General features: G+C 42.0%; 1 protein-coding gene across 1 annotated transcript; it reads left to right on the top strand.

Moving 5' to 3' along the window:
- Positions 1-13,493: 13,493 nt before the first annotated feature.
- LOC103354493 (TIAM Rac1 associated GEF 1) lies at positions 13,494-70,884 on the top strand. The gene is made up of 29 exons (XM_008277878.1): positions 13,494-13,678; positions 29,343-29,448; positions 31,521-32,170; positions 32,874-33,160; positions 34,199-34,471; positions 34,580-34,811; positions 35,543-35,715; positions 36,408-36,632; positions 38,063-38,248; positions 41,655-41,801; positions 42,055-42,129; positions 45,074-45,244; positions 47,166-47,270; positions 48,230-48,311; positions 48,562-48,648; positions 51,293-51,505; positions 52,616-52,749; positions 62,656-62,880; positions 63,169-63,237; positions 63,362-63,487; positions 63,830-63,938; positions 64,297-64,476; positions 64,587-64,705; positions 64,793-64,901; positions 66,273-66,331; positions 66,773-66,869; positions 67,916-68,003; positions 68,127-68,299; positions 68,413-70,884. Exons 3-29 carry the CDS (start codon positions 31,528-31,530, stop codon positions 69,078-69,080), a joined length of 5,055 nt encoding a protein of 1,684 aa, XP_008276100.1. The 5' UTR covers positions 13,494-13,678; positions 29,343-29,448; positions 31,521-31,527; the 3' UTR covers positions 69,081-70,884.
- The last annotated feature ends 1,205 nt before the right edge of the window (positions 70,885-72,089 follow it).

Raw genomic sequence — 72,089 nt, 5'->3', positions numbered from 1 at the left:
TGTCTAACACTGTTGTCACAGTTGCTCATTTAGTTACAGAAAAAAAAAAATTAAACATTTGCTTAAATTTACGATTTTCCTGGTTGAGTGTTTAGCTCACTGCAGAGCTGAACAAAGAAAGTTAACTTGGTTCAGAAGCTTCGCCACACCTCAAAAACTCCTCTAGTCTCCTGTCAAGCCCACTTATACCATAGTAAACCATCCAGCACTGTTTGTCCTGTTCTCTTGATCCCATTCTCCCATCCTTCTACCTTGTCTCTACCCCCAACTGTCCCTCATCACATCCATTCATCCCTCTTTTTTCTTATTTTTTCTTCTTCTCCTCATCTTTCAGGCACCATCTGGGGTCCATAGTCAGCTCGGTCAAACCATCACCTGAGAAGGAAGCCCCTCCCTGAGTCTCTTCTTCCAAGCCGCTGACGTAAAATGCCCCAGATCAGCCTACCCACATCCATCCTGTCCTCCACTGTGCTTCCCCATCAACCAGTGCATACTTTCCCCATTAAACCAGTCAACTCACATTATTGTGGCGCGGTCCTTGCAAGCAAAATTGAGCAAATATGTATGAATTACAGCCAATCTTCTTTAGACAGAAATCCTCCTGCATTTTTCTAAAATAAACTTGTTTATATGCAAATTAAGATTAAAATTTGAATACCATTAGGGTAACGGTGTCAACTCAAACCTGTGAATAGCGGTTAGTCTTAAACGCTCTGGTACACATGGATCCCCTCAAACTGGATCAATAGCTGCTCATTAACTGTGACCCCAAAGGCATTTTCCTGCTCAAGCTGTGTGTAAATTATTTTGCTCAATTAATCAGTTAAAACCAGCAAGACTGGAGCAGGTCATCAGCAGGGCAGTTTGTCACTCGTTCAGGAAACATACTCATCATCCATACTCGACAAACAGTTTGTGTTTAATGAGATGGGGAACAGCTTCTTCTGCTTCACCTCACCCATCGAAAGGTCACCATCCATTCTTGTCATAGGACTGAGAGAAATGGATACCTGTGTGTGTGTGTGTGTGTGTGTGTGTGTGTGTGTGTGTGTGTGTGTGTGTGTGTGTGTNAGAGACCTTGTCTGTTTATGATAGTTCAAAATTGAGAAATGTGACCAGTGTTTTCCATTTAAATCCACTGACTGAAAATCAATGTACTAAACTGCTAATTCAGTGTCAGATCGACTGTTTAAACAGTAATTACGGAGAAAGCTAATTTGAAAAACGCAAACATTACTGGTCCTCACAAAGATCTTTAACGTATGTCATGATGACAGCATTTAACGAAACAATAAATTAATACATTTAAACACACCATCAACAGCATCAAATTAGTACATCAAGGAGAACACCACTAAATCAATACTATACTGTTTTTGTTAAAAAAATATTTATGCCATGATTGCATAATAAGCACTATGTTTCACAATGTAACGCAAAAACAATAGAACATGTTTGGACAAAATTAATGAGGATCAATTAATATTTTTTGTCCCTTTATTTCTTAAGTGAAATGGCCAGATGAAGTATGGGGTGTCTGGAAGTTTTTTTTCGGGGGTTCTCTGAGCTTAAACTAGCTTGGCTGCATCTTTCAGCCTCACTAAGTCCCATCCTTCTCTGCCTCCTGTTGTCTGCCTCTCTCTGGCTGTTTGTGCTTTTAATTATTTGAGCTTGCCAGCTAACACAGCATAAACCTACCAAAGCACTGATGTGTTAGCAGGGTCACACATTTCCAAATCTTCCACAGACACGGAAGAACAGCAAAACACTCTGTCCTGTTTTTTTGTTTTTTTTTTCCATAGCAGGCCACAGTGGTTCTTGGTTTTGCTGAGGTACACAGAAAGCTTCAGAGTAAGGTGCAGTGGGGTGTCAGGTGTCTGCACCTGACACCCCACTGCACAATATCTTCCACCTCTGCATTCTGAAGGATTTTGCCATTTAGTGCATTCTTGTGCAAATTTTTATATTTTTACATCTTCGTGTGGTGCACATGTTTTCTAAATCCACGACACCAAACAAATAAAACATCCTGCTATAAATTGTGTGTGTAAAATATGACACACACATCTTTTTGATTAATTAGTTGTTTTTTTGCAATTGTTTGTGTTTGTCTACTGCCTATTATGGGTGGCTTCTCTATTGTCACAATGCCCTACGTCAACTCGCTTGTCTCATGTAGAAAATGTTGTACATGTGTTTGTGTTTGTGCGTCTTGTCTCTGTCTCCGTGCATCTCTCTCGGTGGGTGGTAACTGTTAAACTCTTCCATTTGGTGGGATTACTCTTCCAGTCAGTCCTGTGGGAGCAGCCATCAGCCCGTCATCTTTCAGAGGAACACTATACCTTCTGATGCTTTAATCCCCTCTCCTCTCTCCTCCCCTCCTTTTCCCACACTCAACCTCTTAACCTCATCTCCCATTTTCTCTTTCCTCCCTCCCTTTTTCCCCCGGGCTGTCAACTTTCAGCTGAAGTGGCTGAAACTCGGTAGACACAGCAGTAGCTGTGTTGAAAGCTGTGATGTTACAGCTCAGTCTGATGAGTTCAGCACCAAGATGCTGCTGTTATTTATACTTTTGGGAAGAAACTGTCAGCTTTGTATTAGTGCTCATCATCTAAACTCATAAATAAAATGCTTGAGGAGAAAATAACTTATTTTGTTTGTATTAAACAATTGGAATTGATGCAGTCCATGTACACTGATCAGAAACAACACCAAAACCATATGCCTAATATTGTGTAGGTCTCATTTGTACCACCAAAAACAGCTCTGATCATTTGGGGCATAGACATGGGACCTCTGGGGGTATCCTCTGGTGTTTGGCAACAGATCCTTTGGGTGCTGTGGGCTGTGTGGTTGGGCCTCATTGGACTGGGCTTGCATATCCCAATGATGCTTGATCTGATTGGTGATCTGGGGAGTTGAGAACACATCAATGCCATCAAGGCCCTTTGTTGTGCTTTTCAAACCGTTCCTGAGCAGTGTATGTGGTGAAAACTGCTGTTTATGCAAAACCACAGTGTCCTGCTGGGAGAGGATGCTGCTGTCAGGGAGTGAAAGGTACCTACATCTCATGAGATCCACATGAATGCAAGGACCCAATGTTTGCCATCATAACACTGCATCTGTGAAATAACTGTAATCCAACTAACCATCCATCCAGCCATCTGCCTGCCCACCTGCCCAGCAGTGTTTTCCAGTTCCTCCAGGAAAATTTCAAAATGTTTCCAGGCCAGATGAGACATGTAATCGCTTCAGTAAGTTCTGGGTCTACCCTGGGCTTCTCCCAAGTGGACGTGCCAGTAAACCTCCAAAGGAAAGCACCCAGAGCCGCGAACCTCCTTAGCTGACTCCCTTCAACACAAAGGAACAGGGACTCTACCTAAAACTTAATCTGGCTGTCCGAGCTCCTCACCCTGTCTTTAAGGCTGAGCCTAGCCACCCTAAGGAGGAAACCCATTTTGGCCACTTGTCTACAGTCTTAGTCGTTCGGTCACTACCCAGACCTCCTGACCATAGCTGAGGGCTGGAAGAAAGACCTACTGGTGAATCGAGCTTGTTGCTGTCTGGCTCAGCTCCCTCTTCACCGTGATGCCCTGGTACAATGCCCGCATTACTGCTGATACATCTCACGCTCTACTTTCTCATCATGCGTGTACAAAATCCCAAGATACTTAAATTCCTACGCTGGAGGCAGCTACTCATCCCCAACCCAGATGGAGCAAAACCACTGGTTTCCTTCAGAGAAACGTGGCCTTCAAACAGTCATTCTATTACATTGCAATCCCATATTTTGTGACTGCAGTGGTGACCTTTATATTCGATCTGATCATTTATACCTTCAATGCTACGTGTTCCTGTGCCTGTTGGCAGTTTCAGTGCTACTGAATGGGGCTAAATGATGTGGATTTGAGATGGCTGTATGTCACAGATGTAATGAGACAAGTACAATTGGCAGACAAGCAAAGAACTAATTCTGTCGCTGCTGCTTGACCTGGATACAACTTATACATGAAGATTTGTTAAACGAACAGTGAAATGCGTGTGCGTGTGTATTTCCGTGTGTACAAAGTGGAGGAGGGTGAGAGAAAGAAAATTTGAAACCCTTATGCTCTATTAACTATACCATCGTCACCAAAGTCATGCTGATTCTAGCAGCTGTAACTAGGCGGAGCAGAGCTTTGGCATGAATTCTAATGTCAGCAATGCTCTCAATAGCAATGTGCTGATGTTAGGATGAGATATAATGTTTACCATATTCACCGTCTTGGTTTAGCATGTTAGCATGCTTTATAGGCAACAGCCTCAGTGAAATGCAGTAAATCTCATTAACCTACCATTCTGTTTGTATTTGTGGTTGCGTGTCCTAGAAATATTCTAACAACAAGATTCATTTTCCTATTGTTACTGTAGCGCTGAGACGTGGTTTCATGATATTTAACTTCTTTCACATGCACAAGTGTGTTTCTTTACTGGCCAGTGTTACATGTGATATCAAAGCTTAGGGCCAGTGTTTTTTCCAGGATGCCGCGTCAGAACCCATTTACATCCTCGTCCAAGAGTCTCTGATGAGCAGTGAAGTCTTTTGATGTTTGAGGCTGCAGCCCCATAAGGGTTTGAGCTTATGTGTCTGATGTGTCTGGAGCGTGCTTAAATAACAAAAGAGCAGGATGGTCTGCGTGTGTGTGCGCGTGTGTGTGTGTGTGTGTGTCTGCCGCTGTGTGAATAATGAAATGGGCTGTGCAGTTTGCGCTCATGAGTTTGTGACAAGGTCAGGAGGTTGTGCGACGTGTGTGCAGCCATCTGAGCACTATACAGCCTTTTCTGTCTCTCACTCTTCCTCCCTCACTTCCTATGTTGTTTCTCCACATGCACAAACACACTTTTTTTAAAAAATCCCTTTGCCGCAATTCAGTGTTGATTTCTCTGTAAATGAGAATCAGAGAGTAAGAGAGCTGAGGTAAGCCGGCATAAAAACAAAACAGACACATACAGTGTTCCCACCCCTCCCATGTGCTTGTATTCCAGATAATCATCTCTGAATGCAGCACTCTAATTATCGCCGTTCCCTGTTTACATTGAAGGGGGATTATGATTGGCGAGTATGATACCGTGCATTTACTCTACTCATCTGGATGGTACCATTATGTATGGAGGCTTTATATCTGATACTTGCTGATTATGTTTGATTCTCAGCGATGCTGATTAGGCTTGCCAAACACACTGAGTGTCGAGTGATGCCTCCCTCTCAGCCCATATCCTCTATTTCTCTCAGTGTGTGTGGATGTCGCTCTCATGGGACTTGGCACTGACATTTCTGACTTGGTCTTGGTCCATTTTTGGGTGTTGATTACAGTTTATCCTGCCTAAACACTTTAAAAGATATATTTTCATCTTAATTCTTTGCTACATATGAATATATTCTTTGTAGGACATTTTAATGGATTAACATGTGGATACAATAGACTTCTCTGCGGTAATTAGTCAAAATCCTTAGTTCGTTGGCTGTTGATGGGTTTAGTATAAAGCCCCTATGTCTCTGCTGACTCTTGCTGGATATTTTAAGCATTTTTTCTCCTTTGCTTTTGGAAATACATGTGCGTTCTTTGTTGCCAATTTTAGTCTTAATCTCAATCCACATTGGACATTATGTCTTAAACCTATCTGATCCCAAAATAAAGTAGTGCTGACTGTACAGCTCCTTCTTGTTTTTTTTGTTTCCATCCTTCTGTTTATCTCAGCACAAGCTAGAAAAAGACATATACTGTAAATGAGTTTGGTATGGTTTTAATTTGGTAGTGTCTCCAGGGGACGGATTTGTTTGCGCTGTGTTTGGGGGGAGCACCTGCAACTGCAATGTGTTATCTGATTTATGGCTGAACATTGTTGCCAGTATGTTTGAGTGAGTGCTTTATTGGTATTGATGGGCGTGCTGACTGGAACACAACCCATTCTTTTACTAAGGGAATAAGGAATTTACATACTGAATCCAGCATTCACACCACAGCAAGCCATTTATGCATCTGAGTTCATATCTGTATGTTTGTCATGAACCAATCCTCTTTATAGAAGGTAAAACTATAAAAAGTAGCTGGGATTTTCAACACAGGTATGCACAGATTTTGTCTTAAAGTCTGAATTTCTTGAAAAAAAACTATCCTTATTCCCTATTGTGCTGACGTTTAGATAAACAAAGATCGATACTACTCTAATACTGTGTCTAATTTCATTGCTAACATGTAGCTGCTTTGCTTAACACACATAAAGTAATGCTTTGGGGGAAGCAGCTAGTCTTGCTCAGTCTTGCTCTGGCTTCTCAGAGCCAGTCAATTAGTTGCCTGGCAGCTGCTCAGAGAGAAAGACATTGTCGAACAAAGTCCAGCAAAATAGGACAATTTGCCTTTTTTGTTTGTGAAGGCAGTTTGTGGATCGTATGTAGGGTTTTCCTATTTTTTCTCATACAACTTTTTTATTTAAAGACCATGAACACGCATGGCCAAGCCTGTCACAATTTTGCAGTTATCTGACTAGTGATTAATGGTGCTAATACCGCTCATGGCATAAAATAACAGAAAAAGACAATTAAATTGTTAATAGCAATTATTTGTATGACAGGTAATTGTCAAACAAATTTAATGATCGTGACAGCTCTACCACTGAACACACACACACAGATTAATTGTGATGTGTAATTAGATCTCTTCTCCAGGCTGTCTGCACATGTACAGTCTATGCTCCACAGACTGTATTCAAAATCGCCTACTGCATAAATGAATACTCTACTAAATGTAGCATGTACTGGCTCAGAAAAATCTTCAGAACGGATCGGACCAGTCTGCCTCATCAACTGTGTTCCACAATGTGTTCACATAACGGTGGAAATGGCAGACACTTCACACACCTCAGCATCAGTGGGGGAGAAGGAGAAAAATACATTTCTTTGTGCTAAAATAATTTAATTACATTTCACTTTTAAGACTCACCGTGTCATTGTGCTATAGTATGAGTGAAATGACACAGGAGACATAAGATCATTTTTAACAAATGTTATTAAAATGATATAGTTATTAAAAAAGGAGAAATGTTCACAATAGGACCAGATAAGGTAACGCTTTCAGTGCAGCAGAAATACCAGGAAAACTAGCCGAAACTCATGTCACATTTGCAGCGAAGTTATGCAACAGTTATGCAGTAAATCCGGTCCCTTCCAATTGTCAGACGTGCATTACATAAGTAAATTTTCATCTTTGGAAAAATGATCAACATCCAGCTTTTTATAGCATTCCAAAACTGCAAAACCAGCTAAACCTGTCCCAGCAACCTGCAAAATAAGACAAGTTTAATGCTGTATACTATGGTGATATATATAGTATGCAGTGGTATCATTAGTATGTAGGAAGCAGTTTGATATACAGCCTTCTACCCTTGAGTCAAGTGCCCTCTTGCCATTCTCAGCATAGATCTGTCCACCTTCAAAATCAGCAGAGGTCTAAATGGCCTGGATAATTGAAAATACCTGTGTGGGCAGGCCACACTTTTAAAAAAATAAATTGGTGTACATCAGCTTGCCTGGTGAAACCTGACAATTGTCCTCATATAATGGGGGAAAAAAAACATCACTTCTTGTGCTTTACATAATTTGATTGTGTGCTATCTATATTTCCCACTATGAGCGTGACCCCCTTTCCCCCTAATGGTGAGACTTAGACACATTTCTACTGTCTGTCAGATTTAACCACGCTGTGACAAAACTCAATATGTGGCGATCAGACAGCAGAGCTCAGAATCAGGCACATCAGTGACGTAAATACCCAAATCTTTTTTTTCTGACACCACACTCACACGGCTGAAGGTCATGTTTCTCTGCAATGTAAAAGCATATTTTTAAAAAAACACATGAGTGTACCAGTGCTTCAGGAGCAGGTAGCGTGCAAGTGACCAAAGTAAACAGAAAAATATACAATGTTCCTTTTTAATAATCACACTGCAGGTGATGAGCCAAGCTCTCCCATATGAATATTTATTATACTTATAGTTTTGGGCCAATGTTGTGCTGTGCGACCTTGGAGTCTAAAGAAAAAGAGCCCACTAGCCTATTAGCAAATGTTAACATCAACTTTGCTGTGGCCCCTTTGGAGCTGATGACAGTGAACCAGGATTTATTCACTGTGGAATACACCTGTGAAAGTGTATATGTGCCTCATATCCAAAACTATTATACTACTAGCTGAGACAAAAACCTTTGTCGAGAGGCTAAGATGAATTTAAGATACTGCTAACTGTACATAACTGAGAATGGTGGATGGATGCCGCAACGCTGCTGTATGTTGGGTGAGGGGCCACAGGGGAAGGCACATATGATATGGAATAATTGACATCTCACCCATCGTGTCAAACCCAAACTGTCCATCACGGCGTTACACCTGATGCATGTCATCCTTTCTCAGTGTTGATCATGGAGTGGTGCAGTGTAACACCTGATGCCTGCTTATTCTCCAGTTTTTATTCCTGTCAGTCGCATCTGTCGTCACTATTAATGAGCACAGTTGTGTCTTCCCGTATACCTGCCCAATTTATTTTTTTTCTGTCTGGAGTGTGCCCACGTGTCTGTGTCTATATGTGTTATGTTTGACACATGCTTTGTGCACATACGACGTCATGTGCATATATAGTGGTGATCCATGCTAATGGAAAATGTAATAGTGCTAGCCAGGGATTAGCTGATACGACCCAAAGCTGCTAAAAGAACAACTGGTAGCTAAAGACACTCTAAGAGAAAGGTAGCAGGCCAGAAGGGATATACCATTGTGGCCCAGCAGTACATACATTATTCATCAGCTCTACTCGCATGGTTGATGATAATGATTTTATCAAATCTGGCGTGGGTGTTGGTTGGGTGGAGGAAATGGGCGTCCCGACTGTGTATATGTGCATATCTTTTTTTGTCCCGTTTCCAATACAGTATATGTTCATGAATTTCAATATAATAGCAACAGAGATGGCAGGATGCATGAAATGGAAAACCAATCTCATCCCACCGGCTCTTAACTGATATTGCCACCCCCACCCATGCGCACACGCCACGATAACGTCTGATAAAGATTGAAAGGTGGAGTCCATTGTGCTGAAAGGCCAGCCTAGCTCAGGTGTGCGGGAATAAAACGGCTACACTTACGGGGCTGTCTCTGAATACCGCGTATATTCAAGAGAAACTATAGTGAATAGGCTTTGATATTCATTTACTTTGCCAATACGCCGACTTCACAGCTGACAGCAAACAATGTGTGTATTACTGAAGCAGCGCGCTGAATGATGAGTGCAGACAGAGCAAAACAAGCAAACAAAAAGAAACCCCGACATCCTGATGTTTCTCTAGCCCTCCTCGCGGCTTACATAACATCCTCCACCTGCGGTTGTTATTATTACCTCCTCTTCTGTGTTCTGCTTGTTCAAACATGCCATCGCATCTATTCGATCAAGTTATCACTAAACTGCTAACTAATTTCTCCCCGCTCCTCGGATAATTGCATTACAGCTCAATAAGGGCATGTTTGGGTAGGAGTGTGGGAACTGGTTGTTGTTCATCCCTCTATATTGGCTATTTCCTGTTTCAGCCAGCTCGCAGCACAACACAACCCAAGCTCGGCTATACTGTTAGATAACACAGAGAAAAACAAACGGGGGAGACAGAAGGGAAAGGGACAGACTGGGAAGAGAATGAGGTCTGATGAGCAGACAGGTGCTTGGAGACGGTCAGACGGATAGCATATGTGCACGTACGTACACACAATCCTTACACAAAGGAACTGTGATAGGCAAGAAGCACTGCAGGGGTATTGTCTGAGTAAGGTGCTGAAATGTCATCATGTGCCTGGGGGTAAAAACCTCTAAATGTGTGTGTGTGTGTGTTGTCTGTGCACCGGTGTACATGTATACTCGCGACTTTGTGCTGTCTCCCCTCCCCTGTGGAGGCTGTGTCGGGTCCTTTTGTTGGGTAGATCTGTTACCTTCCCTGCCCTTTGTCCCGACTTGCTTGCCTCTATAAATGTTAAATACCTAAACACCAGTTATTTCAGTAGATGCACAGAGTAGCAGACGGAGACAACGGGGCTCATCAGCCCGTTATGTAATCGTCACTGTTTTTCTCATGAATTCCCATGTCCTGAAGCCAAACATTTTGGGGGAAGGATTTGAGGATCCTGAGAAATCTGAGAATTGTTTTGTTAGAGCATGCAGAAAGTAATTTGTTGTTGCAGTGGGATTTACCTAATTATCGCTTCATATTTTCAGATTTAATTTGCCTATCTACTGATGGAAACATGTCAGTACGTTTGGATGAAACTCACCACTGAGTTGTGTTGCTCTCCTCAACTGACACATCGACAAGTTTCTTATGAAAAAAAAGAAAACGCCTGAAGGATACATCTTCCTTTCTTGGATGCGAAAGATCTCTGGAGTGCTGAGGAAGTTTTTGGCTGAGTAAAACCTAAACGAGAATTTTTCTGCATTTCCTCTTTTTGGAACTTGACGTTCATGTGTGAAGTTATCGAATTAAATGAATTAAGCAGAAGAAATTTAAATATGAAAATAAGTTTCACTGATAACTGCTATTCTTGGTCTGTTGGGCCCATAAAAGGTATGGGTAGCTATTGTCTTTGCTCCCGAGACAAGCCTGTGCTGTTAAGAAGAAGGAAAACATGGACCTGAACGCAGAATTTAGATTAATCAGGTTTATTTCAACAATATCGTTTTAGAATTTGCAGAAGAGAAGGCTTAGAAATGATTCCTAAGAGGGAAGTGGGAGGCTGGCGTTGGTGTAGTGGCAGTCATCGGACAGGCAGTGAAGGTCTGAGAGAGTGGACAGAACTGAAAGGTTTCTGGCGAAAAAATGGGGCAGACTGCTTTGACTCGATGCAGACGTGGCATGAAGAGAGAAGCAGGTGGTGCAGACTGAAGCAGCGATTTCTGGTTGAGGCTGGCAGAGAGCAGTGAGAGAACCTGAGGCAGAAAGACAACGGAGTTACTTGACGAGACACAAGGACAAACGAGAGCTGACTAAACTAGAGCAGAGTGGGCCTTTGTTTTGGGAACCGAACGAACTGGGGTCGATTGTCAAATGAATCTCGGGTGTGTGCAGAAATAGGCAGCAGGAGGGGATGTAGTGCCACGCCCAGGCAGACGTACATGCAAAGAGACAGCGAGGGAGACAAACCGGGTAAACAAGAGACACAAGGAGAAGGGAACAAACAACAGAAACTCAAGGGACAGAGGAGAGGCGTGTGACACGTACTGAACTGGGAAAAGGGTTGTTTAAGTACGCTGCCATGTTCACTTGAAATCACTTGAAAAATTACTTGTATCCTAAAGACCTGATCTTAGTAAATGACTTCAAAGCAACTTTATGTGACCTGGAGGCAGACACATTCAGATGTACATGTTGTGTTCGCCCCTATATGAAGGAGTTACAAGCTTCAGTGGCTGACATGAGAGAGACTATGCATATATCTGTCGCTCAGGTTCTTCACCATGCAAAACTTTAGAGCAGATTGGCAAAGAGAAAGCCACTGTTAAAAAAAAATGTTCATGTTAAATCTATACTAGAGTTCACCAGAGGGCATGTGGGAGACTCTGAAATCAACTGGAAGAAGGTTCTTTGGTCTGATAAGACTAAAATTGAGCTTTTTGGCCGACAGACTAGACACTCAGTTTGCTGTAACACTGCACAAATCCTCCTCATAATGCTCCATACCATGAAGCATGGCGGTGGCAGCACCATGATAAGGGGTTGGTTTCTGCTGCAGGCCTTGAAACGCTAAAGGTAGAGGGCAAAATTAATGCATTGTAGAACTGTATGACAATCTGACGTACTACTTCATAGAAATCTGTCTTCGCTTTGACATGAAAGTCTCTTTTGAAAATTTGTCAGAAAACCAAATTATACTTTTCATGATTCAATGGTGAAAAGCAATAAAACTGAAAACCGCCAAGGGGGAGTGAACACTTTTTAGAGGCACCGTATTAGCTGCAAACCTGTTTCTGTAAAGCTGAACTGCATATCCTACATTGGGTATAAGGATGATAATTACCCACCAAACATTGCGCAACATTTTTAACAGTTTGCGATGACAGTTTGCCCCAACCTTTTTTCTGTCAATGCACATACATTTAATTGGGTGTTGGTTTTCACACGGATAAATGCTCCAAGTAAAACCAGTAACGCTGCTAAAAATGCGAACATTTCATTTCAACAGCTTCGTCAAACACATGCAATCTTAAAGTCTCATAAAATTGCAGACAGCTCTGTTGAAAAGAGAGTTACATATAGACGGGTGAATATTACCATTTTGCACTAAAAGAAATTTTAAAAATAACAACAAAAAGTTACACATCCCAATGTTTGTATTTACCCTCAAATGCATGTATGTTTTCCTGTGTTGATCACAGAACAACCAGGTGCCGGTGACGTTATGAAGCTCTGAATTTACCCATATTGTAGCACATTTTAACATATCATGTGTTCAGAATATATTGAGCATTTGAAAGGACAATGAAATAGTCGAGTGTACTGCAGGAGAGGTTTGAGCAGCTGCTGTAGACGTCTTGATGTATTTCTTCCCACAAACTGGGTCATTGTGGAAATCCACAGTAACTGTTGTGAATCCAAGCTGACTACAACTGCTGTCAGTGAAGGAGCAACTCTTCAGAGCCACGTTTCAAGCCTACAGGTGGTGATTTCTTGATGCTGAAAACGTGGGAGAAAATAGTAAAATACAACTCGAGGGTCGATTCTTTTTTTGTTTGAAGCCTCTCTTACAAAATGCCTGGTGGGTTATAAAATAGTAAAAGGAGAGAAGAAAAGGCAAGAGTGATGCGGCGGGATAACACGAGCAACAGCGGCTTTCATGGAAGGTTTCCAAGAAAGAGATGGATTTTTCTTGTACTCCACTGTGCACCTTTTCACCTTTCTCCTCCAACCACAGCTCTGTTCCAGGGATTTCTTACAAAGTTATATATAAAATAACACTTCCTGCCTACTTACTCTTCGCACTGTATTGGTTCGGATTATCTTTTCATGAAAAATACACATACTTACTGTATTAGCCTACTTGCAGGCAGATGTGGCTGCGTGCACGTGTGTCCTTATATGTTCGTGTGCGCCTTTACTTGTCGACTGTATCTGTGTGTCATTGTTTTTGTGTAGAACTTGAGGCCAGAGAGCCAGCAATTAAAAAGAGGACTGGGACATCTAAAGGCTTAGAGGCACAGACCCAGCACACATGCTGGCAGTCAATTGGCAAGCCAGGGGAGGTGAAATTGGAGCGAGAGAAAGAGAGAGGGAGCGGAGATGAGAGAGGGAAGGAGGAGGAGGAGGGTGAGTGCATGTGGTAGAGAAGGGGAAACCAGAGAGAAGAGGGCGGGCTTAGACTCGGGCAGTGCACACACACCCTCTTCTCAGCCTTCAGTCTGGTCTAGGCATGCAAGAGGCAGCATGTGTGAGTATGTGCTGTAATGTGTGTGTGTGTGTGTGTATAGAGTGAAATGCTGCGCTGGAGTCCGGGAGATGTCTCACTGATGCAAGGATTCCCCCTCTTTGCTGTTGGACACGTGCCGATTGTGTTTTAACCACCAAAGGGAATTAACTGTTACACACAGAGAGGAAACAGTGGGAGCTTAAGTGAAGGTAAATAGATGCGTTTGTTGTTTGGAGGATTTTTTTTGCAGCTTTGTGAGTGACAGAGACACACACAGAGATAGAGTTGCTTAAAGGAGGGGGGGGTTAAGATAACTGGTTTCATGTGGTTTGTGTTTGGATGATTTGTTAACCATTTGTATGTAGGGAGGTGAAGTTAGACTCCGTATTTGAGTTCTTCAAGAGATTTTTGTATTGCATGACGTGTGTGTTAGTGTGTGAATGTACACCAACATGTGTTGTAAGATCGCATGCTTTCTTACACAATGTGTGACTTCTCTCCTTTCCCGGTACAGTCTACTACTGTTTGGTAAGGATTTTCTTTTTCCTGTCTTCATGACTCTCTCCCGCTCTTTCTCTCTTTCTCTTCCACACACACACACACTCATGTAAATTTAAACAAATAAAAAGAAAATTGCACCAAAAAAAAAGCCTTGCAAATGTTTTAATCAGGCACTAGTAGCTGTCCTCCGTGGGCCATTGTGTGTATTTGTTAATGAAGGAAGTTTATCAATCATTAATGCCCTCAGCTGGGACGTCGCCTAGTTTCCTACCTGAGGTAATTTGTTGATAAGAAAATACCTTAACAGCTCTCTGGACTGCCAGCACCTGATATTTCCCTGCCACTGCAAACTGCTCAGCTCAAAGGGCAATCACAGGGATGCGTGCTGTAGCCGGGCATGTGTTTGATTGTGTGCTTTTACATAAGATATTACAGAAATATGAAATTACATAAGATAATGTGAGATTATTCCCACTCTCAGATAAAAAAATAAAAGTGCTTGCAGTAATTACTGTCAAAAGCTCATTAGAGAGCTGCTGCACTGTGAAGAAATGTTAAAAACACAAGTCAGAATTTCTGCTTCTGTGCCATCAAAGGTGCACAAAGCAAACTGAAGAAAGAGAGGTCACTCGCTAACGGATTAGGATCTGATAAAGACATTAGCCTACTTTGTGTGTGCGCTCTGTGTTGTGTGGAAATAATGGGGGAGAGGAGAAACAGCAAAAGAGCAGAATAGAGGGGGACTACCCTGACAAAGAGGGAGACTTAGTGAAAGTCATGAGGGAGCAGCAGTTAAAGGCAGAGCGGCATTGAAGATTTTGGCAGGGAGCGACGGCAGCCAAGAAGAAAGAGAGGGACAAGTTGCAAAGAAAATAAAATGCAAAAAAAAAAACAAAGAAGCGGAGTCTGTGAATGTGTGCAGCGGACATATTTACCATCTGTCACTCAAACGTGTGCTAGAGCAGGTGTTGGGTCTCAGCTGTGCAGAGGGTCATCTTCAGGCATCCAGGCAGCCAATGAGTTATGACAGATCAAAGGGCACAAAGTCTCTGGTGTCCTTTCTCCTCCCTCACCTTTTAGATCTTCACTTGAGAAGAAAAACAGTCTTTGTCCATTGAGAAAAGTTGAACAGGTACAATGCAAATTGTTTCAGAGCATCTTAAACTCTGCATCAGTTCTGAATTCAGCACGGATCAAATGAAAACCCTTTTTTTCTTATTAAGTGACTGTGATTAAAAAGGCAATGTGAACTATTTACCTCTTATCACAGCATGGACAGGATATGGTTTAATATTGTTGTGGCGTACCATATCCATGATTATTCCTATTCTTAGCAGCCTAGATTCCTGTGATTCAGTAGCCACCAGGTGTTTCAGGACTTCTACAAGAATATTTACATTCAGATCTTCCACAGAACCTCTTTGAAACTTTCCAACAAGATAAGTCGCAGCACATTTTTTGACTCCACAACTGTAAAACTAAAAATTCCACAGCAAATCAGACGTTCTCCTCGGCCTTATCGCCAAGCTTTAGAAAGGTGTTTACTTTTTAACCTTTACTAGTAGTGATTGATTTGTTTGTGAGAAGAATAATACTGATAAACCAGCTCTCTCTCTGTCTATCTCTCTCGTTCTTATTTTCTTTCCCCCCGCGTTATCTCTGTCTTGCCACAATTCACTGCTTCAGTTGCCGCCACGAGGAAGTTGAATATTGGCAGGGTATTTTGAGGAAGTGATCCGTGAAAGGATTTATAGTGGCAGATAAAAACTGATGCGTGCGTGCGTGTGTGTGTGTACCCGCACACAGTTTTCTTTTTTTTTTTTTCGAAAATGACAAAGACTTTGCGAAAGCCTGAGGCGGTAAAGAGGAGAAGGGGGGTGGTGGTGGTGGGAGCCATTATCTCATATACTGTTACACATTGCTTGTCCAGGTTTTTCTGTATATGTGTGTCCATTTAGGATGTGAGCGAGTGTGCATTGAAAGGACAAATATGCCTGTGTGTACGTCCACACAACCATGTCGTCTGTGTACAGTAAGCTAATATAGTGCATGAGCGTGAAGGGGGGTGGAGGGGGAGGGGAGGGGATGGGACTGTGCTAAGTGAGCCCTGTGGGTGTATGTGTGTGTACATACTGACCCAGATTGATACAATGCTGGCATGGCTCACCTTTAAGGCCCATATAGGTATTCTCTTTTATGCACACAGCCTCACATAAACAAGGACTCTCTGAGGAAGATGTTGAATTTACTTACATTCATGCAGCTAACGTTGAGCAACTCCATCCTCGGCCTCGATCAAAAACCACGTCTTAAAGTAGATGATGGGACAGATCTTTGTTCTCAGTGTGATTACAGTAATAAACACACCAAACCTCAGTATAATCTGTACTATAAATACAAATCACTGGGTCATATGCATCCTCTGACCTGTTCATGTAAAGCTCATAATGCTCTGCATGCATTACACAAATGTAAATAATAATAATAATACTCATGATAATCATCATCTACTTCACCACCAACAACAACATGAACCTCCATCTTCCTGCAGACACTCTCACATCATTGTCCACTACAAGACTCTTCTGATCTTGTGGTGGAGCAGACAAAGAACTGATTATAGATACACCCCGTAAGATGTAATTTGATGAGCGTGCGGCAAGCATGATAAAGTGATGATGCAATTAAAGTGAAAGGGATGATCTCTCTCTCTGTCTCTCGGTCTCATCTTTGTCCCTTCTGCCTCCCTCATTTTCTGAATGTTGCTTCTCGAACGCTTCATCCTTCTTCCTCAGCGGTCCACTTATTTCTGCTGTTAAGCAAATATGGGGCTTACGCAGCCCCCAGTGCCCATCTCCCCACATGCAATCAAGCTGTTTAAATGTTTGTGTTTGACTGTGCGCCTGCGGGTTCTCTGTCTGTGTGTCTGTCTTCCGTGCGTGAGTTCTCCATCTCCCAGTTCTCTGCTGCTGTCACTTGCAGAGCAGCAGAAGTATGCTCTGGGGAAAAACAGGGCAAAGCTGGGAGCTGAGGGTAGAGAAAATGTTTGTTTCTGTGGTTTCGCTGAGTGTGACTCATTAAGGTGCTGGTTCTGTCATGGTTGCATACAATAGCAGAGGGAATCCCTTTGCAGTGTAGATTATAGAATATGGCAGTAGTTCCTAAGCTCAGGGTCAGGATTCCCTCTCTTCAAAGAGAGTTACAGAACAGAAAAATAACTTTTATGCCACCCTTAATGAGGTTCACTTCTTCTGATGTTCCCTCGATTCATGTTTTTCCTTTGTGGATTATTGGATAACTCGACTTAAGGTCTATATAAGGAAAAAGAAAAGAAAATGGAAAAAAATGCTATTTTGTTGGGCTGGTCCAAAGCCGTGTTGTCAAAATGGGTCACAAATGGAATTTCTTTCATTTTAAAGCCAAATAAGTTGTAAACCACTGGGACGTGGTTGGCTTTAGGAAGTTTTTTGGAAATTGCGCAACACAGGAGCAGGCGAATGAGTCAGTGTGAATATTATGGGAGACTGACGTATTTACTTATGCACGTCCGTTTGTAATGTCGCTGGTCTGGTCGAGCAGGACTCCAAGAGCTGTCAGCGGGGATGTGCAGAGCACCAGGTGAAGAACATTGTGTAAGACTCCTCAACATCAACCCTCTGATGAGAAGGAATGAAGGAAAAAAAAAAACAAGATGTAAAAAACGGGAGTAGGAGAAGCAGAAAGGATGCCTCTAATTTGTGAAGTGGTCCAGACGGGGGAGGGGTGTCTCAGAGCTGACATGAGCTGGCATGTGCTCTCATTCATTTCCTCTCTTTTGTCTATTCTGTGTCTGCTGATGAATTGGGAGTTTCCTTCTTCCTTCCTTCCTTCCTTCCTTTGCTCCTTTTTTTCTTTCCTGCTATTTTTTTTTCTTTTCTCTTTGTCTCCCTCTTTCTGTTTCTTGCTCCATCATATCTCCTTCCCTGTGACAGCGTTGCCATCCCTGTCATGTCTGCCCATTATCTCTGATCAACGTTGCGTTCCAGCCCACACATCCGCTCTTGGCTGCCAGCTGATGATGGCAAAACGCATGTGTGTTTATGTGTAAAAAGCATCTACATCTTATTTTCTATACAGAAGGTTTGATCTTCATATTTTCTTTCTGGGAGGATGAAAGCGGGGAGAAAAAAAAAAGAAAGAAAGATGAATATTTATAATTTTGTATGAGTAATCAACATACGCAGGATGTTGGCAGAGTGCAAACAGGATGATATTTTGTCATAGCAAAGAAGCACAATGTGGAGTTTTGATGGGGAAAAAAAGGAAACATGCTTTAAGACAAGATGTGCTACTTGAACAGGAAACTGCTGTAAAAGACTTCACAGACAGAGAGTGGAAATACATGTGTGTGTGAAGTGCTGAGTAGGGATTTAAGAGAGGAATTACTGCAGAGGTGCAAAGACTGTCTTCAAAGATTGTGTTTATGCTTTGTTTGCACTGGGGAGATTTAGCCTTCCTGGGATCTCCTTTTTTTTTTTTTTTTTTTCTTATCTCTGCTTGGAAATCTTTACACTCCCTACTTTTCTCTGTGTGTTTTCTGTCTTAACTTTACATCCACTTGATTGTGCACTTAAAGCAGAGGAAACAGGTCACTTAGCCATTGTCTCCTCTCTTGTCTGTTCCTTCGCTCCCCATCTTTCCCTTCCACCCCCCACATCGATGGTTGCATAAAGAGCTGCTGCCGACCTGGCTTGGCGACTCAATGCTCATCACATAGTCACACTTCACATCGCTGCTTGTTGACCTGGAAGCGATGTGGTGGAATATTACAAGGCAGTCTCAAAAGCCTGCGTGTGCATTTGTAAGTGTGTGCAAGCATGTATGTGAAAATCTATGTGTGTGTGTGGGAGTGACAAAAGCGAAGATGAAGGCTCACGGGCAAAGCTGGATTTTTTTGTTTTTTTTGTTGTTCTTTGGGTAAAAAGAACCTGTGCTGAGTGCTGTATCAGGTTTCTATCAGACTATGTGTTTTTGGCTTTGTCCCGTGGTGGGTTAGCTTTTAGGCACGTGAATGTGTGTGAGCGTGGTCAGGTGGTCTTTGTCGTCTAACCCTCGGGCCTGCACTCAGATGTCAGTCGGTCGTGTGGAGCGTATGCAGGTCACTAATGCACTGAGAGGCGAGGCTCTATTCACTGCAGCCACTCAGAGGCCCAAACAATAACCCCCAGCTCGGGTCCGCACAAGAGATCAACTCCCGCGAAATGGAGCCATTGACCTAGATCCAACCCCTTCCACTGGAAGAGACGCCACATCACCGACATGCTGCTGACATCCTCGTCTCAGACACACAGTTGTGTTTGTCACAAGGCTTCTCTTAATCACTGGCTGAAATCCAACCGGGCAGTAATGTGAGGACACTTATTCTATGTAGGATGGTTTACCAGTCTCTAGGGTGTTTATGGTGCCTCATTAATATATTAGGTTTCAGTTTCAGGAAGATGCTGCTTTAGGAAAAGTGAATGCATTGTTCACTTTTGCAAATACCTTTTTTTCATCATGCTAATTTGACATCATGGGACGTCATTTGTATGCGGTTTCTACTGTTTAGCTTGAACTGTCTGAGCACTTTGATACTATTTTGTGTGCTGCTCATTTAAAGTCATGAAAAGGTTTAGATTCCCCTAAAAGAATTAGATCTAAAGAAAGGTCTCGACAAAACAAGCAAAGTTAAAATATGTAGAAAATGATGACTTTTCAGTATTTTCTGCTAATTTGTTGGTTCAGTAAGAGACCCATGTATCAAAAACAATTCAATCAGTACTAAAAATAGTCATTGGTTTCAGCCTTAAGCTCTCTTGAGTTTTATTTTAGCCTCTCTGTCTGTGTGTATCTAACCTATTGTGTGCTAAGATAACTGGTCGGTTTGCTGTTGTTGAAATTTACAGAACATTGATGCAACATTCTGGGCGTAGGTCTTCTTTCATTCTGCAAATTCGTCACACCTTACTGCATGCAAGGGCCGTTTGTGTTTGTGTGCTCGATGCACAAGGGAAGAAAGAGAGGGAAGTCAGTTTAATTTTGTGAAACAGATAAAAATAATCTGATCATGTTGAAAGTACAGTACATGATACCAATGTTCTCTGAATTAGAGTCATTTTGTTTACACTGTTGTCATAGTGTTATGAGAAGTTTTTGTAGGGGGATTTTTTTGGTCAGTAGAAATGATTGCGGTTTTTCTTTCTGTTGTATCTCAATAAAACTAATTTTCTCATCTCTTAAACCCTGTCAGCAGTGTATTACAGGTTTGCGTAGAACTATAGTGTATTGTTTTGTTGGTCTGTCTCCCATGTTGGCCTGAGACGCAGAGACAACGCACAGTGAGCTGGTGTTTGTCTGTCACATTCTTGCTGAACATTTCTTACCCCCATCCCTCACTGCAGTACATTGTCTCCGGTCTCTCCTTCAAGGGGGCACTTTGTTTGCAGGCGCTGCTGTTGACTCAGGTGCAGGGATGCACTAAGATAACTTCCCCTTTCCACATCCTGCTGATCCCCCTCCCCCACCTCCCTCCAGGCCTAAACTCTGTGCTGCCCATTCCTCTTTTTTTTTTTAGAACACTACCTGCATCACCTCTGTCAGGTTTATATTGGGATGGGTTGCTTTGCCCCTGTCTGTCTATACCATCTCATCCTTCAGTCTTTTTCACTCTCTTTCTCCCTCTCCCATGGTGCCTTCTCCACTTTTTGTACTCCTTACCTGTCCTGTCCTGTTTTTTTTTTGTTTTTTTTGGGCAAACTCTCGTTATTGCTCCCTGGTGATGACTGGAGTATCACTACAAAGGTTTTGCACAAACCCCCAGCACTGATCTTAATTAATAAAGTGATAACAGTTTTAATAACTGTCTTTGCTTTACTCTGACAATTATGTTTCACTAAGGGTATCTTTACTTTGAAATTAGACACAGCAACAAACAGCTTTGTTGACACATTCATATTAATAGTTATTTTTTTCACGTTATTCTTAACAAATGTAACCCCTGATTTGTGTTTTTATTCTGTACAGAAACCGCAAATAACAACTGTGTGCAGTAGCTGCTCAATTTTCCTGTTCCGTTTATATTTTCTGTCACACGTTGGGGGTCAATCCATAGGTTTTTTTCATGAATGAAACAAATCAGTGATGTTTGGATATATTTTCAGAAAGAAATGAAAACCTTGGTTTGGAACTTAGAATAACACAAACTCCAATACAAAACTTTGTTGAGTTTATTTGTGTTTTACATTCATCCTTCAGTGTTGAGTGGCTAGTATTCGTAGCGTGTAACCAATCACACAGTACAGGACATTGCTTAAAATCACGGTGTGGTGAAAACAGATGGAAGGAGGCAGCAGCATTAGAGCTAAAGTACCACAATTTTGAATTAATTTATTTAAACGATGGGAAAAATAATGAAAATCCTATCTGATAATCATTCAGGTCGATAATCAGCTGACCCCTTACAGAATTTAGCCTTTAAACAAAAGACAGATTACTATAAACCATGTGTGCAAAACTCAATCAATCTGGATAATCATAGTAATCACACTGTACACATGGAAATATTCATTTTGCTCTGCTACTACAGGATAATGAGGGCAATTTCGCTTTTTGTGACCCACTCTTTCTGTTATATAGAGCAAACACGTTTGAGCTTTGTTGTCCAACAACACCAAACAAGCACCTTAAAAATGCCCTCGATCTTTCTTACAGACAGTCTGGTCACACTCCAACAATAACCTCCTCAATGACTCTCTCCAGGTAGTCGTCCAGTCGTATCGTTACTTACAACAAATGGGGCCTGTTCACATCTGCCCTACTTTGAACTGACACAACATCTATCTCTATCAGCCCCTCAGGACCTATCAGCAGCACTCCACCTCTTTACCTCTTGTGTCTCCTTCCACCTCGGCACACATCATTCATCTGTCTACCTGTGGCCCAACACTCGATTCCGCCGGCTCCCCACCGCATTAACAGCCTCTCATCCTCGCTTTCAACACCATCATTTTTTTTTTCAGACCCTCTTGCTGCTCTCATCCCATCCCCCTGTCTCAACCTCCCACCTCAATCAGTCTACCTTTGCCTAAAACCCTCTTATCCCCCTCTCTCGCCCACGCAGCCACCCTGTTATTTCACTGTCCCTTCCGGCCTGCACACAGCGGAATAGAAGTATTACCTGCCAATTTAGCCCCATTCAGACCTGTCTGTGTTTGTCTGTGAGTGTCTATATATGTGTCAGTGTCTGACTTTGAGGTGATTCTGTGGTGCAACTGGCATGAATTTCTGAAGACAGTATTTGATGCGAAAGTTAAGTGTCTTCAATCTGGCCATCATCTGCCCCTTTGTAAGATGAATGTAAACTAGTTTTCAGGCTAAAAAGACTACATTGGTTTTGTTCTGACAGCTTACATCATGTGGTAAACTACTTTCAAGCTTAACAGCTCCTTACAGAATGGCCCATTCACACTTCATTACTTTATTGACATGTCAGCCAAGCCGAGAGGAGTTTCGTCTCAGCGCACCACCAATAAAACCTGAAAAGAAAAACAGGACAACTTCCACACATCGCAGCACAATAAACTGCAAAGAATCCAATAACACAAACACCGCAGGATTCCAGGGTGCGCCTAAGTGCATCGGTGATAAAAACAGATTGTAAAGTACTTCGCAAAGTATAGAGGATTCTCAGCTGATTGGGCCGTTAAAAATGTTAAGTAATTAAAACAGTTGTAGCCAGTTAGTTGTGATTTTGCTTATTGTTGTAGTTCTGTGGTGATCAAATCTTCTAAGGAATATTCAAGGGAGAAAAAATAGACACAGACAGAGAAAATTCATGAATGACTTCCCAATTAACAAAAGCCCAATATTGGCTGACAAATATACCAGTCTAGAAATGCATGTGTTACAGTTCTTGAGTTTCTTTCCTCTTTTTTCCTCTCCTTCTGTCAACACTACCAGCTACTCCTCCCCCAGGCTGCGTCTTTGCCCCGCAGGGTCTCTGCAGCTACCAGCTGAATGTGGAGCACGGTCTCATCCCGCTCCTCCTGGATAATTAAACAACACTCCTCTTGCTGCCTTGTGCACATTTGGAACGGCAAATCATCGCATGAATATTCAGTTGATTGGTTTTGATGACTGGGAGGCGATTGTCTGCGCAATCACAGTTTCATCAGGACTGAACCCTGATTGAGGACTGGCAAAAGAGGGATCTGATTTATTAATATTTAACAAACAGCAAATGGTAGTTATTTTCATTCTCCATCCAACCTGCTGCACCGTGTGCCTGTACTCTATCAATAAGAGGATTTTCAAGTGGCATATTAACCTCAAAAAGTCCTGGAAGGATTTAATTAAGGCTGACATGCCTTGATCTTGACCTTGGGAGAATGGAGTGCTGTGATCATCTAGTGTAAAAGTGTCACATTAAAATATACATCTTTAAAAATCATAATGGGAGGTTTTAAATTGTGGGGTTTCCTGCCTTTGATTTCATACAGGGACTCCTGATAGCTGAGGTTGCACTCTGCAGCACCAGCAGCAGCATTAAAAGCTGCACACATTCATTGAATCTCCTGGGCCTCTCACTCAATGGAGGACTTGTGGTAGGAGGAATTTTCTTTAAAATATGGTAATCCCTGACTGCACCATGTGGCAGAGACAGTCAGCTGAAATCGGAGTTAAGGAGCGTACAGCGTAAGCTCCTAGAAAGACGGAGGAGCGTATTTAATGAGGTTAGTGACACTTGAGGAGCCAAGTGGAGTGAATTGGCTGACAGTGAATTCCACTGCCCTTTATCTTTTTTTTTGTACTTGATCCTCAGTTGCCACACTGACCCAAAATCTAAAATCTTTTATATATGTCATCTTGGAGATGATATGCTACACTACATATCGTGTTTTTAAGCTGTTATCTTTATATTTCTTTTCAGTTTATCTTCCTTCACTCTCTGGCACATGCTTTTCTACAGCAATGAATTTGCTTTGCTAACGCAATCCCAAACTCCTTCCCTCCACTTCGCTGTTAGGAGATGACAAATAAAGGGACCATAGTAAATGAATAACAATCATCTCATTTCCTCCCACTCCACTTTGTTCTGTCATTTTTTGTGCTTTGCCTCTGTGGCCTCGAAATGAAAGCGCTCTTCAGGAAGGAATTATAATTTGTCTCTCACCAGTTAAAAGAAATTAATGTTTGATTTGAGGAGGAGCTGAGGCTCATGGTTGCAGGCACACTGTTTGTGTGTGTGTGTGTGTGTGTGTGTGTGTGTGTGTGTCTGTGCGTGTGTGTGTTTAAGCTGAGAGTTGGGGGGAGGTGGCGCGTGTCTTGTCAGATCCCGTAAGGATGAATAAGAAGCTAATCTCCCTCTTCCAGGGAATTCTGCTGGTGATGTTTCAGACAGTCTTCTCTCAGAGGGACTGTGGAAGTGCAGCGGCGTGTGCACTCCCATCTCGACAATGGGATGTTTTCCGAGCATATCTGACTCTTGTCTCGGCATTGGGTAGATGTAGTTCCTGCTCAAATGTGAACAATGCACGTACAGACACACACACTTAGGTGTGCACATCATGCAGAGAAGCAGTGAGGGATAAGCCCCCAGTTCTTAATTTTTTTGGACCATGAGCCTTCCTGCACTTAGCCCTAATTCACATGTTATTCATGGGGCGTTTGTTATCTTTAAAAGCAGATTTGCTGAGTGCAAACAACAACAAGGAAGCCCCAGTGTACATGCATGCACGCTTGAAGGTATATTTGTGTGTATTTCTATAAGTGTGTGCAAAACTGAGGAGCATGGAGACACTGATAAAACCCTTTGCCAAATTCCCGTGGTAGTCTATTTTGACTTACTTGGGAATTAAGTTTTCCTCATCCACAAATTCCTTTGTTTACCCCCCAGCAAGAGCGTAAACCTCAGCGACTTCACTTCTTGCCTATAGCGGGTGGGGGGGGGCAGGCACATTAACAATGTGAGGAATGTAAAAGGTGCGAGAACAAGGCCTAAGGGAAGGGTGATTCTTGCGACTGCGTCATGTGGTTTTTAAGCTTGATGTGGGGGGTGGTCATAGTTTGAGGGTGCAGAGAAAGGTCAGGGAGGCCAGGCAAGCTGGGAGCTTCTCTGGTTACAGCCGTGTCTAGACCGGTCACTACTGTTGCAGTCTTCAGTTTAACTTGGATTATTTTTTAAGCCAGTAATGGCAAAGAGAAAGCACTGGGTGGTAAGGATAAAAGCTAGTATCAATTACTGGCGTCTTTTAAAGTGTTACAATCCAACTCATTAATCATCATTATTTAGTCTTTGGATTAAGTACCTCTAAAGGGTTTTATCCAGGCCACAAAATTGCTTGAGTACTGACAGAGGCTTCCTAGAATTTAGAACTTTATTCAAATTTAAAAAACTGTACTTATCCAGACCTAAACTAGTATAGACAGTGAGAAGTTATTTCATGTAACCACAAGTCATTAGTGGTTGCTAACATACTGTGACTAATCATTTTAAGAGCAAAACTTCAAAAACTTTGTGGAGTGAAGTGTCATCCTGATACGCTGAAGCTCTTCAAAAAGGCAGGCAAGAACTTGTTTTCTTTGTCAATGGGATCTCATTGAGAAAACAAAGTACAGCAAATGACTTATAGTTTACAAAAACAACAGTTATGAAATACAATTACACACATTCTGGTGCTCATCTTCACTATATGCTTTTGTGCAAAATTAAAACCAAAGTTCTGCATTAGGAGTATATTGTAAAGCAAAGTAAGTGCATTTGTCTTTGGGAAATAAAGCGCTCAGTGATTTCATAATCTGAAACCAGTGTCAGACTTCAACAGCCAACTCCAGAATTCGGTCTAGACTTTGACAACAATGGAACATGTTTTGTTTGGCTCCATTCACGGCACCGTGCCGTATCGTCGTGCACATCCACGTCATGTTAGGTTTGCGTCTGCAGAGCGGAGCTGTGTGTCATTTGGGTGGAGCTGTGAGACAGGTGCAGAGATGAAAAGACTGGCAGGGGGAAGTAGGGTGTGCCTCTTCCATGGCTGTTCTGACAGGCCTTTGGTATTTTTCCAAAGAGCGCGAGTGCACGCGTGTGAGTCGGAAACAGCTCGCATTTCTCTTGGGATCGTGCAGGTGTGTGTGTGTGTGTGTGTGTGTGCGTGACTGGAAGCATGTGTGCCTTCATGCCATTGTACTGCGGTGTGTGCTGCAGAAAACTACCTGCTTGCCGGGTGATAGACGCGAGGGCCTATAAGTGTTGAGCATCTTTCTAATTCAACCGTCACAATGTGGCAATATGAGTTTGACAGCTCCGGTGCAGAGTTGTGTTGCTAAATGGCACATCCAGTCCCAGTACAGTGCACAGCCTTTGTCTTGCTCTGATTTTGTGATTTAAATGCATGCAGAACAGATTTGCGCTCACCAAACAGCACATCTGCAATTTAAACAGTGAAAAGCTCAGTGAATAAAAATCTAAAGTTTAAAAGGAAGCAAAGGGCCTTGTTTATTTTTTATCTTAGATTTGTTTTTAGCAAATCAGAATTAGATTTTTATTTCCCTCAACATTCGTCTTTGTCCCCTCTTGTCTGTGAGTGGGCATGTCTGCATGGTAATGATGCTCTGGCTGCTGTTGCGCAGGCCATTGTGTTAATACACTCTCTCAATGTGTTAATATACTGCGAGAATGAGAGCGAGAACGAGAGGCTGAGAGAAAGAGAGCGAATAATTATGTTTCCCCTTTTGTCTCGGCTGCCTCAATTAAGCCTGAAGAGAGGCAGACAGAGCACATGTCTACTTATCCACTTAAAGCTCAGCAACAATAGGACCTCCCAATTTCTCTCTCTTTATCTCTCCCTCTCTCCCGTTCTCATTCTGTACATCTTCCTCCCCCCTTTTTTCCTCACTTTTCCCCTATCAAACTTCTATTCATAGCACAGTACCCCGATATTTCTTTTTTTTTTTTTCTCATTTCCCTCCTCTGTCTGTACCGACCTCAGTTCCCGCCCCTCCTCATGTGCTTCGCCTCCAGCCTCGCCTCACCTCTCAGCTCTACATGGGTTTAGCAGACAGCTCTCCCCCTCCTCTCTTTGCTACCCCTCTCCCTCTCCCATGCCTTGCTGCAGGGCACAGGCAGAGGGAAAAAAAAAAAAAAATGAAGAGACTAAACATTTTCGACTGTACACTGCCGGGGGAGAGGCAGCGGTTTGATTTCCCCTGTGTCAGACAGGATGGTTTTGTTTGTTTGACCTGTGTGTGTGTATTTTTCACCTTCTCCACACTAAACTCAGAAAAAGACTGACGTATATGGCTTCAGAGCAATAATGTACAGTCAATATGAGGAGTTTTAGTCGTGAAGGATCTGCATTTGTTATAGAAGTTTTACATAAATCAACTTCTGTTGTGATTGCAGTATGCTCTATATATTGATCTATTGATTTATTGTCGACTGATTACATTGATGTGGGATTTAAAAGGAAAGCGGGGCTAAAATCCAAAATAAATACTCAGCATCTGTCGAGCATTGTGTGTGCATCATGTTTGTTTTTTACGGGGGTGGACGGACAGCAAGTGGGTCAGCCTCATCAGGACATAAGGGACGGGGGAGAGATGAGAATAAAGGGAGGAGTGAGAGGAAGAGGAGGAGGAGGAAGAGAAGCATCAGGGTCAAGTTTAGCTTATATAACTGCTTCCCACAGCTGGACCAAAATGTGCTGCAGTGGTTCAAATACACGAACACACATGCTGGCCTGGTGCAATGTCAGAACTGACCGGTGGAGCAAAAGCTTTTCATTACGCTCTTCCTTGCGATCAGCTGCTTTCATCAAAGATGCGAGAGGTAGGACGCATCTTTTGCTCCTCCTCGTCTCCTCGAGGCACAATTTAAATGATTGGAAGATCCTCCGAGAAGATGCAGGGTCATGGGAGGGGAGAGGAAGCACAAGTTTGCATAAGTGAAAATCTACCACAGTGCATGTTTTCCATGGATTTTCTCAGCAAGCACTCTCACTTCTATTATTGTCCTCTCTACTTCTCCTTTACTGAACTCTCATTTCTGTGTCTTTTCCCAGAACTGCAGCACAGATGATTTATTGTGTTTCTGCCCCAGAGAATAAACAAATCAGCGGCGTTATCTGATTACTATCTCTTAATTCGATAACACAAATAATAAGGAAAGCAGCTGCAGTTGAAGTTGGGTGAAAGTAACTCACAGTGCTGTTGTAGAGCCATGGGAACAGAGTGATGCTTCTTTTGCATTAAAAAAAAAAAGAGCGAGAAAAAAAAAAAGGCATGTCTGTCCAAAATTACTCACCAGATGTGGGGGCTCTAAACAGACTCTGTGCTGAATGCCATCTGCTTTGCAACCGATAAAGCCTGTCCTTTTCTCCCTCTTGATTTTTTATTTTTTTTGTAATCACAGCAAGATATGTTCTTCTCCATCATTTTCATGCTTATTGGCTTATCAAATCTCACAGTTGTGTTTGCAGCATGGAGGCCGGCAGGTACTCTGTAGAATAACTTTTGGGAGCTCCTGAACGCCTGCACTGACCGACCGAGCAGGTTCATCAATAATATCTGCCCTGTTCTGCGAAAAAGCTACATTTTCATTTGGTTGTGGACCGAAAATATGTGCAAATCTTCACACCAAGCGAACATGCTTGCGCTCGCATACCTTCACACTATACATAGCACATTATGGAAATCCTGGTCTACCCTAAGCGGCTCAGGGCTGGTATTAGAGGAAAATTAGGTCGTGTTGGCAAGGATCATTTAATTGAGTGTTAAGCAGAAAATCATACTCCATAGCTTCTTTCATCTTCTGTCATTTTACCAGCAGTGTGTGTGTGTGTGTCTGTGTGTGTGCGATTCTCTTTGTCTGCAGGGAAATAAGGGGTGTTTTCCCGAAATGTTTTGTGCACATGCCCCTACATGTCTGCACGGTTTCGGGTGGGCAATGAGTTTCAGGGAAGGGTTCAAAGAAATTGTTTGTGAGCCCCCCTGCAGGCTCGTACAATGCATCTGTGCTTTGTTGCTGATGATCTGTGTGTATCTCTTGTTTGTCTGCTGTTTTTTTGTGTGCCCCACTGCATGATCTTAATGACCACCGTGTCCTTTATTCCCTTTCATCATGTATACTGTCTCTCATTCTATACACTCCCTTTCTAGTGTGCACCATAGCTTTCCTTTCAACTTTACTTCACCCGCTTCATGTAACATACCTGGCAGGTCCTCCTGCAGTAGTTTCAGAAATACCTTCCTCTTCTCGTCTTGTCTCTTCTACTCCTGTGTACGTTTGACGCATCGGGTCACTTTGAAGTTGTGAGAGCTCCACAGAAACACTCCTCTCTCTCTCCTTGTTTCTCTAAGGGCCAACTGACACCAGCCTTTGAGGATGTGTGGAGGATCGTGCGGCCGGTGAAAAATGACACCACACTGATGTGGGGAAGCTGGTGATGCGGCTGCTTAATAACAGGTAACCACAAACTCTACACCTCTGTACCTCAACGCTTTACAAATCTCCAAAATTATTTTGCATCAAAGCAAATTTAAAAAAGAGTTTTTGCTGGTTTCAGGCACAGGAAGTAACCCAGGTACGATTCTTTGATTTGTTTTTAAAAGCCTACGGGGGTTATTACAAGGAAAAATTACAGATTTTTCTGTTATTCTCTCTGCAGTGGGAGCCCACACTGAGAACCTGATGGTGTGGGTTTGATGATGTGTGACTCACTGAGGACGAACTGATCTGGCAGCAGTTGACTCAGCAGTTCTATGTTCTTGTATAACAGAGAGCAGGAGGTGAAATGGGCCTCTGAGATAACTTCATGATCATCAGAATGCAGCTAAAATCTGATTTATTTCATGTGCTACAGTAAGAACTGGACAACCAAGCAGAAGGTTGTTCATCAGTGTCTGAGATCAAAAGTGCACTGTGCAAAAGTTGGAAAATAGGTACAAGTGTTGTGTAATTTAGATTCCCATGACCCAAATTAAAATGAAAAGAAAATTAAGGATTCAGGCATTTAAAATTTTAAAAGTCTTTGTACTCCCTACAAAAAAAAAGCAAACAAGGTTTTGATGCATTCTGAATAGCTGAAAAGGAACAAAACCAGAAAACTTTGAGAAAAGTGAGCTGTTTCTTTGCTCCAAATGAATCTTTAACTAACTTTTGTATCCTTGTGCTGCCCCATTTGAGTGTGCTGTGCTAAGTAAATGAAGAAGCTGACTGTGGATACCTGTTCTCTGACCTTATTTGCCTGACAGCTCAAGTCTGCGAATCATTCACAGACATCCTAGATATCTGTGCATAGCATGTGTGGAATGAACATGTACCATATATAAATCTCTTTGAGAAGTGACCCAACTTTTCCTCCATCATTTGTTTAGAATCTGTCTCAAATATTTTGCTAATGCAATTGAAGGTCAAGGCCTATGGTTTAGGAATTTTTTAATCACTGATTACACCCCTAAAAACTCCTCTCTATGTATCAAAGTTACATATTTAGAGGGTTTTCCCATCAAAATAATTCCTTCCTGCCATCCAAATGGTTTAGACGTAACTCTACACCGTTGCTTCCTCTGTGAAGTCTCTTCCTCTCTCATCACTCACCCCTCATCGCTCGCTCCCCTACAATTCTGCTCAAATACCGTAAGGCTACTCCATGTTACACAATGGCAACTTGTCAAGCTGGAAACCGATTCTGAAGAAGAAGAATTACTCAGAAAACTCCACCCCACAAGTTTATGGGATCGGTCTGTTTTTGTTTCAGTTTACAGGAAGTCTGTGTTTTTGACACTGTAATCGACAATCTCAAAAACATGGAGTTTTAGGGTTGAAATGCTCAGTAATGGCATTGACTGCTAATTTTGGTCATGATCTGTCTTCTTGTATATAATAAACACATGTTATCAAGGTAAAATACTTTAATCGGAGGGGATCTTTAAAAGCAAATTGTATGTTTCTCAGTAATTACAAAAATCCAAATATACTGTATATGGAAAAAAGAACTACTGAGGCTTGATACGCCCTTCAGTTAAAAGGACAATACAAGTTTTTTTGTTGTTGTTGTTGTTTTTTTAAAGGTTTTTAAAAAGTCTAAATGCTGTTTTTTCACTTACATTGAAACTGGCACATGCTGTTTCATTGGTTAGCCTGACTTCTTCAAAGCTACTGGCTCGAATGCAAAGTAAATTAAGTTGTCTAAAAATAAATTAGATCAGCTGGCACATGCATACTGTTATCTAAAATCGATGCCACTCCCTTGAAATGTGATACTGGTCACTGAAGTTTAAACATCAGAAGGTCTGTAACACCAACTTCCTTTTATACAAATGGTGTCAATCACTTGGTGTGAGGTTGATCCTCATACTCACTACAACAAACTGTTGTTCAGTTTGGTGCTGGGTTAAAGCTTTGGTGATCAGTGTCCGTGTTCTAGTAAGTATTAAACACTTGTGTTCCAGCTTTCTAAGCTTATGAGATTTAATCAGTAAGTTAAGGGATAAAGGTAACATTGATTTACAAAAACGTTTTTCCTTGCTCCACAGTTGAATCATGGGAAACGTGGAAAGTCAGAATGGGGACAGTGGTTTCTACGGCGACGTGACAGGCCATCTCTCCCGTAAGAGTGCATCCCGCTCTCTCCGCCTCTCCAGCAAGCAGCCGATCACCCGCCGATCAAGGCATTCATCTTCAGTGAAACAGGAGCACCGAAACTCTGAAGCCTCAACTCGCTCCTCCAGCACTCCGAGCATCCCACAATCCTTAGCAGAGAACGGACTGGAGCTTTTCAACGCGCCAGATGAGTTTGGAGACTTTGGCATCAACCCGCACTGGACGCAACGCGTTGCTATGACAATGAGGCCGGAGTCCTATCAGCAGGACGACGACCCCTTGGCCACCCCGACTCCTGAAACCTCAGAGGCCGACACTGTCGCTCAGGATGGAGGAGAGGACTCAATGGGGGAGGGAGACGTTCTTGGAGATGAGAGGTACCTCCAGAGGATGACCGAGGGCCCCAGGGAGGGAGGGAGCTTTAAAAAGAAGCGGTCGAAGTCGGCAGACATGTGGAGAGAGGACAGTCTGGAGTTCTCTCTGTCTGACCTGAGCCAGGAGCATCTGACCAGCACTGAGGAGATGGTCGATGGTGGGGAAGAAGAAGAGGAGGAGCAGTTCACGTGCCCTCGAGGCAATGCAGGTGATGATAATGAACACACAAAACACGTACAATTTTCTCATGTACTGACATTAGTGTAAATTATGCCTCTAAGCATGGAAGTTTAATCTATGTTCTATTAGAATAGGGAGGTATGTAGCATATAAGTTGAGGTTTATTGATGTCAAACAGCACTGTAACTGCCCAAGAGAGTGGTGGCTGATGGGTGAGAAGAAGTCCGTATATGTGTCTATGCATGTGTGTAGGGGTGTTGATTTGATTCGCTGCACAGGTGATGAGGGGGATGGAAGTGGGAAAAATTGCAGGCTCTCACTGAGTAGAGAAAAAATGATTTGAGGAAAATCTGCTGATTGAAGGTTAGCTGCCATCCATCAGTTGCAGCGGTTCAGTTGATCACAGGGTTGTTAGCTTTACTGGCGCTGTGCCGGAGCTGCGGGAGTTCAGTGTGACAGCAGGCGGTGGCGAGTAACTGCAGCAGGTCCAAGCGCTGCCATAAGTGAATAATGTATGGGCTTTTACTGCAGACACACAGACTCACAATCACTCACAAAAATCATTCACAGAGAGACCTGCGGAGAAGGTTAAATGTGGCAAAGTCATCTGAAAGTAACTGACAGTAATCAGGATACACTAAACTCTCCTTGCTTTGACTCATACACATATGCACACACACACACACAAATACACACACTTCCTCTGCAGTAACCACCTGTGTGTGTTCCAGGCTCAGCTGAAAGGGCATCATCTCTGGACCATCTGTGCAGCCAGCAGAGTCCAGGCCTCAGGGGGCAGAGGAGTCGCTATGCTAAAAACCGCAGAGAAACCGATTGCGATGGAGATGGAGAAGGAGAGGAGGGGCTGATGTCTCCATCCGAGGAGGACGGCGGCGGGTATGGAGCATTCACGCTCCCTTGCCGACGCTCACACTGCCTCTCTGAGGGCTTGGCAGGGTTAGGTATTCCAACTGCACCATGTCCTGCCTTCCAGGGACGACGTGCACAGACTACTCAGGTTTGTTCACATTTCACAAAAATCTGAATAAATATGCAAAGCAGACAAAACTGTTCTCTTTTTCTGCTGTTGTCTTGTGTTCTGTCTTTTTTTTTGTCCCTATTTTCTGAAATCCAGACCCCTAAACTTAGAACGATAGGACTTTGTTTACTACTAGTTTCCAGGAAGTTCAGGCGGTTCACAGAAATGACAGAGGGCACCAGTCAATCCAGCAAATTAACATTCTGTTGACAACCAGAGACATTTCCTGTGTGTGCTTATGCTCGGCAAGTTGTGTGTATGCATGTTATATGCATGCAGTGTGTGTCCATATTTGTGCAGATGGGAATGGGATTACAAGAAATCAGATAGTTCCTATGCGTCCTTGCACAGATAAATATACACAATGAAGACAAGCAGATTAACTCAAAGAGTAAGTCAGACAGCAAAGTTGGCGTAATGTATCACCAAGAAGCCAGTGAATAAGAGAATCAATTGATTAAAAACAAAACTTTATCAGCAGAATTAAAAATATATGCATGTGCTTTCTGTAATTTTTGCATGTCATTGATTAACAAAAGTTGCCAAATAAGAAGGAAGTACTAAAATAGTTAACCAGGCTTTTCTTTCAACTCATTCCCAGAACCCCTAAGCACCCTTGGATAGCAGATCACCCCTAAGTGCTTATTATAAATTCATCTAGCCGGGCTGAGGGGGTTGTTGGATATAAATAGACCGACAACACAGCAAAAACAAAGAGAAACAGAACAGAGGGAGATTCAGTTTGGTGAAGGCACGGAGAACCTCCGGCTCAAAGTGAAAAGCTTTCTTTTATCAGAAATGCATGGAAAATACCAGACAGACACTATGATGCACTAAAGCACATTGCAACATGTATGTACACACTCAAAGTAAACCCCCCATGTGTCCTGAGTTGTCGGGTTGATTTGAGAGAAATTTTGTATTATATAGACAGCCAGATTGGTTATTCAGTTTCACTAGTTTATATTTTGATGATCCAAATACATTTGTTTCTGGTTCTTTTTTTCTGGATGACAGGACATCTCAGGTGTTTTGGGTGAAGGAAGTGAGTATGGAGACAGTGGGATCGACGGCGTGGCCACAGAGATAGATGGAGACGGAGAACTGGTGTCCCGGCGATGTAAAGCCATGTCAGCCTCTTTCTCAGTCTACTCGGCCACCGAGAGCAGCGTCTTCAACGGTAGCGACAGCGGCAGCAGCAGTGCAGGAGGAGGAGAAGGAAGAGGTGGCGAAGGAGGCAGGGGAGGAGTGTATGAAAACTTCAGGAAGGAGCTTGACAATCAAGCCTGGGTTAGTTACTTTTGTGTGTGTGTGTGTGTGCATTTATTTAAAACACAGTTTGTACAACAGATCCACTGAGTTTCTAACACCTTCATCTTTCACTCACTCTCTTGTCAGACAATTCAGGGCCGAGACTGCACGGAGGAGGCAGGTTCTGCTGTGAGCGATGAGCAGAGCAGCGGCACACTGAGCAGCGCCTACCCATCTGACACTGTGATTGGCTGTGCACAAGGCACAGTGAGGAAGGCAGGAGCTCTGGCTGTGAAGAACTTCCTGGTTCATAAGAAAAACAAGAAGGTGGAACCTGCAACGAGGCGCAAGTGGAAACACTACTGGGTTTCTCTGAAAGGTATTGCACAGACTTACTTTTCTGTTAAAGATGAGCTTTTTTTCCTATATGTGATGGTGATCAATGGAGAACGGCAGGGTTCAGGTACCCATCTAGATTCCTGCTGAGGACCTTGTGCTTACATGGTGTGCACCTCAGAGCTTGACGCAGCACACTCCTTGCAAGCTCTTAGATGAGCACAAACACTATTATCCATGCTTCCGAGACTGCAAACAAATCATTTTAAACAAAATCTTGCAACCATAATGTCACATTTAGATGAGAATCTCCACCGGACCCCAACCTGTTTATTCTCCTGCTCTTTCTCTCCTGTTTAGACTATAATCACATCAGACTTAACACAGTCCATGCCCTTGGTTGTCAGCCCTGCTGTCCTCTCTCACACTCTTCGGTGTGGCCTTACATTTCCTCTCCTCAGTCTCATCACAATTTAATTTTATGGTGGGATCCGTGTCTAATCCAATCTCGTCCTTTTGAAATGCACAAGATACAGCAGCTGCATTCCTGTCTGCCTCCACTGTTTGTGTCCACCACTTTTAAAGTAGATAATCTTCCTGACATCATGTTATACATTTGCACTCATAACCAACAATGTGGAAAAATAAAAATTGAATATATTATTGGCATAAAAGCATTTTTTTCAGTGTTAGTTGCATTTTTTATGCAGATTTTATCTAAAATAAAACAGCAACACCTAGCATTTAACGTGTCTTTTGTTTCTGTTCTTCAAGGCTGCACCCTTTTCCTGTATGAATCCGATGGTCGTTCAGGTATCGACCACAACAGCGTTCCAAAGCATGCGCTGTGGGTGGAGAACAGCATTGTCCAGGCCGTACCTGAACATCCCAAGAAGGACTTTGTGTTCTGCCTCAGCAACTCTGTCGGTGACGCTTTCCTCTTCCAGGTGAGGGAATCACTGGAATTCAAAACATCCGTGTGACATAATACCTCTGTTGCTTTCCAAACAAAAGCTTAAGGAATGTTTTTTTATGCAATTATGCAGGTAAGTCAAAGCAGCAGAAGTATTTTATATATAATATATCTATAAAACATAATGGGGAACCACGTTTTTTAGTGATTTCATTGTTTTTTTGGGACTAACAAAAAATAAGACAGAAAGGAATAGATGGAAATGAAAGAAAAGCCAATTTCCCCTGAGGGATTTTCTGTGTGTGTGTGTGTGTGTGTGTGTGTGTGGGTGTGTGTGTGTCTGTGCTCATCTGTGGTCACATGACCTTTAGCCACGTGTGGGAGATAAGACAATACTGCGTCCGTGTGTTTGCTTTATGTCTGACATGTTTAAAGGCCACACTGTCATAGTGTGACAGTGATCCACCACAGGGACTATTGTGTAATATTAAAATGTGTCTATTTATATTCATGACAGCTCTCCACAGTGACATTCAAGTCATGAATAGGAAATATGTAACAAAATGATGAGATTATAGTGACCAAATTCTCCCAGAGGCCAATATTAGGACTTCAATTCTTTCAGCTGTCAGTTGTTTAATGTCATCTCCTCTCTGTTTTGACTTACTCTACAGAGATTTTACCAGCTATGTTTCCTTTCCCCTCCCTCCCCACCTCTCTTGTCAGACATCGGGCCAAACGGAACTGGAGAACTGGATCACAGCGATCCACTCCGCATGTGCTGCTGCTCTTGCTCGGCAGCACCACAGGGAGGACACCGTACGACTGCTGCGAACCGAGATCCGCAAGCTGGAGCAGAAGATCGACATGGACGAGAAAATGAAGAAGATGGGAGACATGCAGCTGTCCACCGTCACTGACGCCAAGAAGAGAAAGACCATACTTGAGCAGGTATGAAGGAGTCATAGGGGAGCTGAAAATGCTATCAAAAGTAGTCAAATAGAGTAAAAGTGTAAATGATGTGCAATGAGTAATAGAGAAATAACACCCATCAGACACAGACAGAAATCTCAGTCTTTTTTTTCACAATGCAAACTGGTAAAACTTTACATCCACATGATGCTGACATGAACCAGTTTTGTGATCTCATGTGTAAAAAAACCCGCTTGTGACTTTAGCTTCCAGTTGACTTGAGTGAAAAACACCTAAGGGGCCTTTACAGATGCACATCTTTGTACGTTTGAACCACCCTGATCCTCTCGCACACTAAAATCTCTGCACTAAATCATCTCTAGTGCGTGGCGTCATCCAGACAAAATGTTCTTAAGGAGTGCTTCCAGCCGCAGATGTTTTCAAATATCCCAACTGGTGCTCATTTATTAACACATGCAAGTGCAGCAAACTGCAGAATATCTATAACACATGCCAAAACGCTTGCAACGCATTTATTAGTTGGCAGGTGAATCTGAAATCTCTTGCTAATCCCTTTCTACATTTAGTATGTGTTTTAAAATGAGGCAAAGCTTTTCTAGGATCAGATTTGTTCACTTTCAATGGAACATGGCTTTATTCTTCTTCCATGCATGTCTGGAGTTGCTGCTGAATGTTAAAGCAGAATTGCATGTAAACATTGCAATCGAGTCAAAGAATGTGTTCATTAACAATAGGCCTCCTTGTCCAAGCAAGTTTCGCTTTCTTTATATGTGTGTGGCATTTGGTTAATAGCCAACGATACGAATGTTACATAAAAAGCACTGTGAAGGCGTTAATGGCAGTCATGCAGAACAGTTGCCTTTTCTGAGAAAGCACATGGATTCAACACTATACAGGCATTAACCTGAGTACACAACCATATAATCATCTGACTTTTTGTCCAGATCGCTATCTGGAACCACAATATTCTGCAAATTGAGTTTAGGAATAGATCTATGTTGAACCCAAAGAAAAAGCATTTGCTTTAATTTGTGTGAAGCCCTGGAACAAACAGGTGATGGCAGGAACTAGTGCATATTAAATTTAGTTGGTGTTTCATCATGAGTGTGTATGTGTGTGTCCCTGTGTTCCACCTCCCACGGCCCACCCTGTGATACATAGCACATAGCACAGCAGGTCGGCAACTGGTGGGGGTTGTGTTGGTGAGTAATACCTCTCCACAGGGGCTGCAGCACTCCCACATCTCACTCCCTCTGAAACAACCGAATAACCGTCTAACACAAAGTGATATTTTATGCATATTTTATCTTTTTGTTTCTTTATCAGTGTTATGGTTTGCATTAGGGGCCAGATTTAATTTAGGAGATAAATCTTTATCAGCAAAGTTGGTTGCATTATGGCAGATTTATAACTCTTGGTTTTGACTCTTTAATCTCTCCCGCTGTTAGATCTTCTTGTGGGAGCAGAACTTGGAGCGGTTCCACATAGATCTCTTTCGCTGTCGCTGCTACCTGGCCAGTCTGCAGGGCGGCGAACCTCCCAATCCCAAACGCCTCCTGGGCTTCGCTTCCCGTCCAACCAAGCTGGCGATGGGACGACTGGGCATCTTCTCGGTTTCTTCCTTTCATGCACTGGTATGATTAAACATGCACTCAGTCATGCACACACATTTTTAGAACTGGTATTTCACTGCTCATTCCAACTGTCTATCCAACTTGCTGTAATCTTGCCCTTAAACCTAATCAGAACTCATTAATCTGAACTCTGCCCCGCGTGTCTCTACATGCTCCAGTAGGCATAGCGTGAGAGGTTCCCAACTGCCGACCTTCAATAACAGCCCAGCTTGTAGAGTGGGTGTGTTTATCAGGCTGTGAGCGTCTTGTCACATACGCCCACTGAGAGCAAGAATTTCTGCTCATATGACAAGTGTTCAAACGAATAGACGCTGCATGTAACCTAAGGTTAAAACACACTGCAACTGAGCATGCAAATCGCAAACAGGAGAAGGGAAGTATAAATGATGCACACTATCTGCTGTGTTTGCCTTTTTTTTCTGTGGAAATTCTTTGTGGCAAGCAAGGAAGTAATTCAACTGAAATAGAATGAGGGGGGCTGGAGCCTATCCCAGCTGATTTAGGGTGAAGGCCGGGGACACCATGGACAGGTTGCTGGTCTATAGCAGGGCTACACTTAGAGACAGACAACCAAGTACACTCACACTTACGGACAATTTAGAATCACCAGTTAACCTCAACATATTTTTGGACTTGTGGGAGGAAGCCAGACAACCTGGAGTAAACTCATGCTGCACAGAGAGAACATGCAAACTCCACGCAGAAAGATCCTGGGTGTCCTCACCGGGACGCAAACCGGCGACCTTCTAGCTGCAAGGTGATGGTGCTAACCACCGAGCCACCTTGCAGCCCACAACAGAATCCAATACAAGAAATATTTCTATTTTGTTTTTTTTTTATTATTTCGTGCATATATGTATATATATATATATATATATATATATAAGATGTATGTGAAGACTAGGTAGGTCAGAAAGTGAAGACAAATGTGAAAGTGCCCTAAACTGGCATTATTTCTAACAGCCAGCAGGGGGTGCCTCCTCTGGTTGCCAAAAGAAATCTAACTGTATAGAAATCTGTTGGAAAACTTCAACTTCTTACTTGGTTTATTCACTCAGAAAACGTTTTTTTAATGTGTTTCTGGTCACAGTTGCTACTTTTAAGAGTTTTTGAATACATTAAGTTGTTCAGTTTGCACTTACTGCTACAATTTAGAGTAAATTGAACAATAAATCTGTGATGTAGTTGTTTTTTTGGCAGTACTGGTTTACTACTGAAGTGAATCCCAGCCTCTAACCCTAAACTCAATCAAAACCAACCTTTGAAGAACATGAACAAAACAAAAATGTCCTCATTGTGGAGACTTCCTCTCATCTTTTTTCCTCACACAAACTTCTCACCTGTCACAATACAGGTTTACGCTGAGATTTACATGTGTACCCACAGTGTCCTCACCGTGGAACATTCAGATCATTCTCTAACAAAGTGTCCCGAAAGAGAAGAAAAATGAAAACAAAGCATTCTTGCCAATTTGTCGTCCTCTGCTAGTGTTGACTGATTCAGCCTGTGGCTAAAGGCCAAGTCATTTGCTCAGTGCTCTACAATGTGTTCGTTGTCACCTTGAGTGCTCCAGGAATGTACAGAATGAACATCAACATGGATGGAATGATCTATATGCTGCTGGGTATCACGCGGCTCTTCGCTTTGCCAAATAGCATCCTGGAAACAAAGAGTGAAGAGAAAGAAGTAGAAGCAACGCACACAAGAACACACGCACAACATCAGACATTGACAGTGTTCCTTTTTTTTTTGTGATTGGTGGATCGATACAAACTCTGTTAGTAAGCTGCCATCCCTGAGGCACTTTCCCACAAACAGGCTTAACACTCTCTGCCCCTTGCTCCCCCCTCTTCCTTTTACAGCCTACACCCTCACTTCCTTTGTCTGTGTCCATCTCCCTCAGTCTCCCTCCTTTTCCATATGTGTTTTAATTTCTTTCTTTACCCTTTCATGTTTCATCTCTCAACCATCTCTATTCTCTCCCATTTTCTTCCCCTATTATACATCATCACATCTCTGGTTTTGAATATTTCCATTGCATTCCTCAAATATTGCTGTAAACGGCTACATTTATCAGGATAATCATACATTTGCCTCAAGTAAAACGACTATATAAATAATTTAGATTAAAATGAAATACATTAACAGAATTAAGAATGGAGCTTGGCAACTAATTAATGTAAGACAAAACAAATAAAATGAATTAATTCAGATTGCCTGTAGCAAAAATTCGTAGCAGTGTTTCCTCTGTCACAGAAAGAACATTTCTATTTCTAGACATTGTAGTAAAACAGGCAGTAAAAAGGCCGTGCAGCTTACATAAGGAGAGTCCTGAAGACAGTTTGACCTATTACTTTTGAAGTGTGTGCATGTCTGCTGAGGAGACAGCACATGGCGACATAACTGCACTACACGCATTGTGTGTGGATGCATACTATACGAGTGGTATGTGCATACGTACAACTCTATACTGGTGTATATTGAGTCTGAGCTACTCACAGTCTCGCAGTTGAGTGTGAATTAACCCAGAAATGCCAAGAGCTGTTTGTCTGTACCGTGTAGGAGGTCACTGATGGAGAGGCTGAAAGCTTTATGTGTGCCATTTGGGATGCTGGAAACATGTGTTTGCATACATATATATGTGCTGATGTGTTCCTGAGTCGATGCGTGCTTTTGTAAACTGCAAACAAGTAACTTATAGAATAAACAAAGACAGGCACCACTATCAGTTACCAACATACACGCTGTCACAGTTCTTTTATTTTTTTATTATTTCATTTGTTTGAACAGCAACTTAACAGTATAATTAAAACAATGCATATTAATGAGACTGATATTAAATATCAAAGGCAGAAACATTCCCAGTGGTGTCAAGCAAGCTGTGCAGTTAACAACATGCTGGACTCCTGGACTGCTTGAGTTCTTTTGTAGATAGCTGCTTATTCACATGTTAAATAGGGGACACTTTGACAAATATTGACTTTTTAAGTAGATGAGAAGTTTTTTAAGACTCATTATGTACACAGGAGAGACATGAATGTCTTTAAATGAAATGTCAATCGCTCATATATACATTCCTTTAAAAATCACAGCATGAATTGACATCAAACAGTACATTTAAGGATATTTAATCCTCCTGTTATCTTTGGGGTCAGTTTGATCCCATTCAATGTTTAACATCTCTATATAAGTCATTGACATTTTTTGTTCAGTTTAATTTAAAGGGCTATTTACACATAAAGTTGGGTAGCAGTTTTAATTATGATATTTTCGGGAGGTTTAAATTGCTGGGGTCAAATTAAACCCATAAATAAAAGATGTCAGTAAATTTGAAGGTAATAGGAGTGTTAAGGTTCAAATGCACTTCCCATTAACCCCACGTTCTCTGTAATTATCGCTGTCACAGGTGTCTGCTCGTACAGAAAGCAGCATCCGGAGGCGGAGCCAGGCCGTTCCTCGCACCTTCAGTAAACGCCGCAGCCGTTTCTCTTCGCTGTGGGGGCTGGACACCACCTCCAAGAGGAAGACCAAAGGACATCCTTCGATCGACCAGGTTTCTAGTGACACATTCATTTTGACTGACTTCACAGTGTTTACTGCCAGACTAAGGAATAAGTGGATTTTGGTGATGATCCAACTCAGCAACTAAATATCCTGCATTTAACAGTTTTTGACATTCAATAGAAATCACTGGCATAAAACACTGTGTGTTTGTAGTTTGTACTCAAAGTGCTGTCTAGCTGTAGATGTATTAACTGCTCTGTAGGCGATGCATTTGACACGTACTGTGCTCTGCGTGGCTGCAGGTGTTTGCTGACGGGATGGAGCCTGTGAGAAAGCCCTTGGAGCGCATGTTTGAAGACTCTGCCAGTGAGAAATCTGTAAGAGCTCAGCCACCTTTATTTGTCAGAATCAAACTGTACCTTCCAGTTAAATTTTGTGTCCTCTTTGACATTTGTTCATGTGTTTTATTTTATTTTTTCCCCTCTAAATGTGGATCAAGATAAAGCTCACTTAACTAAAAGAAATTAGGGCGTTAGATATTAGGGAAACATGCGGATGAATGACTCCTTAAAGTCTTATTTTCCTCTGAAGCACATCGTAAGCGACATGTGTAATGAGGTAGATTTCAGATTATCTACATTCCTATTGTGGTTCTCTTCCATTCTGCAGCCAAATTAAAATGTCAAAGCCCCAACAGTGAATGTTTATTTCTATACAGTAATAATCTCCCTAAACTTAAACATGGTTCCTCCTCCCTTTCTTAGTTTAGCTTTATCTGCAGACCAGAGCTTATGTAGCCGTCGGGTAACTCATTGTCTTTGTTTTGGTCTTTTTTTGTAAGCCAAAAGCAAAACCACTGGGGCATCTTATCAACCTCTGTACTTGTATAATGGGTTACAGGCTTCTTAAGACCCCCAGGCCAGCAGCATGGCCGGATTTTCCACCTCCTTTCACTTAACTCAGTTCCTTTTTGGTGCTCTGGTTCTTCATTTGGAGGGTTATCTGGGGAAGGCACAAAATCCCTGCACCCTTCCGCACCAATGAGCACTTCTTTGAGGTCATTTTGAAGCTCTCGCTTTAATATTTTCAGACATCTACCTCTCTCCTCGATGAGGGGCGATTGGAGAAATTTGCCGACTTATGAAACTTTAAAAGCTGCAGAATCCTTCTCTTTTAATTTCATCAGATGATTCTCGGGTTTATTTGTGGCACATAAACAGCATTTTTCATCTTATGCAGCTGTTCCTTCCGCCTGCATCAGACGACAAATTATTTGCTTCATGCTTCAAGCCTTTGCAAAGTACAAAGGGTCTGGAACGCCTTTTTTCTCACACACTTTTTTTTTTTTCTCTCATTCTGCGTCACAGCTCGAGATAATGCCATTATTCTTATTCTCCTCTCTCATTTTAGTTTATCAAACAACATTACCAGATTAGTGTTGACAGATTCCCATTTCTTTTTATTTGCTCCAGGCAACTCCAACTCTCTCAGCATCAAATAGGTTATCCACTGGAGGGATATTTCTGTCTGCTAATCCCGCGGAGACAAATTTGATCTGATATGTTCAGATCATTAGCTTTCTGATGCTTCAAGAAATTATGCAGACATTTGCTACCAAAGGGCTTGGCAGTTTCACACCATCTGTGCTTTTGTGTATCTGCTGTATTGACCACAATTTACAGACAACTGCAAATAGTGAATGATATCTTAAGAAAGAAAAAAACAGATCACCTAAGGCCAAGGTCCCCCCATAGTAATTTATGGCAGCCTGATAAGTGATGAATTTATATGAACTGTAAAGGAAAAATGTCCAATTACCCAGGGGTTGTGCAAGGACAAGCATGCCAGCTCCATATTTTATGAGAGCTGGTACAAGGCAGCAGAGATGAGGAGGGGGAGGAAAGGCAGTCCTCTGTCTGAACCCAGATAGACACAAGCTCTGCAGCAATAACCCGCTCTGGCTGTGGAGGCCCCCAGTGGCAGACTGGGAGATCAATTTCCTTCCACCCACGCCCAGCTTCAGCTGGCAGGGTATGGGATGACCACAGAGAAACAAAAAAGATTTAACATGCTTCACTAGGTTGTAAAATAGAGCTTGAAATGCTGCATCAGTGACAAAGATTTCGATTTTTCTCAATGAGAATTTTCAGCAAGATTCGTTCCAAATGTTCACGTCTGATGGAAGAGTCCCAGCTTTAATTCTCTTGTTTGTTCTGGGGAATCCCATTGTTGGCATAAGAGGGAATGAGAGAAAAGGAGAATTTAGTAAGCCTCCTAGAACCCCCCAACCCAACCCCAGCAGAGGCATCCTAGATAGGCCAGGAGGGGAGCCAGATGGTGCCGAGCAGGGCTGGGAGTTCAGGGAGTTGGGGGAGGTACTAGTTACGGGCCCCCCAGTCTGTTGTCTGTCTGAGACAATGTGTGTGTGTTCTTCTTTATAACCTTGTGTGTCTGTGTTTTGTTTGTGCTTGTGAACATGTGTGTTTGTGAATACAAAAATGTGCTGTTGCATATAGTTTGCACTCTCTATCTCCTTCTCCGTCTCGCTTTCTCGCCAGCACACAGATTCACACACAAATACAGCCAAGTCTAAGTTCATTTCAGGAGGGACCACCGGGCCGGATTGCTAACTGTCAGCAGATTGTGTGGCGTGAATGAAAGATGGGGAGGAGGGAGCTGATGGAGTGATGTACAGATAGGGGAAAGGGCACCAGAAGGAGAGGGAATGATTAATGGGAGGGGGGCTGTGATAGTGGAATGAAGAAATAAATGTGAATGCTGTTACTTGATAGCAGGAGATACGTTACAGACAGTGTGAGGTCAAAAAGAAGAGACAAGAAGGAGAGGGGAGAGGCCGACATGACTGCCAGGTTGTCAGAGGTCAGATTGATGGGCTTAAAGGTTACAGACAATGGCTTTAACAGAATGCACTCGTGCCCATGAAAATGCACACACACATGTAACACATACTCATGCAGGGACACGACTGTATCGAGGGGGCCTCATCAACACTAATGAATTAGATTTTGTAAGCAGATCTCCTGCTGCTCTCAGGCCACCACCTGTTTCCATCATATTAGTCTAATCAATATGAGAAAATCTGGTTGCATTTCCAAGTAAGAAATAATGGAAGATTGCTGCATTAGTTTGACTGTGGAGGACAGAATATAGTTGTTTTTTCTGGATCTTCTTTAGAGCCTCAGCCGAAATTTAAAGGGTTTCGTGGTTACATTAAGTTTATGTTGGTGTGTTTTCTGTTTTTACTGGGTACAAAGGCTGCTCAAAGAGCAATAAACATTTGTGTATGTACTGTATTTTCAGAAGGAGAGAGAGGACTCTGTGAAAAGTCTTCCTCAGCAAAACGTGGACAGCGATATCTGGGTTCCTGATTACCTGAAACCCTCCTGGGTGTGTCTGCCGAACAATCAGCCTGTCCTGGCTATCGTACAGCCCGGTGAGACTGCGCTGGAAGTCCTGAGCTCCATCTGCAAGGTGGGCCATTACTGATAGCATTGCAAATGGGATATTACTTGAGTCTATTTACAGTACCTAATGATAGTATTCACCTCCCCTGGGAAGTTTTTACTTTTTATTGCTTTTCGATATCGAATCATGGTCAATATAATTATTTTTTTTGACAAGAATTCAGAAAAAAAGCAATTTTATGTCAAAGTGAAACCAGATTTCTACATAGTAATGTCAATTATTTAAAAAATATAAAATGTATAATAAGCAAGTAAGTATACACCCCCTTTAGAGTAACTAGATTCCACATATGTGCAGGAATTGGCGCTAGAAGTCAGAGTGAACAAAGTTACTGAAATGGAGATCATCAAAGTGCAGTGAATGTGTCAAAGCTTTATGGTAGAGTGACAAAGAGAAAGCCACTGTTAATAAAAATAAAAAAATAAAAAAACAAATTCATATCAAATCTAGACCAGAGTTCGCCAGAAGGCATACTCTGATGTTAACTGGATGAAGTGTGATGAAGAAAAAACTGAACTTTTTGGCAAACACACTGCTTATCCTCAACAAACACAGTTTCCCCTTGAAGCATGGTGGTGGCAGCACCATACTGTAGGGGATGCTTGCAGTGTCCACATGTGCAAGACTGACTGAAACTTATCCATATGGGCTCAATGCTGTAACTGTGGGCCTAATGTGCATCTACAAAATGAAAGGGGTGCAATCATTAATTTTACCCTTGATGTTTTTATTAAATGACATTGCTTTGTAGAAATCTGTTTTCATTTTGACATTTAAGATTTCTTTGTAAACTCTTGTCAAAAAGCCAACTCACATTGACCATGATTCAATGTTGAAAAGCAATAAAAAGGGCTCTGAATACTTTTTTATAGCCGCTGTAATTACCTGTAGGCCTGTTTCTTTAAGACTGAACTGCATATTGTACAGTACATTGTGTACAAAGGTGATAATTACAGACCAAACATTGTGCTCCATTTTCAGTAATTTGAAATGACAGTTTGCCCAACCTTTTCACTGTCAAAGCACATAAACTTTACTGCGTGTTGGTTGCACACACGTAAATGCTTCAACTAAAGTCAGTCAAGCTGCTAAGAATGCAAATCAAACACATGCAATGTTGACGTCTTATAAAACGGCACACAGCTCTGTTTAAAAGAGTTTAGAACGCCATAAGTAGTGACAAATATAGAATGCGATTTTACAGTCTGTAAAATAGTAATGGCACAATTGAACTTTTTTTTAATTCAGTTGCTGATAACAGGAAAACAACACCGATAATTACATGGAGATTATAAGAGGTTCAGAGGCTGTCTTCTTGAATGAAAATCTGAATATGAACCTGAGAATACCTGAGACTTCTTCTCTTCTACTTGTAGCGAGGCAGCAAAGCACCGTGGACGCCGTCTGTGATCTCAGACCGACAGTGTCACAGATCTTTTAATAATTTTCTTATCTTACATCATATTACTGTCACACCTAGTCTTGTCAATTTTCTTTCCACTTCAATCTTTTTTCTCCCTAATTGGTCTCAGTCAGAGACACACACAGAATAATGGTGCCTAATGATACGTTCCACTTAGAGAGTCTGTTGAAACACATGTATAGAGCTGGCTGGTGCGTGTGTGTATGTGGGAGTTTGTATGCATGCATGCCATAAACATGTCACAAGGAACTAGAGCGTTTAATTCATGGCGCTTGTGTGTTACATGCATGTAGACGTACATGGATTATTTCCATGGTTGGATACATATATGTGTCCTTTAGTCAGGGGATGCCATGAGCTACAGAGTGTGGTAACGATAAAGGGATATCTAGAAGAATGAACCACAAGTCATTAGAGTGATTATGTCTATCGTATTTTGCTTCTAATTGTCAATTTTAGCAGTTTCCTCCACTTAAATGTATGTTTTTACTGATTGTTCTCCAGACCCATAAGATCGACCCCTCTGGCCACTACCTGCGCTTGAAGGTGTGGATTGACAACCAAATGCTGTTCTACGTTCCCAAATTTGAAGAGGACGTCTCCGATCTGGTGAGGAACCACACACAGGAGCACTGTGGTATTATCTTGTGATGTAATTGGGTTAATGTCCCAATTTGGGATCCTGTACCATCGAGTAATGTGAAGTAATCAAAGAGTACAGTTATTTAAGTGTCATTTTTGTTTGTTATATTACAGTGTCCCATTTGGATTGTGGGGTCTTCACCTTATTATTAATTAATTTTTGTTCCTTTATTGGCAGATATGGATGCAAGCGTGTGCATGTTTTATGACTTGGTTGCTGATTTAATTTGCAATGCATACAAAATTCCCAGGATGCAAAAGCAGCACTTCTGCGTATGCTATAAATTATGCAAAATAGTATTCCAAGTGTATTATATGCACTATGAACATTTCTGTTTGTGAGTGTCTGTGCTTGAGCAGAATCTTATTATTCAAATAAACAATCACACTCGCCGAAAAGACCTCACCTTCACATTATTCAGCCAGTGTAAACCCCCAAATGAATCCTCTTTGTGACGGTGCTTTGTAGGTGATACGCTGAAATCTTTACTCAAAGCACAATCATTGTATAACTCACTCTTTTCCTCAAGAGCTCTTTTATCTTCCTGCTTTGATCAGTGACTCATTTCACCCTCTTTCATCCTTAGTCTATGATATTACGTTATTATTTCTCCTCAGCGAAGGCTATTACACACTGCAGACTTCTGTTCCTGTCTGTTGCTTCATACACACAGCTGTGTCTATGCTCTCGCCCGCTGTGAGGTCAAAGCCTTGTCTGAAGCACCCACTCACTTCACAGACTTGACCTGGATTTTGACCCCGCAACCTTGACATGCAATTGTTCTGCTAAAGAGCCACAGCAACACATGAATATATTCATTCTTTATTAGCAGTCACAGCAAAACCTTGACCTTATCCGTCCAGCGTCAGTGCTACCCTTCCATTTATTCCTCGCCAATTAAATCTAATTCTTTTTGTGTTTGCAGCTCTACAAAGAGATTGAGATTTGCCCCAAAGCAACCAAGGTGATACGTTTTGACAAAGCCGAGTCCTGCACCATCGGATATGGTATGCTTGTCTCTGACAATAGCTCTCAGTTCTTGACACGCTCTTAACGTCAGTATCAAAGTGATTTCATAATGGACTTTATTAAGTCATGCTTTGTTAATGACTAAAAAAGGATGATCCATTGTGTGCACATGTGGTCTAAAGTGGACCTAATCGCACTGTAGTTATGCTGCACATTGTCAAATAGAGATATTCTAAAGAGGCCTAATGAGAGGGGTTAATAAGTGAATCTCTTTGTCTATTTTTATAGGTTTTTCTGTGGCAGTTATCGACGAGGATGGGGTGCAGCAGCTCCACATTACTGAACTGAAAGCAGGAGGACTGGCTTCAGCTAAAGGTACTTATTTCTTTTTTATTAGGAAACAAACAAGTGTCGGATGTCTTTTACATTCTGTATCCTCAAAGTTGGTATTTAGAAATAGAGGACAAAAGACAACTAGAAGGGTGCTCGGATATGTCAATGATCAGATCTACACCAGAATCTAATGGGTTCTAGCTTTGCCCCTGCTCCACCTCTGCACCAAGTTTTATGAAATTCAGCCTCGTAGCTTTTTGTATAATCTTGCTGACAGACAAACAAACAAATGGCACTAAAAACATACCTCCTCCTCGGCTCTCGCTTCTCCGGAGGAACAGAAATCCAGGATAATTACCAGGGCTGAATCTGAGTGCTGTAACAACAAAGGTTATGTAAAGGGTATGTGAAAGCTGGGTAAATATTTCTCTCTTGAACCGACATTACACACTCAAACACCTGAGAAACACCTGATTCCACATTATATCTTATCAGTGTAGCTTTGTGTGACTGCATTCTGTCAGCTCCTGAGCCAACATAGATGGATTTCTTTTGTTTAGGGAGGAAGCACGGTGGCTTAGGGCAGGATAGAGAAGAGATGAAGAAAAAGAAAATACACAGTCTATCCTGAAAGGTGTTGTCAGAGGAGGAAAGCTGCTTGCTCATAACGATGATGCAGTCTTTTCATTTGAAATTCTGTGGCTCAACATTTTGGCACTCCACATCACCTTGGAAGTGGAGACCATAGAGAGGTCATTCACAGCTACAAAATGCCTCAGTCACTGTGTCTGTATGGCATAAACCAGCAGCCAGAAAATAAAGAAAGTAGTAGAAAAAACATCAGGGAATATGTTTGTCTAAAATGATATGAATCACCTGTCCTATATTCTCCCAATCAGATGACTTCTGGCTTTCATCCTGAAGGCAGGATGTGCCAAAACCTTTATACGTGAAATAAAAGATTGTGAGATTGTGAGAGCTGCGCATTTATGGCTTTCTTCTCCTTTTCTGAGAGAAAAATTTTTTTTTCCTTTGTCTGCTTTGAACAGCTGCGTCTCGAGATCAACCCCCATTCACAGGTTCCTATCTTTTAACCAAGACACGGAGACCTAATGGGTTTCAGGAACATGTGGCTGCTCTGTAGATACAACACTAATGTATAGAAAATAACATGCCCCACTACATGTGGCCCCAGGGTCAGACCAAGGTTACTCAAGTGTGATATTGTGCCCTCCAGTGTATTAGCAATTTAAAAGCTGCTTGCTTAGCAGGCTGCCAGCAGCCAGAGGACACAGCTGTACTGACTATTTGCTTCTATAGGCGGGAAAAGATAGGGGGGGGAAAAGCTTGTGGCGTCCAGATAACACAATACTTTTTTTTTTTTTTAGTATTACACCACATTTTGCTGAATCACAGAAATAAGTATCTTGGGCATAGTGGGTCTGCGTGCACGCTGTGATGATGAGCCTGTGCGTGTGGTTTATTCAGAGTGGAGAGAATGAATGGGGAATGAAAGAGATCACGCTTCAGTTTCTGCAGGGTATACGCAGAAAAAAAAAACCAGGCCAGCACTGGACAAGGAGCCCCAAAGGCTCTTTTTCTATCTCTCACTGTAATTCCTTCCCCCCCAACACCACAGAAGCACACACAAAGACACATGCATGCAACACACTGAGCCAAGCACACACAGTCGTACACACACACACACACACACACACACACACATGGCAGTATATGGCCAGAGGGGTTATCTCTCTCTGTCCAATAAAGACTCTGCTACAGCTGACATTTCACATTCCAGACAACTAGGTCATAACTTGCAGCAAAATGTGGGCCTTGTGTGTCTATATATATATGTAACTGTGTGCGTGTGTATTTACAGCTGCATTCAGTCCTGTCGCAGAATGTCTGCTATTTCTGTTACAGTAGGTGATTTAAAATTAGGGTGACATTGGAAGAAAAGATCATGTGTGATTGTGTTAACAGGACCTAAAACCCCTTAATTCTGCACCGAGGGCAGGTGAGACCACTCTGTCACTTCTCCTAAACAACTGTCACAACCAATCAGGTTTATTGGGCAGGTTGCCCGCTAATTGGTCGGCTAATTGAGTAGTCATTCTCAATTTGCAAAAGCCGGGCACAGGTGGTGGAGGGGAGGGACAAGAGAAAAAGCCACAGCCAAAGCAGTGTTCCACTGAAGTCAGTCTTTTTTTTTAATCCTATATAGTACCGCATAGACGGCATACATGATGACAGGACAGGAATAGACATGCATTGCACACTCCCCCCTGAACTCCATCCAGTCCTATTAGATCAGTATTTGCCTCAAGGAAGCAAAGATGGAACGATGCATTTTTAATGTATTGGAACACGATAGAATCCTAACATGTCTTATTAGTCACAAAGCTGCTGCTGGGAAGTATGGCGCTAAAGTTTTGTTTGTGTACATCATTTGTACACATCAGCACTTTTGAGCTGATGGAACATAGGAAAGCTACTGTGTTGGATGGTGTCTTGTTGTTGGGTCACATGGATAACCCTTTTGCTTTCTGTAAGTGGTTGTATTACTGTATTTTGCAGTGTTTTTATTTATTTTTTATTTTACAAAATTAAGCCACTTTCAAGTACATAAATTTTACATGTGCTGCTTTGTTTTTCTTTTTTTCTTTTTTAAACTTTCTTACAGGTTTGAAAGTAGGTGACGAGATTCTTTTGCTGAACGGTAAGCCTGCTTCTGCCCTCCAAATGGATGATATGAGGACTGCGTTTGTAAACCAAGCTCTGACCTTGAGCGTCAGCACGCTGCCCCAGCTGGACCCTCAGGTGCTGTGCTCCCTTCCACCCCGGCGCTCTGATGGGGAGCAGGACCCGACCACGGACATCTTCTCCCAGAACCAAGGTGAGGCTTGAAGCTCTGGATAAACTAAGTCGTGTTTATTGGATGATGTATACATACAGTGTCCTCTAGTGACAAACACGGAGTGCTTGGGTTCTAGTTTCAGATTGTAATTTAGATTTGTTGATGACCATCAAGTTAAAGGGAGAAAGTCAAGGTTGAAAATGAAATGAGCTTTTGATAAATTTGACCTCGTTGAAGTGATTCATCCTGTTGTGCAAGAAATTTTTCAGTTTATTTCAGAATTCAGGGAACTATTCTTAATGATACGTTATTAAATACTTGAGAGCAAATTTAAAAAAAAAAAAATCAGCTTTATTGTTGGACTCTTATGTTGCATTATCATGCACCCGCTAAACCCCCTACTTTGGGTGGTGAAAAAAAAGGAAACTGCAGATAGTGATGCTTCTTTTTTTTAAGCTGAGGGTGAACAGGGCGATCTGCTAATTATGCATGTATGCTGTCTGATAGCTAACCTGCAGGCAGCCGCCAGCCTTCCTCTGACCTGCTCGTTTTATTTGCGCAAGGGCACCATTTGTATTCCTTATAAACTGGGGCTCGCAATGCACAGGCTGACAAGCTGGCATTGTTTACACAGGGACTCAGAGCAGTATGAATATTAATATGAATCCTTCAGCAGTGTGGAACTGTCATTGTGGAGGATATGCCATATGCAAAGGGTCAGACTGAGAGTAAAACACTTTAGCAGCCAGATGGAGGTTACTGATGATGTCATGCTTAAGAGGATGCGAGTGTGCGCAAGAGTTCTTCAATACGGTGAAAGACTTTAAATTGGAGATTTCTCCTGCATATGGATGGAACAATAACCAATTAGACTATACAGCCACAATATGATAGCAATTGTGTCATGGTGGAAGGTGAGGAAAACAAGCTGTTCGTTTTCAAAGCAAACATGTATAAATCCAGAAAGAGGCCCAGACACTTTAACTCCGTCTAGACAAAGAGGATAAAATAAATCAGAGGAGGCTGTGTTGTGGGTTTTACAGAAATCTGTAAAAGGCTGTGACTCAATGTATCAGAGAAGTCCCAAGTATTTGATACACATGTCTGTACATTGCCCATTGTCAGATCTGTTTTTGTGTCTGTTTGTAGAGGACATCCTGGATGAGGTGTCGTGTTTGACACTAGAGAGCCCAGACGAGACTTTGGTGGAAAGATCTCGACTGACCCCGCAAAGCCCCGGGGATCATCAGGAAGAGAAAACGTGCCTGGGGACTGGACAGAAGGTAGGAAATGGCATGCAAAGAATCAACTTCGATATGTATGCACACTAAGACAAACACAGACGCATATGCGCAACAGATCAGGGGATTAACAGTTCGAAAGGATGGCGTTTCGCACACACCCTGTCAGGTGTCTCACTGCAGTCGGTGAGCTTTCTTTGAGTCATTTTTGACTCTTTGCATTGTCATCTTTCTGTCTGATTGCTTCAGGGGAGCGTGCTTTATTTCTTACCTATCCTACATCTTTCTTCACCAGTGTTTTTTTCCCCCTATGAGAATGTATACGTGAAGCCACAAAGGGAAACATGAACAAAGATTGGGACAGACAGGTCAAAGGGCTTTTACACCATATGTTACACTTTTTAATATAGGAGGTAATTGCATAAGTCCAACTGGATACTTAGAGTAAATTGTACATTCAGTCAAATCCTCTACCATCCTCTGTCGAGCACCCTAATCATATTCTTACATAAATAGCAGTTTTCATATGATGCTGACAGCACATTACATGATGCCGTGTTGTGTGTGAATCTGTCAGTGTTGGCACAAGAACAGATGTGCGTACAGTACGTACTGGATGCGTGTGTGCTCTGGAGCACAGAAATGGAGACAGACAGGTGAGTGAAAGAGCGAGTGAGCAGCATCACTTTCTAATTAAGATTATGTCTGGTCTGATCAGGGTCTGCGCAGTGATTGCTGGGACAGGCAGTGTGCCAGCCAGTCTCCCTTGGATACGGTTGTCACTTCCATTACCATGGCAATGTCTGATAGCCAGTAATCACCGGAAACATTTTTTTATTTTTTTGTACCTCCGTTGATAGCCGAGACATGAAGCAAAGATGAGGAAAAGGGCAGGTCGGCGCTGTGTTCTCTCTTGGATGTGTGTCACTGAGCTTCAGTCTTGATGGAGAACTAACGGATGAGGTCAGAGCTGGCTGCAGTCTAGACTCAGTCCGTTTGGACAGAAGCGCTTCTCTGACTCCAATGTGCCATCACTAGTTGGAAGCAAAGTATGAAAAGATGAGAGAAATCTAGACAGATAGGGGTTTGCAGGGTGGTTTTATAGAGACGGGAGGGCTGCTCGAGTCTCATCTGGGTGCACTTGATGTGAGGAAAACAGTTAGTTGTTAAACTTTACAAAACTGTTGAAAGCTTGGCACGGTCTCTAATTAACATTTAAAGAACTTTGCTATTTTAAGCGCAAAGTGTGTCTGAAAGCTGGAAGAAATCAATTCAAATCTATTCAAACAAGTGAAACAGAAGAGAGCATAAAATGCAGCATGAGATCTTTATATAACTCAGTTTGTGTAATGTGCCGTTTAATCACTTTAATGTTTAAAAGCTTGAGCGGTGTTGCCAGAGCCAGAGCTGCATGATGTTTATACAGCAGCCTAAATGTAGGTATTGGTGAATTTAGGACAAATGTGTATGTAAAAGACGTGTTAAAAAATAAATAAATAAATAGTCTTCAGGTGTTCAGTCAGCACTATGTTTGTAGTTCTAAACCTGCTGTTCTGGGTTCTATATCACCAGATCACACAAGTGAAACAAAGCGCTCCTTGGGAGAAATATGAAGGAGGTTTTTATGACTCTTAAGGTGTCCCTTTATGTTTAATGTTCATGCTTTTTTCCCTCACATAAACAGTCCACACCACAACTATTTGGATGGTTAAACATTTTTTGTTCTTCAGAAATTTAAATTGAATATGCACATTTTAAATGTTAACTTTAAATTGAGCTTTACATTAATGCTGAAGGAACTCTTTGTAAAATATAGCCTTGACCATGTAATTGAAACACACATGGTCAGGGTTAGAAAACAGAGATGTTGAGGCTCACAAAAAAAACAGACATCCATTAGAGAGATATCAGAGTTAGTTAGTTTGTCATGGACAGTGGGAAACGTTTTCAAAAGCAATTCCACTCAGGAAAACATGAACATGCAAAACAAACTGGTAAACTGAGGAGCACGAGTCTTGTGAGTAAGCGGAGATCATTGGCATGCTGAAGACAAACCCTTGTATGACTGCAGAGCAAGTCAAGAATGCTGTTCCAGGTGTTGGTGTGCATGTTTCCTGGTCAAGAACCAGGACAGAAACTGAACAGCCAGGTGAGACTTTGTAAAAGCTCACAAAAGAACTCAAGTTTATGACTCCAAGGCATATTACCTCATCTGTCAAACATAACATTGGTTCTGTTGTGGTTTGGACATGTATGGCTGCTAATGCTATAGTTGGACTTACTGAGGGATTCACTGGTGACTGAAGTAGCAGGATGAATGTGGAGATGCTCAACAGCATTCACTGTGCTTAAATTCTACCAGATGCATCCAACTTATTGGACATTTCCTCATTTAGCAGGACAATGATTCTAAACATACGGCCAAAGCATCCTTAAACCTTCTTAGGTCTTCAAGGGCTGAGTCAGTGACCTGATCTCAATCGATCGAAGCAGAATTCCACTTGCTAAAGACCACAACAAGCAGGTTGGTATCCTGGGAGAGCGTCACCAAGAAAGATCTAAAGGTCTAAATATTAAATACATTGATCTGGTTTGACTTCACATTTATCTGTTGGGTCATTATTTGAACCCGTAAACTTTGAATATTATCTGTTAAGGGGAATGTATCTCCGACACAGAGCCTGAGGAAAACCAAATATCCAAACACAGGATCTGAATACTTACAGTCTGGACTGTATAAAGAAGCTGAAACAATTCCCTGCAAACAACTACACCAGAACAGGTTAACAGTAAAACAAAACCCTGAAGGTCTGTACATGATCTCCAGCTCACCTCTCGGTCTCTCACCCACTGCTCCAGTCTAAAAAATTCACTGTCTGATTTGTGTTCTAATTTCCATCTGCTGCCTCTTTTCTTTTTTTTTTTTTTTCATCTTCTCCTTCCTCCACCCCTGTTTTTCCTTGGCTATTTGATTTACTGTCATATTTTGTTCCCATAATTAAGAGTAGCAATATGACCATGTCCTGTCTCAGACATGACAGCTCAGTTTTTCTTTCTTTTTTTTTTCTTTTGTTCCGTCTGATCATCCAGTCTCCTTATCTGCTGTCCTTTTGTTTTGAACGCCCTTTCCTTTCCTCCTGTCCTTCCAGTTTCTTTCTGATCTCAGGTCCTTTTCCAACCTCCTCCTCGCTAACCCCCTGCTGCTCATTATCATAAACAACATGAGGCTGCCGCTGGCTCTCACACAGCTCACTCTCTTAGCTCTCTATCCGGCTGTGAGCTCTGACCTCAGCCTGAGCACTTGGATGCTTTCTTTGCCAACAAAAACAAACCAAACTTACCACAGAATCCAGGGGAACTACCACCAAAATCATTAATTTCTCTTTTCTTAAAAAAAAAAAAAAGTTGCTCTTTTTTTTTTTTTCCATACATGTTGATCTTTCTTTTGTTTCCCGGCTCTCTCCTATTTGGAAAAGTGCCGAAGTGCCGAGGACTGCGTCTTACCTCATTTCACCCAGTGCCTGCAGTCACATGGTGGCAGAGGACTAGAGAATAAGAGACGAAGTGGGACAATTTTAATTATCCCCACATTCTAATTACTTCATTCTCCACAGTGTTTCACATCATTTAGTGGAGATAAATGAGTGTCTGACTAGCCGGAGGAAATGGGAATGTTCATTATTTTAGACAAAAGCAAGACAGAGCAACCTCCCCAGTATGATAAACCAACCAGAGAATAAAACAGTGATTGCTTGGGATAACAGCAGTAATAGAGATGACGGCGATTACCAGTGTTCTCGTAGGTGGAGTCAGCCTCACGGACAAGTGCTGGCTATAATTTAGAAATGTCTAGGCTTAGGGGCATTTGAAATGGAAAATACATTATGCAGTGACTGAAGGGTGGAGGCGGAGGGGAGACAGTTTTCATCAAGGTTTGTTTTGATTGACTCTTGATTGTACATTTCAACCCAGTTACTTGCATGCAGTGCTTTTGTTTAATGTAGTTAAATTACCTGATGACAATCCATAAGTGCTGTTTGTCTTTAGCCTCTTCCCTTCAGCCCTTTCTATTTAATTTTTTTTTTTTAAGATGCTCTTTCACTTGCCATCTAATCAGTCCAAGTAGTGGAAACTAGCTAAATAAATTTACTCAAGCACTGCATTTAAGTACAACCTTGAATTACTTTTACTTTATGCAAGTATTTCCATGTTTTGCAACGTAATACTTTCACTCCACTACATTTTAGCAGAAACTGTCTACTGTCCTCTACATTCATTTGATGGCTTTATGGTAGAGATTTAGCGCACTGGAGAATATAACAAGCTTGTAAAATATGAAACACCGTCAAAGGTTCAATGACTGGTTTCCTTTTTTGGCTTCTGATCACCTACAAAAACCAGTGTGTAGTGATTTTTTCCAATATGTTTCTCACATGTTTTCAATTGAACAAATATTTAAATGGTCTAACATCCCATTAAAAAAACGTAGTAAAAAAAGTAAAAAAAAGTACAAAAAAAAAAAAAGAAAACCAATTTAGGTATCAGACCTTTTTGTTTTTTTCAGCATTGCTCTCCTACTAATGAACTGATGAGCCCTTAGAGCTATCTGGTGTCCCTGCATATAAAACTTTATGTACAGTAAAAATTCTTACTAGCTCCACCTACAGCAGCTTTAATAACAACATGCTTCATATGCTTACATATTAATAATCTAATTATGTTGCATATAATATTATATCAGAGGGAGCAAACCTCTGAATTTTACTCTTCTTCACAATACTGGGTTGGTACTTAATAATAGGCTCTGAATCCTTCTTCCACTAGTCAGACCTTCACAGCTTTGTCACAGTTGTTGCTGTTTCCCAGTTTACCACCAGAGGGAGCACTGTGCTGATTCATGAAGCCTGCAGGACCACACAAATGTTTGCAGTGTTAACACTGAGCAGGCAAACCACACAGATCAGCTTGTGTTTACTGGAATATTTCCAGAATGCAAACTTTATTTGATCCTAATCCTTATGTGTGTGTTTGAGAGAGATATGACAATACAATCTGCAGTTTCACTTAAATGCACATTGCTGATTTTATTTTTCTATGTTCTCTTATTAATGCTGGGCCGTCAGTGCTTTGCCTTCATAACTTTGTAGGAAGAAACTTTTCTTTAAAGTCTAAATGTTGGCACATACAGTTGTGAAGACTGGTGTCATAACATAATCATCCTTTCAATTCAGATTAAATGATTAAAGCCTCTCTCTCTGTACATCCCATCATTCCTCATGAGGATTTATGGATTTGCATGTTTCTCTGGTTTTCCAATGAGACTGAACTTCAAGACTCATCCTCCCCTCCCTTCCCCTCCTACTGTGTTCACTGACATTGACAAGTACATGCCTGTTCTTTTTTGAAAAGCAGTGTCCAAGCAGGGATGAAAAAAAAATGAGTACCGTCCATGAATATATTTTTCTATTTATTCATCCATGTGTACATTTCTGCACACACACACACACACACACATGTATATTCATGTGAGTGATGCGTTTCCATGTGCCAAGTGTGTGGATATGCGTAATCTCTGTTTATCCTCGCTCTCGCTGTGCGGGGCTTCAGCTGACGGGCGTGAGAGCAGGTTTGTGCTTGTCTCCATGCTCCTCCCCCATACTGTACTTTTCTACCTCTCTGCTCTGAAGGGTGAGTCGGAGATGTAGCACATGTGGTAAAAGGATAAAGATTTGTCTCTAGGGTTAGGGAATGCATGCATTGGACTTACAGGAGAAAAGGTATTGCTACCGTGCCTCTTTTTTTTTCTCTACACTTTCTGCTTTAATTGTCCTAAACTGTTGTTTTCACATGTCTGGGTTCAAGATTTTGTTTTGCATATTTGTGCTCATTTGTTGCCAACAAATTCTTTCTTTATCAGACTTGATGTGCGTCATTAAAACCATACTTGCATTTGACAAAGTGTAAAATTTTGTTCTTGAAGCTTTTAAATGTTTTTGACACAGATTTTGATCCCAAACATTTTACTAGGTATTTAAACATCTTTGCAGAAAATCCTTCCCTTGTATATTCAACTTCTGAAAGGCTCTTTTCTTATCTCCGCTCTCATATCTGCAGATCAGTTGCATTTAAAGCAAGGTTTTCATTCCGCTGACTGTTGTATAACCCTAGTTTCTCAGGAATGACAAGTGTGCAGAAGGTGTGGTTTTGTTAGTTGTACCTGAAACTCCAGTCAGGATGTGTACTTTACTGGTTTGACTCCCAGAGAGTAGATGTTTAATGCATGAGGGAATTTCTTCTTTTGCTGCGATGGTATCCAGATATTGCTTCTCTGGATCCTGTGATCGTTCTGTAATTTAATTGCATTATGCCGTGAGAGCGATATGAAATATTTACCTTTAACAAGGCTGCTGTCCTCAAATGTAGTGACACGAGTCTCTCCAAGCTGTGATGAAAGAGAGAGAGAGAAGGCAGATGCCTGTTGTCCTTTCCTCTTGGAAGTGTTTGGCTCTCACCACCCACTGCTTCCTCACCTCCCATTCTCTCCTCCTCCTTTCTCCTCCCATCTTTTCTTCCGTCTCTCATGAGGACATGATGTTTGATCTTGTTATTTAATGTTGTATTCTATACCGTTACCACCACCGCCGCTGCTGCTGCTGCTGCTGCAGCACTCAAACACCTGGACAGAAGAGTGAGAGACGCAACAAGGACAGAGACAGAGAGCAAAGAAGAGAGAGTGGAAACAAGGAGATGACAAGAGAGCGCGCAGAGACAGTCGCGGGATTGAGAAAGTGATTGGATAGACGCTGTAGGATAAGGTGACATGAGAGGGCTGGTGTTTGTTGCAATCTGCTCTCTTCAATCTGTGTAATGACCTATTTGTTCAGCTGAAACCACAGTGATTTGAAAATCAGCGGTGCAGAGTGAGTAGCAGGCATTTACTTGTACACTTTTGTTCAGTTTGGCTGGACACATTCAACCTCCATACATTCTGCACAGTTCCACATTCTGGGAGGAAAAAAAAAAACAGCCTTCTGGCACTTTGTTGTGAAGAGGAATGGAAGCTACGTGGACTTGAAGAACAGGACAGGAAATGAACACCTGACTTCTCTCTGAAACCCGTTTGAACTGCCGGGATGTCAGCTTTCAGAAGGAGCAGGAATTCCAAACCCTCGACCGAATCCATCTATGATATGTTACAGCTGGTGAGCCGTGCAGTCTGACATGCGAGTGGGTGTACGCGTGTTTGTGGTGGCTCGTGTTGTGGATTTGATCCTGCAAAAGGCCAGTGATTATGTCATGGTACTGTATCAGCGGTGCTAAGCTCCTACTTTAGTTCATTTCCCAGTGGAACAACCCAGTCAAATAATTTATGTAATATTTGTGTCTGGAGTCACGTGTGAGTCCATGGATCACAATGTTCACATTTGATGATTTCATATCATCCTGTTTATATTTCAAAGGAATGGAAAAACAAAACGGCGTCACTCTGCTGCAGACACAGTGCTGCATGAAGTATCTAATATGCTGTATATTATCAGACATGGCTAAGTTGTTGAGAAAGTTACAAGAAATGACAATGTCAGATTGTTTATCTTGAATTTAATCCTTTAAATCGCACAATCTAATTACTGATGCAGATGATCATTTTCTGCATTATGGTTATTTGTCAATTAAGATGCCATTTGGAAAGTTAATTAGTGCTGATGGCGCAGCGTTCTGCAGCCATCCTTCTTCTCCTTCCTCTGTGCCCATCTCCTGCTGTCATCTGTCTCTGTCACTGCTCCATCTGTCACTTGGCTGTCTCTTTTTCCTCTGGCTGTCAAGGGCAAGACCTCACTTATGAGTAGCAAGACTGACAGTGTCGTTTCATTTACAGAGAAATGCAAATTCAGACACATTATTACAGCATGGTTCAGTGTTTCCGTTTGATCACTGCATCATTTTCTGCTTTTCAATGTTCGGTCTGGTTATGGACACAATTTAATGGTCACTTAACATATTTGAACATTAGCCATGAAGTCAGTACAACTTGTTCTCAAATGTGTGTCTGAGAGACTGGTTTGGGGAGTTTCAAATTGTCTGCAATGCAGATACTTCTTTGGCTGTTCTAATATGAGGAACACTTTGTAAGTGATGCTTGCAAAGTGGTGTGACTGACGAAGACACTACAGAGGATTCGATCTCATAATAGATTGTATTATTTTTCTTGCACTAGGTACTTTTGGTTGATTGTGTGATCATTGTTGTGGTTTACTTTAAGTCCGTGAAGGAGATCGTCTTGACGCCATGAAAGGAAATTCAATATCAGCATCTATGTCAAATTGTGTGTCTGTGTGTATGTGTGTGTGTGTGTGTATGCAGCAGTGTTGCAAAACTGGTTTTGAAAACCGCAATGGAAAATTGTGTTTGTCATCGCTGCGGCCGAACAGGAGACAAGCCATGGCATCAGCAAAGACAAGCCAGCTGACCAGCTGTCTGTGAACCAGTCAGTAGAAGCACACAAGCAGGTGCAGAGTATTATCACAGATTACAGTTAATAAACACTTTCACCGACCCCCCATGTAGATGAGGGGTATTTTTATGACATACATTTGCAAAAGGACTTCCATGAGTAACACTGATGACTGCGGGACTGAATTAGAAACATTAATCCCATCAAACTAAGTGGTGGCTGAAAATTGGATTGCCCCAGCTTTGTGTTTTCTACAGATACAGATTTTTCGGTTTGCATCATCTGATCAGCTGTGCACAAAAGAATTCCACTGCAATGGCTCACTGGGTCCAGTTGTGCTACTTTGTCATGGTTTCGGTGTGTTTGTCGGTGCTGTAAATCCCTACTAATGTCCCTCCCTTATTAAATTAAACCGGTTTTTATTCCTTAAAAGGTTTGTTTCATTAATGATGGTTACATGTAAGATTATAATGAAGAGGGATGTAAGTTTTGGTGTTGGTCTTGGATAGAAGCTACATTAAATAAGAGTTTGGAGTGTAAATCCAATGCAGTTGGTGTGCGATGTGTGGGCTGAGCTCATTCATTCCCTCATAGTTCAAGGAGATTCTTTTTTCTTATTGACTGCAAGTCCAGGCTGACTAGAGACTGTAAAAGATGTCAGTATACATCTCTCCATCTCGGAACAGAACTCACAGTTCCAACAACAGCCTGCCTGGACTTGCAAACAGTACTATCAAACAACAGATTCACAAATGTTTGATATGAACCCAGAGACAGCTGAATTTTCACTCACAGGAACATTGGGTTGTTCTGACAAAGGAAAGACGAATAATTCAGCTTTGTCTTAACACATCCTGCTTCTCGCCTTTGATGACGCTGCTTTGTCCCTTCCTCTCTATTTTTTTTAATGTACCCATGTGTACACCTTCCCAGCCCTGTGACTACTAAAGAAACCATTAGGTGTGGACAGAATCTCTTGATTATATCATTTGTGTGTTCTTGTGTGGGTTCCAGTGAGTAATTCTGAAACTGCTGCTGCACATCAGTAGAGAGGATGATGCATCTGAGCTTTGCAAAGACACGTTTCTTAATCTTAACTCATCATTATTAGCTTTAAAAGTAGCAACAAGGTCAACTTCTATTGGTGTTTATAGCCAGAGAGAAGCCCAAAGGGAAGAGCCCCTTATTTTTTAACTATTAGGCCTACTACCAATTTAGTCTGGCAGGTCTGCTCATGCTTGGTATTTTTGATAGCAGGGATGTAGGTGGGTGTTGTCATGGCAGGTTTTGCAAGAATGTGCTGTATGTATTGTTAGGAGTGCATATTTTCCAGTTTGTTTACATATCTGTGTAAGGGCAATATGAATATTGGCATATTTTGTGCTCTATGAAAGCAGCACAACGAAGGGGCTTTTGTTGTCTGTTTATAAAAATGACCCTTAAAACTTCGACAGATACACAGATTATGACACGTCTTGTTGCCTCTTTCTGCACAGAGCACGGAGCAGGTCACCGCTTTCTGCCGCAGTCTCCATGACATGAATCCCCTGGAGTGCCCTATGTCATCCTCCTCATCGTCGTCTTCGTCATCCCTCTCCCCGAGCCCAGTGTCGGCTCTGCCACCCACGGCAGGCGCTGCCACCCAGAGACAGCTCTCCCACGCAGACAAACTGCGCAAGGTCATCAATGAATTGGTGGAGACGGAGAAGACTTACGTCAAAGTGAGCGTTTCATTTGTTTAAAACAGTCTTTAAATTCAGTAACTGGTGAATCATTCCATCTTTCTGATAATAATGCGCATGCAGCTTCATAGATGTTTTTGCTGAAAGTGTGTCATGGAGGGTTAAGTTCATACCTGTAGGAGAGGACTTCTTTCTGTTATTAAAAAACCTCGATAATGACTCCTCATTAAACAGCCTTCACATGAACAGACACCCACGCACGCACTGCCTCATTCCTCCTTGAACATCTAACAGGCTGAACTTGTTCAAATTTCTCATCTTTTTCAGGACCTGAGCTGCCTAATAGAGTGCTACTTGACGCCTTTGCAGAAAGAGAGCTTCCTTACACAGGATGAGGTATCCTGGATCTGCATGACCCAAGAATAAAAAGCTGTTTACAAGCTGTAGATACAAATAAAGCAGTCATAATCAATGCTGGCAAGGTAGTGCTTATGGAATGACTGATTTGTGTCTGTTGCAGCTGGACGTTTTGTTCGGTAACCTCGGGGAGATGGTGGAGTTCCAGGTGGAGTTTCTCCGAACACTGGAAGACGGAATCAGACTGGTGCCAGATCTGGAGAGACTGGAAAGGGTGGAGCAGTTTAAGGTGAGGGAAGGGGGATGTCTTGACCTCACTGCATCATTCATTTATAAACCCCCACTTTTGCATGGCTTTAGGATCTTTTTCCCACTTGATTTTGCTACTTAGCATCTTGGTATTCCTAGAAGAATTCATGATATACTGTAGCTTACGGTGGTATTCCCGTTGCACAGACACATGTTTGCCCTAACTCCTTTTGGCACAAAGTTGACAGTTTGGAACACAGTTGAGACATTTGCTTATTTAGCTGCTTGTCAAAATAGTAATTCCGACTTACTGAAGCACAGCCTTGTTCAAAAGCAATGATATGAAATTGTGATATCGTAACACGCCTGTCTGCTTCCACAGAAGGTGCTGTTCTCCTTGGGTGGTTCATTCCTTTATTATGCCGATCGCTTCAAGATCTACAGCGCTTTCTGTGCCAGTCACACCAAGGTCCCAAAGGTCCTGGCTAAAGGTAAAAACACGCACACATTGCCGCTTCACATCAATCACGCAGTCACCACTTAGTCCTTTGATAGTTAAACTGTAATTTATTCTTCCATCTGTAGTGTGTTGTAGCTACAAAGGTAGTGTCCTAAAGGAAGCATGTTGTTTTAGTCACAGGCCCTGCAGTACAGATGGTGAGCTGCCACTTGATTTTTGTATTTTCCGCTATGGTTGCTATCCATAAGAGACACTTTAGTGGCCACTTGCTTAGGTGCTTTTCTTTCATCTTAAGCTGGTGTCTTTTAGCAGCAGATGTCTTTCAGCTGCAGTGTGCTCCTCTTCTCATGTGCAAAATAAATAATTGCTGATATTTTGGCTCTTCGCAGCAAAGACCGACCCAGATTTCAAGGCCTTCCTGGCTGAGAGAAACCCCAGACAGCAACATTCATCCACGCTGGAGTCTTACCTCATCAAACCCATTCAGAGGGTCCTGAAGTACCCGCTGCTGCTGAAGGAACTCTACTCCCTCACGGACCCCGACAGTGAGGAACACTACCACCTGGATGGTAAATCTGCATCCTTTTTTATTAGTTTTATTTTCTACTATCTACAGAGCAAAAATTCATTAGGATACAACAAATGATAGTGTCTCACGATGACTCACTGTTTCATTCAGTTGCAATGAAGGCCATGAACAAAGTCGCGAGTCACATCAATGAGATGCAGAAGCTTCACGAGGAGTACGGAGCGGTTTTTGACCAACTCATCAATGAACAGACTGCCGATAAGAAAGAGGTAACATGTTCAAGGATATCAATTCAATAAACTATCCAATTATTTGTTTTCAGGTTTTATTTATATGTTTTCTTCTGTTTATCTCAGGTGGCTGACCTCTCCATGGGGGATCTGTTGCTACATTCCACTGTGGTGTGGATCAACCCTCCAGCCTCTTTGGTCAAGAGTAAAAAGGACCCTGATTTAGCTGCTTTTGGTAAGGGTTAATGTGGATTTTTGGAATACATTGTGGACATTATTTTGTCCTACTTTTGGCTTTCTCGTTGTAGGTTTATTACAGGTGTAGTTGTTTACGTAGAAATACAGGGAGCTTTTACATAATTACATGTAGACTACTTGTTGACAGGACTCCAGACTGGGACCAAAATGGTCTCACTTGCCACCAAAAACAGAGTGTGCATGCATTCGTTGTGTTTCCCACTCATAGAAAAGGACGCATGTAAAATCAAAATTAGTCGGTTTCATTTTGGACAAATCTGATATTAGAGTGCCCTGGTTAACTCTTCATTTTTGGTCACACACCTGTCTCAGCACACCGCAGATAACAACATCTACCACAACCTGCAGTGTGGGGCGATTAGGGAACATCGGTAAATTGTAGTGTCTATCGATAAGAAAATGTCCAGCAAGTCATATGTTTTTTGCCTGTGACAGGGTGAATGAGAAAGTTGGTCTGGAGCCCTGACTTGTTGTGCATCTATGAGCTGAAATCGACAATCAGAACAGTGTTATTAGGAGAAAGAAGACTTTTAGATTTACCCTTAAGATCTGACCAGTTTGTAAAAGTAGCATTTATTGGATTACTGTTGGGTTTGGTTGTATTACAGCTAAAAACTGTCTTTTTGAGTAATGATGGGTTAAAAAAGGTTTATTACAAATCCATTTAATGCCTTGTGCATAAAGCAACAAGCTTCATGAAATACCTGTAGTCACATACTATACTTCAAATGCGCAGTTACACTTTTCTCAACAACTAAAGCGCAATTCTCCTGTTTATGTGAATGTGCCGTGCTCCAGAGATTCACTGCATACTGTGTGTGTGAGAGCATCTTAACAGCTGCAGGCACGTTGCACTTTACTTTATGATACTGTCAGGTTCAGGTGCTATTTCGGGTAGTGGAAAAAATAAAACCCAGTCAGGCATATTACATGAGGGATCTTTACATTCTTTTTCACTTTTTATGTGAAGGGAATATTAATGGGATGTCATGCAGTTCCCACACACCCAGAAGTGCCCAGATATATTTTAAAATTCTACTCAGTTGAGACATTTTTGGCAATAAATATTACATTCGCATTGCATATGGGCTTTTCATCTGGCGAGGTGATAGCGAGTAGAAGTGGTTGCTTTGCACATGTGATGTTGAAACTTTGGTCCATTTTTTATCTTTTCTTCTGCTGATGCATAGTTTTGTAACTAGAAGTGTTCACTGACATCCAGCATTAAACTGTCATTGTCATAAATTGGGCAATGAAATGTCCTTTGATATATGCGATGAATGACTACAAACCCTTCCTAATGGTTTCCTTTCATTTCCCTCTTCATCTCTCCCTTGCCCTCGTTTAGTGTTCAAAACAGCAGTTGTGTTTGTGTACAAAGACTGCTCCAAGCACAGGAAGAAAATCGTAAGTCCTCTTGTTTTTTTTTTTTCTTTCTCTCTCTCTCCTTGCCTATTTTCTGTTGATTAATTCCACTTTGAGATGAACTATGCTGGTGGATGTGCTCTGTGAAATGGGGCTCTGTGTTTCCTCTGAAGTGCTTTTTTTAATGTGTGGTTGTTTTTTTTTTTTTTACGTTTTGGATGTCACACTGAGACAACAAAGAAATTAAGTTTAATGCCTTTCATCTTGGGAAAATGGACTGATTATTGACTGATGATGTTTAATGAGGACAGTCACTGGCGACTGAACAGACAGAGGAGATTTTATACGCACACTTGCAGTGCAGTGGATGGTAGCGTGCGTGTTAAACCACCCATCTGTCACTGCTCTCTTATGCTCTCTGCTGCCATGATGATGCATTGCAGTGGTTGTGTATTAGATATCCACTGGTCTTTTTTTTTCCAGGGTGGATCTCATCGTGCATCTGTGAGTGATGAAAAAGATCCATTCCGTTTCCGTCACATGATCTCAACAGACTCTCTGCAAGTCCGAGCTCTCACAAGTACGTAAAATTTAAATATTGTAGTATCAAGCAAACCTAATTTTGTTTTTTTTCCCACTTAGTACCTTTAGCAGTTTGAGGACTGATTTGGTCCCTCAAAAATGTCATTACAATTGCTGGTTTTGTTAGTGTTGACCCAGTGATATGAGTCAATATCACAGCTAGACCAAACATAAAACTCAAGTCTTGACTAAACACGGTTGGCTCACTTATTTCATCTGTGCAACTGATTGGTTTAACAAACACATAAAATCATGTAGCTGCAGTATATATTGGAGACTTGTACACTATAATTCCATCAGAAAACATTTTAATTATCTCCTCATTAGTCGAAAATGCATTGTACAAAAAAAATCTGCACCATGTGCAGAGTTTAATTTGTGTCACCAGGGGAGCCAGAAGCCTCAAAATTGATACTGTCACTCAACCAGATGTCTCCATAATAAGAGCCTGTTCAATGGGGAAACTTATGATGGGATTTTGAATGTTAGCACGTGTCACAGATTGAATGTCTGACCTACATCTTCACAAATTGGACAGATTTGTGAGGCTATAGGTTTTTGGTAGTGATGGAGGTCAGTTTTGCTCATTTTTTGCAGTAGAACTGATCACTACTTGAAAGTGCACACAAGCCATTATAATATTCTATATGAGGAAAAAAAATAAAAAAATCTGCATTTTTATGCTGGGGTCATAAAAAAGATCATTTGCATGTGAGAATCTGTCTCCCAAACCACCACAGTTACTCTTTGGACAAATCAATATTCTCTGATAGTCTGTGCTGCTGCTTTTCTCTCTCCACAGAAAATAAATGATAACATTTGTAAGCACAATAGATAAATACCCATTATTAGCTCTGCGTGAAATCTTCCTCGCATCCTGTTTCTGTCTCAGATGCACCTTAAATCACGCTCTGGCAATTCAGCTCTAGTATGACTGTTTATCTTCCTAATGGCCCGTTGTTAACGGAAGAGAAATTAATGACGGAAATTAACTGAATAAGTTTTATAAATGTAGATCACATCTCTCTTCTCTCCCTCCCTCAGACTCTGAGGCCACAGCGGTGTGTGAAATAATCCACACAAGGTCTGAATCTGAAGGAAGACCAGAGAGAACCTTCCAGTTGTGCTGCAGGTATTGTTCTTGTTGGAAAAGCTGTATGCATGTATTTAAAACATGCAAATTAAATAGCTTCAAACAAGAGATCTTTCTCTCATATACTGTTTTTATAATCATCTGTTTTTGCCTGATTCACAGTTCTCCAGATAGTAAGAAGGACTTCCTGAAAGCAGTCCACTCCATCCTGAGGGAGAAGCAGCGCCGGCAGCTTCTTAAGACAGAATCTCTGCCACCCAACCAGCAGTACGTCCCCTTTGGTGGGAAACGCCTGTGTGCCCTCAAAGGGGCTCGGCCTGCCATGAACAGAACAGGTGGGTGTATCTTCTGGTGTACATGAATCTCAGTGTGCTGCTGGGACAAACCTGTCCCTACAACAAATGTGTGATATCACTAAAATACAATATGATGATCTTCTCCGTTCTAGCATCAGCTCCATCTCGAACGCTGGCCCGCAGGAAGCTGGTGAGGAACCGCATCACCATCGACACTGACCTGGTTTTCCACGGCAACAACAACAACAGCAATGACTCCAACCTCTCCCACCAGCCCTCTTACCCGTCCTCCAGCTCGCCGCTCTCCCAGCACGCCCCCCTTCAGTCCCACAAATCTCAAGGAGAGGACACGGACCGCTGGGTGGAGGAGCAGTTCAACCTGGGCTACTATGAAGACCAGTGTGAGGGGATTGACGTGGGGCAGGTGAAGGAGACGGACATTTTGAGCGACGACGATGAGTACTGCAAGTCTGTCCGAGCTGCATCGGCAGAACCGAGCGCCCTGGAGGGGGCGATGGAGGGACTGGACCTGCAGGGAAAAGAGACGAGGAACCTGAACGGACGAGCCGAGACCAGAAGTGAGATCATGCAGAGCGTGATGCAGGAGGAGGAAGTTGATCGAATAAAGCACGGCGATGATTCAGGCTCTGTAGACTCATTCGCATCCTGTGGCGTCTCTCTCTCCCGCTGTGCCACCCCGACTCTGAAGCTTGCCCCCTTGAAGCAGTGTGCGGTGGAGGGCGCCACGAATAAGGACCATGACGTCATCTGGGTGCGGCGGGATGACTTCGCCAACGGGTGCAACAGTGACGTCTTCTGATTGGGGACTGATGGAAGACAAACGCTGATTTCTTCCTACTTAAAGTAGAAGTGTACGAAAAGGTGGGAACAATTGGATACAAGCTTTAAATAAATAAGTGTATAGAAGGTCTTCAGCCTCGGCCAGTCCTCCCTGCATCACGATACTGTCCTCTTCTTCCACCTCACCTGCACCTCCCCCCCCAAAAGTTCTGACAATCCTAAAGTACCGAAACAGCCAGTGTGTAAAGAACAGCAGCTACCCTTGAGATTTCTCATCCAGAGCTGCTTAAAGAGTGAACCAGAAATGATTACACTGTGTTTGGACACACACCCAGGAACTACACACACCACGTGAACATATGAACAAGACAGCACTGCATGTACACGCAATAAAGCAAGACAGAGTGTGTGTGTAAATACATATATATGTATAAATACTGTAAGTGCATATAGTACACAGAAGCACAGACACAGAGAGTCAAGGCAGCTACTGTACCTTGCACACACGTTGTACTGAAGAGACGTCACCGCTGAACTTTGACCTTCTGGCCAAAATGTCTATTTTTCAACACAGGAATGTGGGTGTTCTATTTTTCTGAGTCAAAAAAAAAACGTGTTTGTATCTCAACACTCAAGGGCTGTGTGTTACTGAACTTCTCTTCAGGGGCTTTTGGCTTAATGACTGCTGTGTAGAAGATGGTGAGATCTAACTAGCTTTATTGTGCTTTTTTAAAAAACTGTTTTAACTTAATGTCAGCTGCACATCGGTGTATAGTCAGGGGTACAACAGAGTGCCGTTAAGCTCTTGTAAATGTTTTGAAGCTCACCTCGTCTCCTATTATTATATCCTTTTTAAAAGATACTTTGGACAACAGATAGTGTAGATTATTTAATCATTGCCTTTTTTTTTTTTTTTAATTTACTGTATTTTTTAATGTTTACACCACATTCAGCTGCCCAGTGTTACAAACTACCTTTTGTGTGTTCGGTGCCAGTAACGGGCTTGAGAAAGCCATCACTTTCATGTCCTTTCACATGAATGTTCAGTCTTTTACTTTTGTTTCTCAAATAAAATAACATTTTGTTTTTAATATACAGGACTCTCTCTTTCCCCCCAGGGGCCATGCTCTCGTCATGACATAACATAATTCCCGCAATCCTGTTTACTTGAATTTTCTTTGCTGTTTTGAGAGGAAGTGTTCAACGGAGCCATGTTTGTGACTGTACTGTGACTTCAAGGACCAATCATGCGGTTGAACTGTCATCCTCTACGGGATTCAAACATCACCTTCTGCTTTTCGCCAGCTCCTTTTTGACTTTTGTCATGTCAAGCGGTGACATTTTACATCACTGGCTACATTTCCGCATCACCTCCCTGCATTCCTTCCTCTATCCACCAGGCTGTGCTGCTTCACTGTGTCACCACAACAACATTCTCTGCTCAACACAGTGGTGCGCACCTTAATGGATGTATTGAACATGCACTTAATACCCAACTGTGAGAGGAGGGGGGGAGGGGGGACCTGCGAGCTACTCTGATTCAGAGTGAGGGGAGAGTGGATGGAAATAATACTCTTTGGATGTTCTTATTGTAATTTTATTTTTATTTTGTATTCTAATGCTGGTTTCATAGAGTTGAGCTTACTGGGTTACTGTGCTCAGTAAGGACTTCAGACTGTGAGGTACAATCACCTGGCCTTGGAGGCAAATCCTGTGAGAACCCCGCCCCCCCCGACTCCTTCCTTTGTACTTTTAAAACTGTGTTCGTACATAAAACTGTGGAGCGTTTTCATTTTTATGTTAAAATAAATTTTCTAAATTTATTGCTGAGTGTTTCTTTTTCCTTTGATGTGTGTTTTCTGGTGGACATTTTTCTCTTCTGCAGCTAAAAACCCCCATTTTTCATCCAAAACTGTGTTTTATTTTGAATAAGGTAAAAAAAGAAACAAAAGACTTACACTATATACACCAACTGTCAGTTTCTAAATGTATTCTTTAATTGAATATGAAGCGATCCAATTTCTGCAGCACTATGACACTTGAACATGCATGGTATTTAACAGAAGCTCTACCGGGAAACTCCTCTGTTCAGTATTCACATCAGGAGACTGTGGTGTTCGGATTGTTGCCCAAGGACTCCTTCTGGAGATGCTGGATGGTCATTTTCTGAGTTAATTAAGTTTGTCTATATGCCGACTGTCTGAGGTCCAGGTTGACTTGGCAGGTTTTCTCAGATCACTTGGCTCCCAGCTTTAAGACAGTTCACAAACACTGTGATAAACAAAATGTCAATTCTGACGTGATGTGGGTTTTTTTGCTTGAGGAGAGCAAGACATGGGAGGCTGTGGGAGAGTCTGGCTTTTTCAAATGCCACAAAATCAAGCAAGAGTCCGGAGTTAAACTGCAGAAAGGGTTAAATGTAGTGGTGGATGGTGGGTTGTACCCTCATAAATCAATGATTCAGTCAGATTTATATAAGGGGGGTTAAGGCACATAAGATCATTTTATATAAAGTGCATTCCCATTGTTCACACATCTCATCTTTTTTTTTCTTTCCTTTCTAAAGTCCTGGGACTGGATTGGAAGGCATCCAGCGATCCAGTCAGATAAATCTCACTTTTCTGTAGTGAGAGATAATCTGGCTTCTGCCCTGTAACCTGAAGATTATTCTCCTTTCATCACGACCGGAGGAGAGAACCATTGCCAATCCATCTGCTCCTTAATCCAAACCGACTGTAGCCAAACTAACCACAGATAACCAGAATGAGACCACGCGCACTTTCAGCGTAAAAGCTGATGTGTTTGTCAAGTTTGAGACAACAGGTTCCCATTATTTGGAGAAATAATTCTTTAAAATCCATTTGATTTAATGTATCCCTAAATAGGCAGTACAGATTTCTTTTCTAGGTAAAGTGTAAGTATTGAATATGCTCATGTGGCATACAGGTAGGGTTAGACTTTTCCCATCCGACATTGCTCTGACTTCCACTCATTCGAGTCCCTTTTAAAAACTCACCTATTCAAGATC

Source organism: Stegastes partitus, unplaced genomic scaffold (assembly GCF_000690725.1).
Source record: "Stegastes partitus isolate 25-593 unplaced genomic scaffold, Stegastes_partitus-1.0.2 Scaffold109, whole genome shotgun sequence".
NCBI classification, from domain to species: domain Eukaryota; kingdom Metazoa; phylum Chordata; class Actinopteri; family Pomacentridae; genus Stegastes; species Stegastes partitus.
This window is presented reverse-complemented; position numbering and strand designations above follow the sequence as displayed.

Coding starts and splice junctions, on each gene's coding strand:
- LOC103354493 (XM_008277878.1), top strand. CDS start 31,528: ATGGGAAACGTGGAAAGTCAGAATGGGGACAGTGGTTTCTACGGCGAC. Junction 51,506..52,615: donor CATCTTCTCCCAGAACCAAG/GTGAGGCTTGAA, acceptor GTCTGTTTGTAG/AGGACATCCTGGATGAGGTG. Junction 62,881..63,168: donor CGGAGAAGACTTACGTCAAA/GTGAGCGTTTCA, acceptor CATCTTTTTCAG/GACCTGAGCTGCCTAATAGA.